The 72,089-nt window shown below is 48.2% G+C and overlaps 1 protein-coding gene across 1 annotated transcript; it reads right to left on the reverse strand.

Annotated features, from left to right (window-relative positions):
* Positions 1 to 4,161: 4,161 nt before the first annotated feature.
* Positions 4,162 to 28,533, reverse strand: LOC8036822 (sepiapterin reductase). Its single transcript, XM_029976949.4, has 3 exons — positions 27,824 to 28,533; positions 5,795 to 5,941; positions 4,162 to 4,594 (listed from the first exon to the last, which is right to left on the reverse strand). Exons 1-3 carry the CDS (start codon positions 28,401 to 28,403, stop codon positions 4,446 to 4,448), a joined length of 876 nt encoding a protein of 291 aa, XP_029832809.2. The 5' UTR covers positions 28,404 to 28,533; the 3' UTR covers positions 4,162 to 4,445.
* Between the last annotated feature and the right edge of the window lie 43,556 nt (positions 28,534 to 72,089).

Below are 72,089 nucleotides of genomic sequence, written 5' to 3' on the forward strand. Positions count from 1 at the left end.
TGCTGCCTCGGCATTAGGCTTAGCTCTTGGAGCCATTTGCTTACCAACACGACACACATCGCTGCTCTCTGCGGACGCCCCCCTGATCTTTTCTGTCTGGTGGTGGGCGTACTCTGCTGCTATCGCCTTCTCTTTGGCCACCGCGAAGGTTAGTTCCGGCTCGGAGAGAAGCCGTCGCTGAAGGGACTCTTCCCGGAGGCGGCAGACTAACCTGTCTCGGAGCATGTCGTCCAACGTTGGCCCGAAAGCGCAGTGCTCCGACAGCCGACGAAGCTCGGCGATGTTGTCGGCGATACTTTCTCCTTGACGCTGGTCGCGCTTCCCGAACTGGAAACGCTGAACAATGGCGGACGGCCTCGGGTTGAAGTGGGCCGCCAGTCGCGAGACGATGTCGTCGTAGCTCGTCTCGGAAGGTAGAGCCGGTGAGCAGAGTGAACGAATGATGGCGTACGTTGCCGCCCCGCAGACCGTGCACAGGATTGCACGCTTCTTCTCGGCTGACTTGATCTCATTTGCGATCAAGTAGAACTCAAGTCTTTCGTGGTACAGTGGCCATGTTGCACCGGTGCTCGGTGCGAACTCTTCGATGCCGCCGAATGCCGGCGCCGCTGATGCCTTTGCTTCTGCCATGGCGCCGTGAACGGCGCTCTAGAAGGTCTTCCGCCGCCGGTTGACTCCACTTCGTCGCCAATGTTGTGTATTTAATCTTTACATAATATATACATTACAGCATACAGCGGGCACAACCGACCGGGTTGGGGCCAGAGCAGTCGAACGTCTCGTGCCTGCGCGCGTGCACCAGTTCACCGGCATCCCTGGATATCCTCGGTTGCCAACACACAACAGTCCCCCGCGGTAAAACCGGTTCCCGGGACGAGTCGCTGCCGCTTCGCCCTCGCGACCTCCCCGGCCGCGTCCCTGTTTTTGGGCAACGCGCTGCTCTCGGCTTGCGTTTTTTTATTATTATTATTATGCAACAAGTAAAGCTTGTTCGCCTCAAAACGCCATTCGACCAACAACACTCGGCCCGCGCCTTGTCAATTCTCCACATGGGGCGATCGAACCCGTAGCCCCCTTGGCGACCAAACACCCGGCCGGTGACAGACGGGTCGAGGAGCCCAGTCGTGTTTGATAGAAGAGCAGTAATAAAAAACTGACCGTACACACATACGATCGACATTCTCCAAATACTTATTTTTTCCCCTTTGCGAACAATACATAGCTATGTTTTAATTCTGCAAAATGTGTTTTCTCCACCTAGGCCATTTCCCCACAGACATCTCAAGAAGCCTGAAGGTTTTCCCGACTCCATTAGAAAAATTCTTGACAGGCTTTCAGACATTTCAAGGCATTGTCAACGGACTTGAGACATTTCAGGAGAGCCTTTGACGGGGCCAACGAACCCACCAGGAAATATCAAACACCACAAGAATTCCTGAAGTCCCCTTCACACCCTTTAAAGAATTCCTGAAGTACCCTCAGAGCGATTTTCAATAGGGGTAAGAATCATTCCACTTTTGTATTGTTTACAAACCCACACCTCAGCGTGCAACTCCTCAGCCGAGCACGTTCCATACGCATGAAAGACACGTGTCATACGCTCGAACCCTGGAGATGGCACCCCAGCCAGGGGCTCTTTTACTCTATTCACCCTTAAGCTGAGATGGCAGCCAAACCTACAAGCGAGGCCTAGCCAACGCTTCTGGCATTGACACGTGCTTTCCTGGCGCGAGCGCTCGTTTTGCGGAAGAACGTTCCAAAATCACGATCTCGTGCTTTCATCCTTGTGGCATTGCCTGCAGTGTCAGCTTAAAGGAGCTGTGCAACGATATTCAATTGGAATGTTTTTCTCTCTACACGAGCTTACTGGCACACCTGGGACTCAAGGATACTCACACGCAACGCCATTGGCCAAGAAACGCCTTTGTTGCGGTGTAATTTCAAGGATAAAAGCGATCATTTTCATTCAATCTCTTCTTTGCCAAATTTGATGACGTAACTCGGGGATCACAGTACACCCAAGTGACGATATTTGAATGTGGTTCATAGATTGGACCCGAGCATTGCGTGAGCACTCGACTTGGGCTCGTGACAATTGCTAGCTCGAGAAGCATTCGGGTAGTGGCCCGTGTCCAATCGCTGCAACGACGACAATAGCCGAGCCATAACAATGTCTGGAACTCATCGCGTGTCCTGTGCTTTGCCGACTCCAGCGCGTGGCTATGGTCAACATTGGCGGCATATAATCGGCTCCAGATCACGCGGCCGCTTGTTCTGGCTGCGAGTTGAGGGGGCGAACGCTGCTCGTTTTTCTTTAATTTTTTTCCGGAACTTCTATTGCTTGCGGTGAAAAACGAACGGGTGTTTCATAGGTCAATAACGTCAGGAATCCGTTTTAAGCGGTATTTTCGCAAAGTACAAAAATTGTTGCATCGCCCCTTTAAAAGTGACCGGATTATCAATATTTCCAGTGATTACAAATTCGCAGTCCAGCGTGCGATCTTCACGGCCCACCAGGTGCGTGTTCGTCGCTTCGGAAAGCGAGCAAAGCAGGCGCCATACGCACGAACGCTCAAAATGGCGCCAGCCACACGCTCTTTTTCAGAAAGGGAGAGGCTCGAAAGGGCCGCTGCAGTTTTCCTCATTATGGTAGTGCAAGAGGTACCCGCGCGGTTATGTCTTAATTTTCATAGTAAATAGAAGCTTAGAATTGCACGTGTTTGCACAAGCAGAGGAAGATGACATATCCTCACTCTGGGTTGTGAAAAAATTCCACTAGGCGGTGTTACCCAAACTTCTCGCCGTGAATAGGCAAGTGCAAGCATGGCGCCCCGACTGGTGCCCCATGCGTGCAAACTAGTGCAGCGTGCGCGTGAACATAGCTTTGACAAGCTTGTGATTGCACGGGTTTACCCGCAATAGCTTGGACATGGCGGCGACTAGCTTCGGCCAATCGCCACGCTTAGAATCGTCTAGAGACAATTCACCGATCTCACAGCCAGCGGTTGCATTACGCCACCGCTGCCGCCATGCATTGTGGGAACTGTATGTAGTGTCCTGCACGCGCGACAAGCCCGCTGAGGGACAGCGCGAGCAGAGCACGAGGGGTCACCAGCTGTCTCTTGAACTGGCGCCAGACTCCTATGAACTACATTTATGGCAGCATCACGGATGCGTGGAACGCTTAGTGAGATCGGTCTATTTGCAAACATGGTACCCCGCACTGTGCCCCATCAGTGCAAGCAAGTGCAGCTTGGGCGTGAAGATAACTTTGGAAAGCTCGAAATTGCACCGGGTCGCCCGCACGAGCAGAGAGACACTGAGGCAGCCAGTGGGCTTACTCGCAATCGTGTGTAGACGGTTCCCCTAAGAAGAGCGGAGAGAGCAAAAATGCCCTCTCCCTCTCACCCCATGCGTCGTCTGCTCCGCCAAGTGAGCTGTTGCTAACATGCGGCTGGCGTTCGAACCTCGTTTAAAATTGCGTCATTTTGGAAATTTCAAGCGCAGCTGCGCGGATTTTGGTATGCAAGTTATCGTGTAATGATATGCTCGATAAAACACAAAACAAGTCTAATTCCGATGTTATTTCCGTGCGAATAAAATAATTTAGCAAAACTGTGTCAGAGTGGCCGGTCGCTCCGGCGAAAAGTAAATCCGATTGCTGTAGGTATTTTACTATACGAAGTTCGTACTGATGTGGGCCTTTAGCGACAATGCGTGGAAGTTTGAAATAATAAATAAAAACGTGCTCTACTAGCGCAATAGACGCAGTGGTTGAGGTGCCGGCTAACTCCACTGCAATTGAAGTAACGGAACAAAGACACGCTTATTAATCATTCACTTAGGTAAAACAACAGAGCGCTAAAGTCTGATTTTGGAGTAGCCATAAATATTCTAAGAACGCGAGCCACTTCCTAACGGCAGCCACAAGCGAGAGTTCGATGTTCGGTACAGCCCGCCGGCACAGCTCAAAGATGGAGAACGGCAACCTCCAGGTTTGTCGTCTGCTAGCAGAGTCGGGCGCGTGCCCTCTCTCTCGTTTTACCCCGCCGAACCTGTTGAACTTCCCGGGTGTGTGGAGGGGGCGCTGCGGTCAAACAAAATGGCGCTGCCCTGAGACAGGTAAATGGAATGGTTTATAGATTAAAATATTACGAGACATTTTCTGAAATTGAAGTTTTATTTCTTTTATACACTTGACACTTCTTGGATACGATCGATTATATGCTGCATTTGGGTCCGAACAAACAGACAGGAGTCGTTCCGATAACTCCGATAACGGTACCCGATAACGATGCGTGGTTCGCACCTTTTCGCCCGCAACGTTATCGGGCATCATTTTCATCGTTATCGCGCATCATTATCGGTACGAGCTACTAAAACTCCCAGTTAACCAACAATTATTCTTGCCTGAAAGTGAAATACGGCCGTGCCTTCCCGAACCGCTAGAATGAACCCGATGTTGATCCTCCATTTATATGTGCAGGCGAGAAATCCACAAGGTCACCCGACTTGAATTTTTGCTGCTCGAGGATGTAGACGAGTGCGTTTGCAGTCACCTCGGGGGTCATTACTTTTCCATGCTTTAAGGCCTCTGAAAAAAAAGAAAAGACGGCCGATGTAATTTTTGAGGCGGATAAGTTTAATTTGGCAAATTAATGTAGGGGCTGTTGTCTAGCGAGCCTCTTGTCTGTGCAAGCTAGACATTGAGATTCATCACAAAAGATCAACATTAACAACTAGATGGAAGAGTTGCTCCTTCACCCGTCCACCCAGAGAGTTGTGTACGGTGTTATGATATCCAAGACATGACTTTAGAAAATGCTTCCTTCACACATTGGCGCCTCTTTTTTTTTCTTGTACCCTTAATATTTTTGTACCACTTATTTTGAGTTATCTTGTCCGGTTCACGCCGTAGAAAGAAGCTTTAGCTCGTGGAGTGCTGCTGGCAGCCCGGGGTATTTGACGCGCATCACGCAGTAGCGATACTACTGAACTCCGGTACAAGGATCATCCAGATCGCAACGGGCAGAGGCGGGTATCAAACGCAGGATTCCAGGCTTCTGCCCCATCAGGAGCTTTCGCTCTATTTACTCCGAGCTGCGATGCGTTAACGAATTCGGCCACAAAGCAATTGTGTAGTGTTGTATACACCTAGAAGTTAGTCAGCCTCAATGGACGTCTGGTGTCTCAGCTATTGGCGAGCAGATCAAACTGTAGGGGGCGCTACGGCCTGGTTGTTTTCCACAGAGTTCTGTATTTACTAACGCAAGGCATGTGCACTGGATTATTTACTTAATCTTTCTCGATTGGACGCGGGTCAAAAATTGGGCACAACTAAGTTTTTGCTGCGTCCGCTTTCGGCTTAACTGATTGAACACGAGCCCCAGCTGAATGCTGACGGAATGTTAGGCTACGTGAGTCGAGCGGCACGTCAATACAAAAACAAATAATCTCTGTTGTTGTAGTCCCTATCGGAGTCCCTATAAATTTTTACACCAGGGGCGCGACGGTTGGATTTAATTCCTAATAGATGAGAAATCAAGTCAGTGCAGCACAACCACTGCATGGGGTCTTTAACGTGCATCACGCAGTAGTGATGCTTGACCCCACACCGGTACAAAGCTCAACCAGGTCGAGACGGACAAGGGTGGGGATATAACCAAGGATCCCTGGGGTCTGCTGCGTAAACTTTCGCTGCACGCGCTCCGAGCTTCGGGGCTCTAACCCAGTCATTGATCCCCCAGAATGTTGTTCCGTTTCTCCAAGACGATGATCAACAAAGTGCACATACTCTTGTAGCGAGTGGCGCAGTCCTCGCTGCCGCCTTGCATGTGCCCGAACATGGCTGTGTCCACCGGCCCAGGATTGTAGCGGAGGACCGTCACCGACGGGTTCTCCAGGGCCACCACTCTCATGTACATCGCCCGGGCCGCCTTGCCTGTACAAGAAAAACGCCCAACATGTCGTTTACAAACAAGTCCGCGCTTCACTGTACCATGTGTGGCCACGTTACCATGGGGCATACTGCAGAAATTCGCCACATCACTACTCAAAAGGTAACTTTCTTTTTCTAAAATTTTATTGCCCTGGCCTATATCAATGAGACCTGCAGGCAACGCGCTACAAGTAACGCGTTACTTGTACATAGATACTTTTTTTTTGTAACGAAGTGACAACCTAATTACTTTTTCAGGGGAGAAATGCGCAACGTATTCGCTTCATTAAACTTGAGGACGAAAACGAGAAGGGACGGACATACACAAACTTCCAACCGGCAACAACATTTAATGACAAAAAGAGTTTGCTTATATACAGAAAAAGAGGTAGGTTCGTCGTCCTCAACAAAGAACAAATGCAGGAGAAGACCGACGAAGCGCTGAAAAAGAACTTTCTTTCTTTCAAGTCGAGGCCGTCCGCTTCACTCAGGTCTAAGGTGAAGGCGCTCTGCGACTCCTCCAACCTCCTTTCTCTAAAACATGCCATTCTTTGTCCTGCTTAGCAGTACCTATCCATGTTCTTTTCTGCCAAGACACATAAGCCTGGAGTGCCTTTCCGTAGCATTATTTCGGAAACAGGGTGCTGGCAGAAGCCCTTGGCGATGTTCTTACAAAAATATCTCGAATCTCTGGACCTTCCTTAACCTCTCCGACTAAATAATTCCGAGGACCTTATCCCAACGTTAGATGATTTTCATGCCGGTACGGGAACTGTTGGAGTGTTCTCTCTTGATGTATTAGATTTGTATTATAGTCTCAATGTGAAAACCCGTCTGGGGTTCGTGTCTGAAGCTGTGCACTTAAGAGGCGTTATAGATTTTCAAAATTAATGTGGCATCTCAATCTCAGCATTTCTTGAGTTGATTCGCCTGTATCTTCAGTCCACCCTAGTCGAACATGAGGGCAAATTGTTCCTTCAAACATCCGGTGTGTGCATAAGGTCGTGCCTAGCGCCCCATCCTAAGCGAAATCTTTATGTTTCACGTTGACACAAAGGTTCAATCAAACCTTGAGCATGAATTCCCCGAAGCTAGGGTTTATCGCTACGTAGATGATTATCTTATCCTTCATTCCACTCATTCAAATACCTCAGCGATTGAAAGCGTTTTCCAGAGGAACTCTTTCCGGCTCACGTTCACAAAAGAGACCCCCTCATCTGAGGGATTACAGTTCCCTGATCTGAGATTGGTCCGCACCAGTGTCGGAATCTGCTGGTTCAATCAGAAGAGGTCTGCGAAGCCTGTTCTACCGTTCAGCAGCTCGCACTAAAAAAAAGTAAAAACTGGTATTGTCCGAAACCTTATTGCTGCCGCCAAATCCAAGTTGTGTCACCACGTTTCCGCAACTAGACTGTCCAATCAGATAGACCACCTTCTCAAGGCAGGTTACCCAAACGACTTGATCGAGCTTACCATCAAAAGACTTGTCACAGGGCCTCAATCCAAAAAGCCACCTCCAAAGTCCCGCTTCGCGTGCATACCCTAGATTCATAACATTTCGCATCGACTGTCACAGGGCTTCAACACCAACGTGGTTTTCTCGTGTAAGTTTAAATTGGCATCTATTTGCAAAAAAGTCCACAGCCCCGGACCTGCGCCCCCTTGCCAAAAGAACCACAAAACCTGCTTTGTTCCTTGCCGCAAAGAGTGTGTTTACTCAATTCCTATGTCCTGTGGTGCCCAATACATCGGCCAAACGCGGCGCTGCTTAAACGACCGCCTGAGAGAGCACGCGAACGAGGTTAAAAAAGCAGTCTCCAACGGTTCAGAGGTTATTCACCACCCGATCGCCAAACACGCATCGGAATGTACAGAGCGCGACACTGTTAGCGCGAAGAAGCAATCGCCGGTTTTTCCGGTTTTTCTTCTTGAAACTAAGGATGTCATCCAAGTCATTATTGCTACTAAAAGAGCTCATTTAGTTCTATAATGCAAGTGATAAAATTTTGTGCTCGCTAATACTATTTAGAAGTAAAATGCGAAAATGCGCCGATGTCGTGTTCGCGCTAACGGTGTCGTGATGTGTACTTCCTGCTCGGCCGTCCTTTCCTCTACTACAGGAATCAGGGGTCACTCCTCGAGGTATGGTAGGGAGATTCTAGAAGCCTTCGCCATGATTCAGTCCAAGGACGACATCGGCTCCCCTTCATTGCCCATTCGGGGAAAGAGATAAGATTTCTTAGTTCGGAGCTTTCTCCCCACACGTTCCCGACAGAGACGTACCCTTGACGGCATAGTGCTCCTCCTTTCCACCCCTCTTTTCACCCCCCCCCCTTTTCCTGTATATAAGCAAACTCTTGGGGTCATTAAATGTTGTTGCCAGTTGGAAGTTTGTGTTTGTCCGTCCCTTCTCGTTTTCTTCCTCAAGTTTAATTATCCCTACCAACCCGCTCGTTCTGTCCTTACGTATTGGCTTCCTTTTTATGAACTAAGGAGTAATGGTATTACAAGAAGCGAAAGTGTGCAAGCGATCTGGTTAGAAAACATAATAATCTAAACTTGGAAGGTTCATTCACACAATTGTGCTTTGACTAAGTTTGACTGCGTTAAGACTGCTTGCATCGAGCTGTTGCTAAGGTGACGCTTACGACGAGTCAGTGAAGAGACACTGTGCTGCAAGAAGCAGCGCAGTCGACGCAATTGCGTAAAGTAGCCTTGAAACACAGAGAAAATAGAATAACGGACAAGACAAAACAAAATCCCAAACGCAGCTGGGGTTATTCGCAAAGGAACAGCAATATATAGTCGTCCACACAGACAGGAAAGGGGTGAAAACAAAAGACGTGCCGCCGCATAGATCTTACGGAACGCAGCCAAACAGTCTGACCTCCAACCTAAACACGGTGCCAACAGAAGACACCCGCCACCAAGTGACCAGACATGATAATCCCCGTCAAGGCTATGTGAACCGAGCGAAAGACAGCAGTCTCCCTATTCAGCCCAGGCGGACCACGCACCCCTCGACACCGCCAACAACACCAAACAAAAGAACAAACTCGCAACGAAATAAACTTTGTCACGCGTTCGTTCAGAACTAAAGACGGCTGGCTTACACAGTTTAGGTGGTACCTTACACTTAAGGTTAGATTTAAGATTTTTTTAAGATCTTGCTTTACGCAATATTGAAGTTCCTTTTCAACATGGCGAGCACGCATGACATTAAGCAATGTTTTTGCTAAATTCTGATGAATGAGTGACACATATTTTTTTACGCATATTATCTGTGTTAAGAGGCGTTTATATCCGCACCGACTAGTCTGGCCCACGTAGCAGAGCCCGCAACTGAATGGAACTTTTGTGAACCACCTTCTCGACGCACCGAATTGGAGGATCCCTATGCCACTTCACAAAGCTCTTTCCTCGCTCAAACGCCAAGGGTGTCAGACTACCTAACTGCAAATCCGTCTTAACGACGGCATTTACTTTGAACGTCTGTGCCAAAGCTTTTAGAATACGCGAAACCCTGTAAAGGTACGAAATTACAACATTTTCTTCGGCGTACCCTCAAAGCCCTTCGGCATTTCTTCAATTTGTGTACGCAAAATTGATCCAACGAAGTACCAATCATAAATACCTAACCTCGACCGCTCCACCTGTCTCACTAGCGTACTGAAGACACAATGAACACATGATTTTTTTACCGCATTACCTATTCACCCTGAGATTTGATCGACACGGCTCATGTGGTGACAAACAGAACTACGCTATGCTTTACAATTACTTGGAGCAAAATGAATTCTTCGCACGCGAGGCCGAAGCCATGGAAGGCGCCAATGCAGAGCTCATGCAGTGGAATCAACTGCTAAAAGCTTGTGTTCTTTTTCCTTGCCCGTGCTCTTTGCCGATAGTGTGGATGTAGTGGATGCTTTGTTTCCACCCGCATTGTGGACAGATAGAATCACCACGTCACTCATAGAGAACATGGATAAATAAAAGCTCGCTTCCACACAATTCAATCTGGGTCTCGAGGCCAATAGGGAGTGTGCGACACCTAAAAGGGGCGCGTGGATCCAATTGATTTTCACGCCAAGTGACTCTAGTGGGAGGCGCACCGGGGTGCCACTGTGTGTCCAGAGCCAATGAGACTTCAGCGGTCCTTTATAAACGCCGAAGAAGAAATCAGCCAGCGAATAGAAGCAATAAGTCCTGCCGTTCTTTCTTACAAACTAAAAACGGCACGGCTTATTATCTTCATGCGCTGCGTGATTCTTTCTTTGTTGTTCATAATGAGGAAAGCCATACTCTCATCTGCTGCGGAGTGATAATGAGGAGCGTGCGACAAGAGAGTGGAGCCGCGGTGCCGCTACCAACAGCGCCATCTGGCGTGCACATCAGTTGGTTCGGCGAAACAAATTAATTTGTCGCACGATTCTAATAAGGGGCTTTACGACACCCACCTTTTCAAGTTTCGAATGGTCGCTGTGCTTTGATAATACACATTTTGGTTCCTCCTTTTCATACACTTAACCGAAACCTTTACTGTTTAACAACTGTAGATCTGAAAATTGCAACATCATCAGTGGTCACAAGGATAAAACAGTACAAGAATATATAGAGGCAGACCGATAAAATGTTACAGGGATCGGTGCGTCAGCGTGACTTTGATCTGGCCGACAAAGATTCCCACTTCTTGCGAACAGCGACAGGGCACAGTGTTGGTTCAGTGACGCCACGGCGCAGAGTACTTATACTTATGGGGTTGTTTTTCTATACAAAAACAGTTGAAGTTAGTGCATTGTGTTTTTGTGCTCTCCCCGCTCGTCGGTGTCAGAAAGTGCTATCATCCTCTCAAAGTTTCAGCAAGCTTCGGCGTTTTTTCCTCTGCCACCACTCCCTAAACGAGGTAATGCAATGGCCTACGTACAGTAAGTGAGCGGATGTTAACATGGCCGATATCACGGTAAATATTTAAAGGCTTATTGCGGCAAATATTGTGCACCAAACTGGAAGTGTTAACTGACCGATCTCACCAAGCAAACAGTGAAGGCGCGAGCATTCCGGAAGTGGTGCCGCCGCCATGATACTTGTGGTCACCGCTTTCTGGCTTCCAGGTTGCATAGGTCCTGGAGCGCGTCTCCGACTGATGTATTCAGCGTCCTATACCGCCCATTTCATCAAAGAAGCCACACTATCATGCTGTCGGAAGTCGCAATTCTGATGGTTGGTCATAGAAACGATTACGAAAAGCACAAGTGAACGCGAGTGTCACTGCAGTCGCGGCGTCGCTAATTCTGGCTGCCAAAGCTCCCTTGGACTGCAGCACTTTAGAGCGGTGTGTAGCAGAACAGGTGCCTGTCACATTCACCACCACTGCTGGAAGACCGCCAGGATCGCCACTGGCGAGATCATGACACTTCTGTGCCGTCATCAGGCTGAAATCAAGGGGCCACGTTTTTGGACGCGGTCTACACACCCGTCGGACACGCGTTCCAGGCACAATGCGGAGGGCAAGTTCGTCTGCTTCTTGCTCAGGGGGCAGAGGTGACGTCAGAACGCCGAGCCCTGATTGGCTGATCGCGACGCCCTATCTGAGCGTCGTCTGCTCGCAACGTCGTCTGCGTCTGTCTTCCCTTTCCTGCGACTTTCGAAAGTACCGAGGCCAGGTTCACAAAACGATCTTACGCCAAAAATATGCGTAAGACAAAACTTGAGAACAAATTCGTATTCGCGAAACGAAATTGTCTTAAGTTTTGCGCAGGTTACTACGAAATCCCACGACAGCTCCGAAGCTGTCTTACGCACTTCTTACGATAAAATCAGCATGGCCGACAGCGTCACGGCGGCGACGACCAACGGACGTTTATTTTTCTACGTGCGCTTCTCACGCGTCCCGACTTCAAGCAGCAAGGAAAAAGTAAAAAGTACTTGAAACAGACTACGACGAACAAAAACGCTGGATTCACAAACACCCAGGAAAAGCTCCAACGGCCACGATTACACCGGCGACGACCAGGTGAGTTCGGCAGATAGGCACTCCGACTCGGCGACCGTCTGCCTACGACCGGCTGGCGTGCTGTATGGAATATGCCCGCGCGACTCTTGTGAACCCTTCTCGTCTTATACTTTGATCGCTGACCTCAATTTTAGATTAAGAGGTCAATCTCTTCCTCTTGTCATCTCCTTGTTTTCCGAGGCAACGGTGACTCTCGCCGGTATAAATGCGGTGAATCTCCGACAGACGCAGGAAAGGTAAAGCAGCCATCGCTTTGACTAGCAGACGTAAAGCAGACGACGTTAACTGCGCCAACGCGCCGACGCCCTTTAAAGATTGAGGAGTCTTGCCGCACACGAAAGGAGGGAAAAAGTATTTGGGAGGGAACTTGCGGACACTAACAGGCTCACCTCTCGGTTCTTAGCAAACAAACCTCGGCGCCTCGGTACAGCTCGCCAGTGAGTCCTTTGACTTCTCTCCTTGACGCGCGTCAGCTAGTTAGACAAAAACAACGTACCGCTCGAGTTATTTCGTCTGCCCTCTCTGAAAGGCGAAGTCGAGCTCCCTCGATTTCCGAAAGTCGCAGGAAAGGTAAGACAGACGCAGACGACCTTGCAAATGAGCAGACGACGCTGAGGTAGGGGTTCGCGACCAGCCAATCAGGGCTCGGCGTTCTGACGTCACCGCTACTTCCTTCGTCATGCGCAGAAGACGAAAATGAGCCCACTTGCGAGGCGTATAAGGGGGCTGCGGTTCGCTTACATCATCGTGCATCATCACTTGGGACGCCCCTGTATCATATTCGCATGTCCTGTCATGTTTATATTTCATAAGATTGTGTTGTTTGTAAAGCCTAAGTTTGCCTATAAGCGCAGAAAAGCAGTTGCAGTGGTCTTATCGCTTTTGAATCGCTTCGTCGTCTGATGCCACCTTCGAGTCGTCCACGATATGGTCCCACTACAGACGCGAGAAAAACGACGCCACTACTCGAGCACTTCGGCTGCTCGGACGGCTCAATGAACTTGTAAACAAGTGAACATCTAGTTCAATTGCATATAACACGAAAAGTCGAAGAAGTATCAGCTCGGCGTAGAAACAAAAAACAGCATCGAGTATGTCGGTGGGAAACGGGGCTTGGTTGTGCTCAGGCTTGTGCATAACATTTCATGCATAACAAAGTAAGAAGAGCTAAACAGACATTTTGGAGCCGCGATAGTTTTCTAAAAGTAATCTTATTATTGCTGACAACCCGTGTGACACGGCGCAGATGAACTGAGGGGAGAAGCCAGCAAACAAACAAGAAACAATGTACAGAAATACCATGCCTGACGCGCTTTAAACTTGCGTTTTTTAAAAAGCAGCAACCGTGCCAGATACCTAAAAACGTTGGGTTGAGATGAGTTTTCATGTAATGTTTTTTTTTCAAATTTTTCTTTCGTTTGCGCAAAGCTCCGAGCGCTAGCTAAGAATCGCCCGACAGAGGAAGCTTCTCTTCTACAGTCTCAATTGGTGTTAAAGCAGGACGGATTGGTAACGCCAGCCAAAATCAAGTTGTGGCGTAGCACAAGGTTTGTGAGGTTTCTTTATGTCTTTTTTGTGGTAAGGTTTGCGGTTCTAAATTACATTCGACAGTATTTTCACGTTTTGTTTGAAAGAACGAGCTGCTTTCTAAAAATTGGTTTGTTTCAAAAAACGTATATCCGAAATCACTGCTTTTTTTTGTAAATGTTCTGCTCTTTGGCAGCACGATTGTGAGTGAAACATTTCGTCGCAATCACAGTTATAACCACTGAATTACATCGAGCAAAAATTGTAGTAAAAAGGGCCGCCGCAAAGCAGCGCGGAGGTTCTGCTTGATATTGGGCGCTACGGAGAAAGTTCCAAGAAAGACTCCAACGTATGAAACCCTTCGGCACGCCCTTTTATATCTCGTGTCCTGTTATCTTGCACCCATTATCTAACCTGCAATAAGAGGGATATAATCGAAAGAGAAAGAGGTTCAACTTTATCAAACAACACAAATTAAGTGTTGAAATTGTCCATGGCTTGGTAGAGCAAGGCCGTTTCATCTTCTAGTTGCTCCGACGCTAACCAGGCACTCCAGGAAGAGGGAAAAGGGTTAGTAAGGAATGGTTTAGACACAGAAACCGAGCGCTGTAGAACGCAATGTTCCAGATTGGCGTATATGGAGGAACAGTTAGGGCAGCAGAGATAGGAATGAGATCGAAAGTGGTAGAGCCTAACTAAAGTAAGAAGGAGGTTTGTTTTGATATTTCTTAGGAAGTGGGTTTGCGTGATATCAAGGTAACGTTGCGGTCGAGGTAAGCGTTGCTGAAAGTTACGGAGGTGTTTGTTGTGATATTTCATTGAGCGTTTGTTGATTAAAGCCTCATCGTTTGTCCGGCGGCAAGGTCAAAGGGTCACAGGCGCCCGGATGTGCATTTCACGGGCCAGTTCAAGAACCAGCTAGCAATCACTGCATGACCTTGGGCCCACCGAATGGTGACCAAAGATGAAAACGAAAGACCCCCTTCTTCCCGGCACTCTGTCCTGTCTTGTTCACCTTTCTTAGCCACACTTGTCGGAGGCTGCTTTCCTTCGGGAAGACATAAAATTCTGTCTTTTCTGCCTGGTGGTGTTATTGTAGCACACTGGCACACAACAGGTGAAACCACCCATTGAAAACAGTGTGTAAACACCTGATTAAAGGTCTCGTGTTATCACGATAATTTTCAAACGCCGGGCATACAACCTGCACTGGCGCGGCCGGAAAACTTGGGAGAACTAAAGGTACCAGAATGCACCTCGGCGGCAGTGGCGCCGCGCAACTTCTGGTAAAAACGGTCTATTGTAAATCGAACCCCTGTTGGCGGCGCAGATCACTCTGTGTACCTTCAAGCACGACAGATAGCCGCGTTTTCCTTCTTCATTTGTTTTTGTGGGACATCTTGAATTCCAGGCTGTTTTACATTGCTCTTAAACCTAGCATAGTTAGCTCTGTCCGCCACGTAAACACTGAAATGACGTGACGTGTCCGTGCAGGACCTAGCTGAGATCTAGAACCCAATATTTCTCTATTGCAGCGCATTCTGGAAAGCAGCCGCGTGAATTATCACGTGTGTCTATTTGTTTCGACCAAAATAGACCCTTTTCAAGAGTCAGCGCCAAAGCCTGTACGCCATTGCTTGCTCGCATACTCTGAGCATGTTTTGGACGCGAGGCCTGCGTCAGCGTTCGGCGCCAACTCGGGTCCAATCACGCGCTTCTTGTCCAAGCAATGGCGACCTCCAGTGTTGCTTGATGGACTTTTAGGAAGGGTATATTAAGTGAATTGTTTAGTTTCTTTTTATTATTTTTTACAAGGAATAGCGCTAGTATAATTATATACACAAGGTTTTATTTTTTACCCTGTTTGTATCAATATCGAAAGAAAAACTTTTTGACATTTATAATAAGGAAAAGAGGCATCCTCCTAAATTTTATCATGTACCTCAAATTGACGTACGAATAAAAACAATCAACCTTTTTTTATATTCTTTAGAGCCATGACCTGCGACGCTGTTTGATCACTCCAATGCGTCGTTCGGGTATTTGTATCAAACAAAACACAAAAAGGTGAATTTCGTTTGTAGGTTCCTGAGGTTTTCTTGTAAATTGTTGTATTCATAAAAATAAAATACGTTAATCTGCACTAAAGGCTTCTAGCAGAATCTCCATTGAAGCCGTTAACTAAAATATTTTGAAAGATTTACAGTAGCCTTCGATCGTCCCAAAAATTTCTAATTTGACTGATATGCAATAGTTCTTGCTTGGCAAGCGAGAACTAAGTCACAAATCACAACGCGAGCTTACGGTACCAGTGCCGCACCCCACGGGCACGGTAACCTATAGCCGTACTTGCCGTATGCATTCACCCATCCATGAGCTGAGTTTAGTAGACTTGAAATACCATTAATACGATAAAGATAATAGAAAGACAGCAGTGCAGTGCAAAAAACTGTCAGTTTCGATCTTGGTGGCTCCTAGGAAAAAAACGCAAAAGAGAGGGCAGAAAACGGAAAAAAAAAGAAAAGGAAAAGGGGGCGTTGCGTTTCTTCTATTCGACGTCCGGCGACTCTTAATTCTTCCAAAATAACTGCTCCCTCGCGTTTATTAAAACCTAAAAGTGATCTCGGGAGACCACGGGAGCCTTGGTACCGGATGTCTGCCTCTATGCCCCGTCGATCTGAGGTGGCCGAGATGAGTGTGGACTTGGAAGATGTTTACATCTTCACCTAATATTAAGCTCTGTACCGCACATGACCGGCGTAATGTTCAGACTATCGACCGTGTACGTTCGATGTACCTACAAAAAATGGGGTGGAAGGGCGGGGCGCGTACGTCCAACGTACCAACTAAAAATAAGGTGGGTACGTGCGACATACCTACAAGAAAATCGGCCGTGTACGTCCGACCAACCTTCAAGAACATCGGCTGTGTACGTCCCGCGGTAAACCAGATCCTCAAGCCTTTTGTCGGTCATGCAAAACCACCAAACCCACTCAGGCATTCATTTTTCATTTGCACTCGCAGACACTCCATTTGCCCTGGGAAGCTTCTTTCTTAAGAGCCATGAACATACCGATGGTTGAGCGCAGCGGGAATGCGAAACCACCAAACCCACTCAGGCATTCATTTTTCATTTGCACTCGCAGACACTCCATTTGCCCTGGGAAGCTTCTTTCTTAAGAGCCATGAACATACCGATGGTTGAGCGCAGCGGGAATGCGAAACTTTCTGACGAGTAGGGACAGAACGAGCGGGTTGGTATGGATAGTAAACTTGAGTTTGCTTGTGTTTGTCCGTCCTTTCTCGTTTTCTTCCTCAAGTTTACTTTCTGACGAGATATCGACGCAATGTTTGACATATACGACCGATTCTATCAGATCGGTGCCAATACCTCGTAAGATCTTGTCCGAACCGTGCATACCCTGTCCTATGTGTTCATCGTCAAATTAGTCAAACTTGATCCACGCGGAGGTTTACCATTCTCTAACAGAACAATTGTCCCGCTTCAATGCGACTTCCACCGCCGTTGTCGTCGCGCCCGCCGTGCTCGGCCAGCTCGCAGCCGCTCACCCGCTCGCACGGCTCAGCCCCCATCCAGCCCGTAGGGCCGTGTTCCAACATTTACTCTATCTCTCTCTAGGGTAAAGGTATTGTACCCGTTGCGTTCGATAGCCTACCCGCGTCAAGCATGGCTCTATCTGCTTTGTCACTTGACTTAATCCACCGGAGTAACTCGGATTCATTCGAGTAAGACTGAAACACAGCCCCAGAAGGCCAATTTGCTGACCGTGATCTGGCCAATCTGATCTCGTTCACATCTGGACGGAGCCATCTTAAGCGATGCTGAACCAAAATTCGAATTTCACAAAATAAGCTTGCAGAAGTGTTCAGCAGGGCGGCATAAGCCAGGAAACAACTCATATAGCCATATCTCGAGCGAATGGCCGTATTGCTGGAAAATAAAGGAGTGAATGTGGGAAAATGTTGACGTCACCTTATCGCAGAGGAGTTGAGACGAAGAAGAAATGGCCTCGCGCCCTTTCCTCTCCGTGAATTCGCGAAGTCAAAGCGATAAGAGGAGGAAATTGAATCGCGAAGTCAAGCGTCTTTTCTGTCTTATGCGAGTGCTCTCTTGTTTTACAAAATCACGACGATCCGTTGGAGATACCACTTCATGAGTGACGTTTTCTGAAACGGCCGCGTTGTTTTCTGAAATTCAATTTTCGGTTCAGCATCTCTTTAACGTCACGTGATCACTAATGTTTCAAGCGGGCAAGATGGCGGCCATCGTGGGGTGCCATTTCCGCTGCAGGCCGTGTGTATTTCGGTTTACCGCTCTGAGGTAATAATCAAGCTTATTGAAACAAACGCGCGGCAGCCTCCAGCATCATCTGCTATTTCACCACCTTCTAGCGTTGTCTGCAATGCCCGCAAGACGCGGACACGAAAACTGCGTGTCGGCGTCCGTTTTCGCCTCCGTCCGTCTGCTATTCATCCCCCGTCTAAGAACTTCTGCAACGCTCCCAAGACGCAACCATGAAAGCGGCGTTCTAGCGTTCCATCACGGACGATCTACGGTCCAATACAAGCGTCTGTCGGCGTTTGTCGATGTGCGGTAAAAAGCGACCGAGGGGACACAAACAATATGCAGACTTTTAAACATTTCTATCTTTTGAAGTCGTTTAAAGTCTGCCATGAACCGCTTTATACCGATGAAACGTGGTGGCAGAGGCAAATTTCCTTGGTGGTTCTCAGGTGATCTCCGGTAGGCACTGACTTTGAAATCGCGTTATCGCAAAAGATATAAGTCGTCTGGTTTGGACAAATGGCACTCCTTATTTAAAGAGTATCGCTCTGCCGTGAAGCGTTTAATTAAAAGAGACAAATGCCAACTGCATGACTCCATTGAGTCTGACCTTAAGCGCTGTCCCGACCGCCTCTGGGAAAATGTTAGGTATAGTAGGCGATTCAGTAGAGCTGATAATATAACTCTGAAGACTCAAACACATCATGTCTCTGACTCATTCAGTGCGTGCAATCTCTTTGCAAAACACTTCTCTTCAATAGGAAACCCCAATGTCCTCCAGTCCAACAACGCAACCCTGTGTTCTGAAAATCCCCTTCTGATGAAAATTCCCGTATTGACTATTGATGACGTGGTCTCGGCCATAAAAGAACTTTCCCCAAAAAAGTCACGTGGGGAAGATGGGATCCCGGCTTTTATTGTTAAAGGGCACTCTGATATCTTGGCTCCTTTGCTGCATCACATTTTTAGCATGTCCTTAATAACAAGTAGATTTCCGTCAGCCTGGAAAACTGCTTTGGTTGAGCCAGTACACAAATCTGGAAGCTCCACGTGTATCGATACCAACAGACCAATTGCATTCTTTTGCGTTTTTTCGAATGTTTTTGAAAAATTATTTTTAAGCGTGTGAGTTTTCATTTTAAGCGGACGCTCAGTCCAAATCAGCACGGTTTTTTTCCTGGACGATCCGTTGAAACAAATCTTTTAGCGTTTTTGGAGTTCGCGAAACCTATAGTTGGGTCCTGTGTTCAAGTTGATGTTATTTATTTTGACTGTTCGAAGGCGTTTGGCCTCGAAGATCACAAATTATTGCTGTTTAAGCTGTTACATATGGGCCTTTCTTCGGGTTTCTGCGACTGGTTTGCTAGTTGTCTTGGTGAACGCTCAAACATGATTTCCTACTTAGGATGCAAATCATTCCCTTATTTGTTGAACTCTGGGGCACCACAAGGGTCGAATATTGGAACTTTGCTTTTTAATATTTTTGTAAATGATCTTGTAACTAGTGTGAGTGACTCAATGATACTTCAGTATGCGGATGACGTGAAAATTTATCGTAGTATCTACAAAAAGATATTGATGCAATTCATTTTAGGTTCTGTGCGAACTCGCTGTTTTTAAACCCCACCAAAGCTAAGGTTGTTTCTTTTTCCCGTAAGGCAAATGCTGTACATCCTTACACATTAGACGGCTCTGAAATTTCAAGATCTTCAGTTGTGCGTGACTTTGGCATTTTGTTCGATTCACGCCTGAACTTTAACCGTCATATTTCAAAGGTTATTAATGATTCTTTGCGAATCCTGGGGATAATTGCACGCATTAACCGTGACTTCCGGAATCACAACTGTATACTGAACCTTTTTCGGGCTTTGGTTCTGTCACGGTTGGACTTCTGTCCTACGGTATGGAATTCTTTGGGTGTTAGTCAGGCGCTCAGGTTGGAGTGCATACAGATACGACTTGTGAGAATTGTCTACGATCGCCAGATTGGACGGAGTGTTTTTTATGATTGTGTGCTTCTTTTGGGCACTCTTGGTCTTTTGCTTCTTTTGACTAGGCGACTAGTCCGTGACATAGTGTTTTTATACAAGTTGTTTAATTCTGCTTTTGATTCCCCAATGTTATTGAGTAGAATCTCAATTCATGTCCCCCAGCGACATAATAGGTCTACTCCTTTTTTTTTACCCCTCTTATCTAGAGTCCATCCCACGCTGACACGGATGATGCTCATGTACAACAAATATTTTAACTGTAGAAGAACTTGTAGTTGGGCTAGTTGGTAAACGTTGGTATTCATGTTACAAGGCGCAAAAACACGGACACAAGAGAGAAAGAGACAAAACAGGCGCCACTCACAACTATATTTGAAAAGTGCAGAAAGAAAGGAATACAATCCTCGTCATCTTCATCTCGTCCACGCACGCGCTTAGCCATGTGACATACGCTTATCGCCCAATTTACAAAAACTTATCAAATAATCTAACCTCGGCATTATAGAGTGCAACAGATGTGTCACTTACGCATTGTGCGCCCCTTTTTCTAATGAAATACGCCTCTAATAACTCGCGCGCTTTTTGGCACTTGCCTCTGCCCAGAATCGCTGTCTCAGAAAGACGTGGCTCACACCGGCATTTGCTGCAGTGTTCAGGCAAATGTGCCCCATCATTCTTCTTTAAATTTTGCGCGTGCTCCCTTAGTCGGTCGTTCGCACACCTGCCAGTCTGTCCTACGTATGACTTCCCACACGTAAGGGGGATTTCATAAACCACCCCCGTGGCACAATCAACATATGGCTTGGCATGTTTTGTGGTGCAGCCTTGCCTCTTACCGCTGCCACCGGTGATACGAGAGCATAGTTGGCCGAGTTTGCTCGGTGCTGAGAACACGAGCGGCACTCCAAAGCGGTTCGCCACCTTCTTGAGGTTGTGCGAGATTCTGTGCACATACGGTACCACCTCAGGTCTCATTCGACACCGCACCGTTTTCGCCTTTGCCGTCGTGGTATGGCCTTTTACCTTTTGAAGAATGCCTTCTGCGACACTCGTCACGACCTTTTCAGGGTAGCCCGCTGACAATAGCCTTGTCACCTGGTTCTTAAAGCTTGTCTTCATCCGGTGTGAGCACGACCTTTTAAGAGCCGACTCTAGGCATAGCATAGCGATATCTCTTTTTATCACCTTAGAGTGCGCAGAATCATACGGCAAGAGTTCCTTTTGGGACCGCGGGGCGTACATCCAACACGTGTGTCCTACTAAAACCTTAAAATTTAAATCTAAAAACTGTAAACTACCCTGCTTAGGCAGTTCATGGGTGAATGTCAATCCTTTCCCATTGTGTCTAAAAGCTTCTAAAACAGAGTTTATATCGTCAAGGTACGTCAAGGACGAACGTTCATTAAAAAGAATCAAAAAATCATCTACGTATCTAAACACTTTAAAAACGTTAAAATCACTGAGAGTTTTTTCAAGCGTGCTATCGATCGTTGCTAAAAAAATGTTACACAGGATGGGAGCCACGCACGACCCAATGCATATGCCTCTTTTTTGTAAAAACAGCTGGTTATCAAACGATACAAAGGTGCTATTAAGGTACGCTTCTAGTACAGTTAAAAAATTGTCAACAGTCACTCCTGCCTCATTCTGGAAAGGAATGATGCCACTTTCATCTATACGTGCCCTTATGGCCTCAAACAATTCACAGTGAGGAACCGAATAAAACAGATCTTCAATATCTATGGAAAAGGCATACCCTATGCATTGGTTATCTTTGAAGAAGTCACCCACCTCGTCAGACCTTTTCGTGATGAATGGGTCTGTCACCTGCAGGCTGTTCAACGCTTTCAAAAGATACCGACTTACATGCTGTTGCCAAGCGCCTTTTTCACTCACAATGGTACGGAGTGGCACATCCGGCTTATGCGTTTTAGCGGAAAAAAACACACTTAGCGCATCATTTTTACATTTGGATACATCTCTCGCCAGCCTATCCAAATCTAATCTCTTACACAGATTGACGAACGCACTTTTCACTCTCGAAGACTTCGTTTGGGCCTGGTTAAAGTTTTTTCTTATAGCAGCGTCCGCCTTTTCACCAAACGCACCTTTCGTTATTGCCACAAATCCACCCTCTTTGTCCGACTCCAGAAGGCAAAGTTCATTATCTTTAAAGTACGTGACCACTTCCTGTAAGGCCTTATTGACACCGCCTCGCACTGTCTTTGGAGCACACGTCAAAAGACAATCCACACCTTCGAGTAGACAGCGTTCTTGATCCTCTTTCTCTGCCTTGGTGGCCACTCTCCGGTTCAACGCCACAAGTTCATGTGCCGGAATATTGGGATCGACCCCATACTTGGGACCTTTTCCGAGAAGGTTGGAGATGTTCTCAGGTATTTTTCCGGGGTGTTCACCGTCGCTTATCACCGTAAGACCACTCCCTCGCACGTCCCTCTTTTTTGTCCTGTCAGCGTGTCAATGCGTAAGTGACACATCTGTTGCACTCTATAATGCCGAGGTTAGATTATTTGATAAGTTTTTGTAAATTGGGCGATAAGCGTATGTCACATGGCTAAGCGCGTGCGTGGACGAGATGAAGATGACGAGGATTGTATTCCTTTCTTTCTGCACTTTTCAAATATAGTTGTGAGTGGCGCCTGTTTTGTCTCTTTCTCTCTTGTGTCCGTGTTTTTGCGCCTTGTAACATGAATACCAAATATTTTAACCTTCACGTGGACTTTTATATACCTTTTAAAAACGTTCAAGAATATTATTGGGGTTAGGATTGCCGTGTAGTTTGTTTAGTTCAGTGCCGTTTTATAACGTGAAGTGTAACCCTAAAAAGGCCCCTAAAGCTGTTTGAAAACACAGTAAAACTCTGAATATATATTCTAGTTTTTTTTTCTTGTTTTTTTTTTTAGTGCCATCTGGGAGCAAGGTAAGTAAGCGTCAGTACGCACAATTAAAACGCGACCTAAAAATAATCGTTCTGGCAGGTCAGGTGCACTGTAAAACGTGATAAGTCACTTCTGCTTTGAAGCGAAATGACGGCAACATACCTGGACACACTTGGCGCGAGCCGAACGCCTGCTTGCCTCCAGCTAAATGACTGACAAATCCCTACCTGTGCAAGTATCTTCTCGGTATTGAAACTATGGTTGCAATCGCGACGATTGCACTTTTCCCAATGCAGCGGGGCCGCTTTTACAGGAATAAACAACTTTATTCAGCACGCTTAAAGGAACGAATCAATCCAGTTCGAGCAACATAGCTGGCGCAGAACGCTAGGCATAGGCCCGTGCCGCTAGGAAAACAACCACCCGCACAGCGGTTCTGAAGGCGCGCATTTCCGGCAGTTGCTTGCTGCAAACCAAACTCCGTTCGCCCTAAAGGCCGGTTCTCACATGTAGCGGAGCGCTCATGAAGCGCTATACTCCGCGACAACTTCTCTTGGCAATGCAGTGGAAGGTACAGGCCCGCGTCCCCTCTCCCATTTTGAGTGTACGCAGGCTCTCCTCCTCTCCCCGGAAATGGGGGAGGAGAAGAGCCTGCGTACACTCAAAATGGGAGAGAGGGCGCGGGCCTGTACCTTCCACTGCATTGCCAAGAAAAGTTGTCGCGGAGTATAGTCACGTGTCGTCAGCTACTTTTCATCTGCCATGAGCAACAGTTTTGACGGTGCGATACATTGCTGGTGAACGCTCCTGTCAGCACGCGCTTAGCGCGAGGTTAGCGCTATGCTTGTAGCGCACCGCTGCATGTGTGAACAGGCCTTTAAGGTGGGTTTACAAGCTCTACTTTCAGCGCGAGGTTTCTGCCCTTGCTAACACAGGTGTGAACGCGCAAACACGCGCAACCAAAGCACTGCAGAAGCCAGAGAGCTCGCGCTGAAGACGAAGCCTCTAGTCTCAGCTTAAGGGTAAATGGAGTATACGTCGGATGAGGATATCTTCCTCTAAACACCTGTGTGAACGCAAAACTAGTCTGACTCATAAAAATAGACTACCTCGACGAGCTCCAGTAGTTGAGCACTCCGAACTCCGGATACTTACAAGAAAAATGCGTCTATTTAGATTATTTGACTCTCGAACGCAAGAAAAAAAAATTGGAGGACGCTAAAGCTTCGCCTTTAATGAGTGGAACCGTGCAAGCGTGTGTGCGGGGCCTAGTCGGTAGGGTCACGTGTCATATGTGACGTCACACGTGGGACGTCGCCTTTTACGCGACGTTACACGTGAGCGCTGTGGGCTGTTTAAAATTCCCGCGCGAGGTCATGCGGCGTGATGTCACACGTGGCTGTGACGTCATGACCCCATCGGCCCGCTAAATTTTCCCTCTAAAATTTTCGGCTAAATTTAGCGCGAAAGTTTTCCGCTAAACTTGGCGGGTCAATAGTCATGACATCACAGTTACATGTGACGTCACACACATGACGTCTTGAACCTATCCACCAATCAAGATTTTCCGGTCCCACCGACGCTGATGCCGGAGTTTCTGCGCCACGAGCTCCTTAACGCTGTAGTGTTAAAACATTAGAGAGTTTTAGAATAGGGGTCTCCAACGTTTAGGTTCCCCTAAGAAATTGGGGTACACAAATGCAACAACATATGCGTCGACGGCTTATAAAATAGGGGTTTCGAAACGCAGCGTTGCGCACTTACGTTTCGCGCTTACAACGCCAATGTGGCTAACGAGCGTAATATTCAAAAAAGAATATAAAAAAAAAACGTAAAACATATGCGCTCAGCAAGTACTTTTTGTTTCAGACGATAGTTAAGGTAACTTCAAACCAAGCCCGCTGACCACTGATCTCTATTGTAGTAGGCTGGCGTCGGATCGCGAGCCCGCCGGTAAAACCACCGGCGGATTACTTGACACCAGGCAATACACGCAAACCTATAAGAAAAACACACAAATGTAAAAATATTGAAGCCTGTATGCTGTGGTCGAAGAAAAGTATATAATGATGTAATGCGATCATTATATCGGGTGTTTGGAGGTCGAATCGGCATTAGTCAAGCGCTCGCATGCCAATTAAAAAAATCAAGAGTACCGGAGCACCTACGGCTGAGCTGGCAAGCTTGCTCTCGTAGTGAACTAAACAAAGAAACTTGCTGTCAATAGGACCGTCCTCGGGGAAGCCCAGAAATTGATGAATGTCGAAAAAAGTTCCATGTTGGCAGCGGCTTACCGGCGGTGAGCGAATTAAGCGTAGCAAAGGCCTCAAGCTTGTCGTCTGCTAAACCCAACTTATCGAAACCGCAACCAACTCCGCGGTAACTCTAGATAACTCTGTTCTCATAGAGCTGCACTACATTTCTTGCCCAGCGGAGTGATTCTCGTCCACAAAACATTTATTAATAAGAACTGTGAGGGCTGTCAGCTTTAATTTTTGTACGCCCGAAAAGCAGCCAAAACGTTTCAGTGCCGACAACAGCTTAGAAACGGGGGAAACGTCACTCTTTCATGTTTTTTTCCACAGAGTCCCATGCGTTTCGTGGTGTCAATCAATGGCCGCCGGTGGCAACACTCGGCCCAAGCTGCAGAGGCCGAGGTCCGCGATCCAGCTTACTACAGTAGAGATCAGTGCGGCTAACACAAAAGACAATCTAAAATCAGTATAAATGTTGTTGGCTGTCTTCAACCAAAACAATCCAATCTGTAGAGCTCTAATTTGGCGCTCGTATTAGAAATTTGTGGCGTTCGTGAGCGCTTTTACCGCCTATCGCCGAAGATTTAGGCTTCAAGTATGCCGAAATTGAGATGAAAGCTAGTGAGCATACTCTGAGAGCGGCTGCTCGATTTAGATCTGAGCTGGAGGGACTTCGCAGCCTTGAAAGACTTTTTTTAAAGCTGCAGGAATCGTGCCGCAAACAAAATCCACCCGGAGCCACGGAGTAGCGATACGTTGCCATGTTAACGATTACCGCGTCTCTTTAGGCTTAGGAACGACCAGAAACAGGGACGATCTTTGAAATGGGACGAGCCCACCGATCATTCTTTGTGACTTGAGTAAGATAAAGCGAAGCGGAAGCCGGTTGCACAATTTATTCGCAATCAAAGTGGCTAATACCGCAGCGACCAGTACGAATTTGCTCCAAACGTGAACTCTTTCCGAAGCGAGAGGAAAGGGCGCCGCCATGTTTGCCGACGCAATCCGGCCCCAAGCAAATAGAGGCGATAGATGCCTTACGCTATTTCTCGAATTTCACGTTAGGGGCAAGCATAGAGTTATTATATTGTACGCTAGAGGTTCAACTGGCGCTAGTGTGCTGTTGCAAATTGAAGCAGACAGCAAGCAGTCCGAAATTGACTTCCGGTAATGCATTTCTACGGAAAAAATCGAGTGCATTTCCTCCCTGCGCTCGATTATAAAAGCAAATATCTCGAATAATTCGTACCTACTAGGCACATTGGAACATTTCCCAGACACGCAGATGAAATAATTGGTCAGTTACGGTGTTTTTATTTTAAAATCGTGGCATGAAAAAAGGTGCTAAAACGGCTTCGTACATGCATTTATGTGCACTGTCGGACACTGTTAGCGCGAACACGGCGTCGACGATTTCCAGCATGGGGGATATACGTGCCAGAGGAACGAAGGACTCGTGGAAAACCAAGAACGACGGCAACAACTACGCAGTAACACTGGAAAAGTAACTTCTTGTGCTTGCAGACGATCAAAATAAATTGAAAGTCACGTAATATAGTCCGATTTGCAATATATAAGTAATGCTTTATTCTTTCTGCTCAGGCATATATGTGAAGATGCTTTTTCTGTGTTGAAATCATCACTCGCACGCTCCAATTCTTTGCAAATTTTGGGAAGCCAGAGAACAGGTGCGCCATAAAAACTGCCCAACATAGGTAATGACATGGAAACACACCTTTCGTAGCCCACGTGCTTTATTCTTTACGTTTCGAACGTTTTTTTTTTTTAAAGATGTACGGCGGGGTCATTTTCATATAGTGTGAGGACAGGCATATTAGCAATATATAAGCACCAACGGAATGCTGGCGAACTTTGAACACACTCTACATTCCTTTCGATTGTTATTTTGCTTAGAATTGTCGCTCGTTTCTGCATACCTACCAAGGAACAGAGGTTTGGGCCTCAAATATAGCGAAGTATAACATTGTTCAGTGGTAAAGGAAAAATGCTGTAACTAAATCAATTACACTTCCACAATATTAATAAATGTACATACTATCCGGTACAACCGAAATAACAAAAGTTATTAATGATATTTTCCGGCGACGAGACAAAATTCACGGGCGTTTTCCCATAGGAATGCACAGGAAGACTGGAAAAGTAAACTGCATGCTGTCTGCTTCAATTTGCAACTGGAAGTCCCGTAGACACTAGCGCCAGCTGAGCCTCTAGCGTTTATTAAAATAACTCTATGGGGGCAAGCGCCAACCCAAAACCCAAAACGGAGTTTGGGTTCGGCGCATGCGCAGAGGTGAGCCCCTATTTCTTTTGGGCCCCCAAGCTTTGTGGCCCCCTATTCTAAAACTCTCTATTGTCGATTAAAATAGTATTAATGCACGGAGATACAATTTTACAACCAAACTTCTACACGTCAATCATCTCTCCAGCCAATGAGCGATCTAAGCACGGGCGGGGTTTAGTGGGCTGAAGCCTCCACCTTCTTTACCTCAAAATGAAATATTGCGGGAATTTTTTTTGTTTGTAAATACGTGTTTTATTTAGGGTTTTGTTAGAAAAAAAATTATTCTTTTTTCATTCCAGCGTCAACATACGGCGCGACGAATCCGCGCGTCTGATTTTATCTCCGTAGCCATGGGAAGTGTGGCATTAGTCTATAAGGACGCCAAGCAACAAACCCCGACGAACATATTAGGCCCCCAAGCCCTACATTTCTTAATCTTCCATTGACGTACTGCAGTGACAAATACATTTCCTAACGCTTTTTATCCAGGGTGTCCCGATTTATTTCACCTGGCTAGCCGAATTATGAATATCGGGGTGCCTAAACTAAAAACACAAATTTTAGGGTGTCAGAGACCGTGTAAATACTGACCTGTGCAGTACAAGCCGAGTCCTTGTATCGCCTCGACCCCCGCGGAGGAGGAGACGTTGACGATTACTCGCGAAGGACCCGAGTCAGAGCTGTAGTGCCGGAGGAACGCCGCAGTCAGCGTCATGACGGACGTTAGGTTCAGGCGGTAGTAGTCACCGATCTTCCTCTCGTCGTCGAACGACACGACCCCGTCGGAGTAGCTTTCAACAGTAGCGGCGTTGTGCACGAGCACGACCCTGTCCGGGTCCGGGAGCTTTGCCGACGCTCGTTCCAGAAGGTCCTCGTAGTCCCGGAAAAGTGCCCTGGAGTGATCGCAGGTCTCGACGCTCACGCTGACGCCGCGTCCCAGGGATACGATCATCCGCTTTGTTTCCTCGAGCCCGGCCGTGTTGCGACCCGTGATGACGAGGAGCGAACCATTTGCTACGTGTTCGGCAAAGCTGACCGCTATACCTCTGCCAAGGCCTCCGCTGGCGCCCGTCACGACGATAAGGAACTTCGTGCCCCAAAATGCAGACTTTTTGCCGGGGCTGCCGCCAGAACCTGTCGCCTCGACCATTTCATTTCCCTTCGATCCCATTTCAAGAAGAAGTCGGGCACTAAGCGCTGGGAATGCAGAACAACTGGAGTCAAATGTGGAGAGTCCAGGCAGCTGCGATGGTAACGCGCAAACTCGCGGCACTGCTGTGTGTCAGTAGAGGCACACGAACAAGCAGGGCGGGCTGAGTGAAACTGTGCGGCGCAAGTGGTACGGGCTCCGACGAAACGTGCACATGGGATGCTCCACATGGTACCTATCCTCTTCCCGTCCGCCATCTTGCGGTGCATTTTCCATCCAATGAACCGGATGTCTACGTGACCTCCAACGTTATGGATCGTTTTTGTCGTTGCTCAACTGTTGTACCGGATGATGGAATGAATTTCTCGTCATCTGCGTCCCATGTTTTACGCCAGCCGTTTATTACGGTCTGCGTCCCGCCAGCTTTACGGGACCTTAAGCCTGCACGGAAAATAACTCCTTGAACTGGAGCAGAAAAATATGATGATAAAAAACAAGAAAAGTATAAACAAATTCTCGCTCACTTTCTATGTACTTCAGTTTCTCACAGGAAAGAGATGTGCTCAATATATTGTTTTTAAGAATCATGTATGAAATATTTTAAAACTGACTGGTTGGAGCAAAGTACTCCGGGAGTATTTGATCCTCCCTAATGTAACCGCAATAAATAAAATACGCTTTTGGTCGGTAAATCTCGGTGCAATCGTTTATGTGCCACTTAAAACAATATACCATTTGATCCCGAACGCCATGGTTTTCGCCATGGTCGCAGGATGTTGCGTCTGGGAGGGGATGATCTCAGGTGCTGAAACAAGATTCGGGGCTGTGGCTCACTCATCGCATAGCCCCCGGGAAACTGACCTGGATTGGGATTACATAAATGTAACTTTTAAGTACAGTGAATTTAAAGGTGGCATGATTGACATTTTAATCGGCGTCTTCGGGCTCCCTGAGCCCGTGTTAAATAGGCCTTCGGGGGCGAGAAGGCCCTTTGAGAGAGAGAAGCCTTCGCCTGAGTTCGAATGTTCTCGTGATGTTCGAGGTGCGAGCGGCTGATGCAATTACCTTGTGTTCTTTTAGCGAGGTGCGGGTGATGCAACCCGTAACCCCTCTTGGCATGCTCCGGTGTCTGACGCAAGGCGTCAACGCTCTTTCCGCTCGAACTGAAACACAACAACGACAGACAAACACACGCGCGCGCACGCTGCTGTTTCTTCTTGCGAAGGCTGGAGGTCCCAGACCGCATCGTGGCTTCCGGAAGACGTTCTTTTTCTGTTTAGAGCCTTCAACGAAGGCCACCACCTGCCGAATGTGTATCAAGGGTTGGTCTCGGGAATCTGAACGGGAGTCTGTCTGGTGTCGTTGGCCCGTGCCGGGGCCCAAGGCAACAACAGGCTTTGCTGCCGTTGGCGACAGGTGAAGGCCAACTCCAGCACGGAGTGAAGGCCGCGGCAAAATGGATCACTTATTCTGAGAGAATAATATAATTTGCCCATACATAGTGGAGTACCAACTTTTGCTACTTGACCGCGTGAGTGATGGCATCATAACATGACGCTCCGCTCCAATCAAACCGTTGCTATGTCGTTGTTTTGGACAAATGCATGGGTAATTGACGTGCGGTTGGAAATTGTCTGATAAAAAAACTTGTTTTTTTTTTTTTTTTAGACAGGGTGTTTTTGCAATATCTAATCATGAAGACTTTTTTCTATCATCTCACTACCACAAAGCGATCACAAAGGCCCGTAATAAAGTTTCACAACCGATTTCGCTTTGATAGGAGACCACACGATGGCTACGCTGGTTCAGTGGGTAGTTCTGAGGCAGTACGCGACTGTGTTAGATGAAGTTGGTGACGAGCGAAGAAACTTCAATTCTCGGGGTCAACTTTCCGTGGGATTTGAAAAGCGAAGAGTGCCCATGCACAGTTTTGATCGACGCTTGAGAAGCGCGAGCGCACGGATGCATGCTCGTGGAATTCGCTTCCACGATATATGAGAAGGTGAAAACACTGTGAAGCCGAATCAAGTGCGACGACTACGTGAAGTGTATCAACTTAAAAATGCAGGCCAGAACACGTTTTCATGATATTTGACGGCACAGAAGTTGCTTCAGTACACGTTTCGTGTTCAAACGAACTGTCCGTAACATATATATACAAGCTATCCGATGCTATTATTCAGCTCCTTCGTTATTCGAAGTCATTCTGAAAACTGAAGAGTCGGTAGGATTATTAATGCATTAGCATTAGAATGCTCGTTTTCTTGAAAAGCCGCCGGTGTCAGTCCGTCCGTCCGTCCGTTTGTCAGCGCCATGCATGACGTCGCGAGGAGAGTGGGGTGGTGAGGAGGTATTGTGTTTACAGATTCAATAGGTCTGTTCGATTCGGCCAGGAACCTCAGAACTAGTTCTGTCCGAGTTCAGAGGAGTGCAGGGTTCGTGCAGCGGCGGCGTAGAACCACTGCAGCCGCCGCGTTAGGACTGGGGCTGTGATCGACTTCCGAAGTGCCGACAAAACGGATACGCAAGGCGTCGTCTGCTCCTGCCGTCTACTGCGTCGCCATGGCATTTCGTCTGCTAGCGCTTGGATGAAAGCATTTGCGTTTATAATATATTAGTTTCTTTAACAAAATATTTTACTTGCATGTTTTTTTACACTAAACAATGTATTAAAAACTGCGTGCAGCATACAATGAGACATGTCTGCATTTTTAATAGTTAGTGTTTGCTGTCGTGCTGTGATATTGGTTTCATAGACATTTCATCGACCACGTACCCCCGGATACCTTCGCGAAATCAAGACGACGATGGTCCCTCAGAACCTACTGGCGGCTGCAGTAGCGCTAATCGAGGACTACAGTCTAAGAAAAAGTGAGCACCCCCCTAGTAATCATGCGTTTTGACGGCTGTAACTACACCACAGGCTGACTTAACTACCCACTGCGCTTGAGCCATTGAGGGTTACCACCCTGTTGGCAAGCGACAAGCATGGGGTAGTCACGTCTTATAAACTCTTGAATTGGACATTCAAGTGAATGCAGCCGTTCAATAGTAAAAGTCACTTCAAAAATGTCAAAAAGTACTTGAAACTTGTTTTCTTTGTGCGTTGGTTCCCATTTATTCAAATTTGAACAGGCCAAAACAGGCGTGTGGCTCAGTTCGCCTAAACTGGCAGAAAACAAACATGCCAAAAAGTACAGGCAACCTTGTTAGGCACCTACTAAAACCCAAGGCAGATAAAAAGTATCGCGGTTGTCCTTCTTGGTTCCGTCGCGGGTTTTACCATGTACTGCTAGTAAACAGCTGGCAGCTGGCGTCGTGCTCGAGGAATTTAACCAAATCTCTAGAAAAGCACAGGAAGCTACGCACAGGCGTGAGTTGACTGGAGTGTTCGCCGGACGAGATACTCCTGTCGTCTTTTATAGTGCGGTAGAGTAAAAAGCGCGCTCTCATTAAAGGTGTGATCGGTCTGTTCTGTGTGCAGATCAGTTGCAAATGGCCTCCTCGGTTCCGCCGAACTTGCACGCCTGTCATACCTAATTTTTTGTTACTTTCAAGTGCAGTGAAGTATGAAGCATTGAACAATACGACTGAGGCCGGACAGGACGAACGTACCCAGATATCTGGGATCACGCCCGTGTATTTCAGTATTCCTCTGTCTTGGGATATATGATTCGCCTTCACTGGCTCATTTGGCACATTTCATCGAGTATACTCGATAAAAAATGCTTCAAACAAAAATGCTTTAAACAAGTGTGCTTCATCCAAGGTGGAGTACTTTGAAGGGGACTAGGATTTCAGGCCTTTCGGCACGCGTTCCTTTTACCTATATAAAGAATTCCGAGTAAATTTCCAAAAATGACGCGTTGGCAAACATACACGTGCTATTCGGTTTAGATTGGTTTTTTTTTTTTTTTTTTTTTTTAGAAACTTTTTGCTGAAGAAGCTAGCAGGTGCAGCGCAGAGAACTATGTTCTCGGCGTTCTTTGATGCTTGAGGCCGGTTCAGACACTTGAATTTGAATGCGTTCGACAGCGTTGCGTCGAGAACCGAAAGCGAGTCACGGGCACATCTGTGCTTCGTATGAAGCGTGGAATCCAATTCAAGGAATCGTCTTGGCACGTGATATAAGCAGCAGGGATGTCCTGGTTTTTTGCTGCCGCAACACAGTCAAACACAACTGTCTGAACCAGGCTTCAGATAATTTAGCACACTTATTTCGCGTTCGCTGTAGGTGAAGGCACGGGCCCGAAAACGGCAATTCTGCACTGTCCTCTTGGCGGCAGCGCGAGCGCATAGAACGCATATTTGAAAGACACGTGCTTGAGCAGATACAATTGTAGCGAAAAGACGAAAACTGAAACAACGCTTCGGGGAGGACCGGCGGACGGGCTTCGCTAGAATCACACTGCGCGCGCTCAGTGTACTCAACATTTACTCAACCGCCGCTAAAGTCATTCGGATATGTAAAAAGAGAAAAGAAAATGCAGCAGCGTGTTCAGAAAGTTGAGATTGCAGAAATCGGTTTCGATAATTAATAGAATTAATTAAACAGGCTTCTGTATACTTGAAGTGTAGGCAAGCGAGAAAACGAAACTGATCAAAGCGTGACGTGTAGAGACAATTCAATTTGATTTATAACCTGCAGTTCACTTTTGCAATGGCTTTACATTAGAGATACGAGCGCTTTCCTAAGTGCAGTAGAGGAAAATAATAAATACGGATAAATCTTTCACAGTCTTTTCGTATTTATGCAAAATATGACAGTGGTCAACATTCTAATCGGTCACAGAAAATACAGGAGTATATAAGCCGGTGGTGTCGACTCTGCGTGTATATAGGAATGCAGAGTGTCAATATCTCATGTTGTACCTTGTGCTGTTTGTGAACGCGTTCACACCCTAATATTGTATGGTGTCTGTATATCGCGTATGTGTGAAGTGTGGTGTGGAATATGTAGTACGTGCATGTCAGGCGAGGCGCTCAGAGCACAGATTGTTTGTTTCTTTTTTCTTAGTTTGAGCACTGTCCGTTAGGTGGCGCGTCTCGCCGCCCAATTCAAGGAGCCGCGCGTTTATGTGTCTACTTATTTGAGTGAAAAACATGGAGGCGTTCCATGGCTCCACGGAGCAGCTACAAAGGGTTCGGTTCTCGGCCTCTCGTCCCAGTGGGAGCAGTGGATCAGTCCCATAGCCAGTTGAATGGGTGTTCCATGCGGTGAATAGTGCGTGCACAGACGCGGTGGGGATTACCAGGGACTTGGAAGTGGATAACGTACGCTAACAGGTGAGCAGGGGACCTATGTTGGACTTTCGAGAAACTAGAAACAGAAGTGACGTACCGGCAGGAGGAGCGTAACCAAGCAACGGCGCGCACCGCGAAACCGCCCTCTTTGACGCCGTGACGACATTGCAAGATTGGCGTCTGTCACTCACTTGAGAGGCGTCAAGAGCCAACCACCGAAGAGCGGAAGTAGCTACGCTGTCCCCCTGCCGTACCTACGCTTTCCCGGCGGTACCTATCTGGAACCTAGTCCCTACGCAAGCGTCCGTTTCTCCGGCAACCGGAAAGGCAGTTTCTGCTTTTAGTCAAGCGATGGCAGCCAATCCCTTGCGGCGGCGACCTTCACATCGGCTCTATTTTAAAGAAACTTGTCAAACTAAAAAAATACACGTGCTCTATTGAAATAAACAACTGATTTTTTAGCGGTTCCAGGAAATATTAGATAGAGTAAACTCGCATGAAAGGCTAGAACAACATGCGGGACGCGGATGAGCGCCTAGTTCAAATTTCTGGCGCTGATGACTGCTCAAGAAACAGGAGGATGTGGCCTCTCTGGTACGCGGCTCAACTAAGCTGAGCCCGGCGCTGTCCAGAGACGACAAAGTTCGTCTCTGGAACGAGCTAACCTCCCGGCTCAACTTCCTCGGGCCTCCAAGGAAGCCTCCAAGGAAGGAGCCGGAAGGTTGGAAACGCTACTGGGCCATGCGGGTGTCGAAGGCGCGGGCGGGGGCTGCGGAGATGGCGAAACAGGCGAGGTGATTTGCGTAGTTTACTCATAGTGTGGACCAAGCTATTGAATTACTTCCTTTACCCGCAAGCAAACAGGGGGCGGAGGCGCCCGGGTGCGCTCGCTGGCGTCATCATACTCACGTATTTTGGCGCTGGTGGGCGAGGACTCGGCCCTGGGCGCTCCCGGGTTTTCTTTATTTGAAACCAAGAGGTCTGCACTCTAGGTCTGCACTCTAGCCACAACTTACCACCCGCCTGAAACTAGCCTCCGGGTTTGCCATTTTTCTTTTATCGAAATAAAGTGGAGATTTGGGCCAGTTCGTTCATTGCAAACAGAAAAACCGCCGAAAAAAACAGGGACGCAGCCGAAGGGAAACAGGACAAGGTGCACTCTCAGCTGAAGTTAAATTTTCAATAAACTTCAGTTAAGAGTGCGTTTTGTCCTGTTTCCTTCGTCTGTGTCCCTGTGTTTTTCGTTTGTTTGTTTTCTTATATCATTGTTGATCTCAACATGTCTCTACTATGGAATCTGTCATGCTTCCATGTGTGACAAAACGCACACGAAATGGCAGTGTGCTGAATTAAGTGAAGTGTAGTGTGAAATAATGTCTGTGATATACCCTGGATAATGACAAAGAATTTATACGGTGTTTAATAGTCCACGCTCAATTTTAAAGAAAGTATTCCAACCTGTGCTTTCAAACATGTTTATTTTTCATGTTACGGCATTGTTGTAAAAAAAAGAAAGCACTTTCAAAGACACTGCTTGTTGTCTTCTTTATACATTCAAACTGACACAAATCCAATATGCGATTATCCAGTAATACACCTGGCCCTGTGGTAACCATAATAGATTGTAAAATGGAACAGGACAATGGAAGTGCAGAGAAAATGAATCGATGTCCAAACCCGATACAAACAATATATTGCAGTAAAAGAAGCAAAACGGGTCTCACCAGTAGCCTCATTTAGTTATCCGTTTCCTGCAAGGGCGAGCCAGATGCCCTGTTGGCTAGCTACATAACCCACAAAACATTCTGTTATTGTTCCAGGCATTTTATGCACCCTGCATGCAAGTTAAAAAAAGCTCTATCAACATCACCGTGATGCACCGAATAGCATTTCGGAGGCGGTACTACATGTCCGTAAAGGTAACACGGTGGTTGTGCGACGAACTGCGCAAGGCATTGGAGTTGACACTGTGGAGCTTATGGACGGCCTTGACTGTGGAGCAACACGTGAGGCACATACTGCCACGGGGGGCTTCTCTGGTGGCGAGGGCATCAGTCGAGGTGAGGACGACGAGGGATGCGCTGTCGCCGGTGGCGTCCCTGGTGTGCGGGAGTGCCACCGTGGCGAGGACGATGAGGGGCTCCCTGTCGCCGATGGTGTCCCTGATGGGCGGGATCTCCATTGTGGCGACGGACTCCTTGGCACTGGTGGCGTCCCTGGTGGGCGCGACTGCCATCGTGGCTTGCGTGGGGCTCCGGGGAGGCACGGCTCTGGCGGGTTCGGAACTGGGCAACAAGGCGCTGCTTCAAAGCCCTCCCCCTGTCCGAGAGGCTGACCCGAGGGTGGGCAGGAGCTAGCCTCTCGTCATCCACCACTGACCCCTCCAAGCTCGGCCCAGACTCCAACCCTGGCTCGTGAGGGTCCGGTTCTGCCTCCCTCGATGAAAGGCACATATTGTGGAGCGCTGCACAAGACGATATAATGACGGTGGCTGTTGTTGGCTGATAATACAGAGTCCGGTGTCTTTGCAGACACTGGAATCTGCTTTTCAACAGCCCAATGCAGCGCTCCACAATGGACCTTATCGAAGAATGTGCCCTATTAAACCGGCCCCAAGCGGTGGAGGTCGCGTGGAATCCAGGGACAGGGGTGATGAGCCAAGGTTCCAAGGCATAGCCGCTGTCACCTGCAGAGTCGGAGAAGGAAATGTATGATATTAATGCTGTTTTTTTTTAAAGAATACTTCAACGACAGTTGAAATATACCCGTCGTGTTCAGAAATAGGCTGAATATGATCCACAATACCCGTAAATGACAATTGCACATTTGTATTTTGAGCTTGATGGCTGTATTTTTCGTTATAAACAGCCCACACTGGCAAGGGCTCGGAGAGCAGCCAGCTGAGAGCACGTCACATCCAATGCCATTGTGATGTAGTTTATTTCGGGATGAGCAAAGCTGCGGCGAGGCAGACGTCGTCAGGATTCCCTAGCTGTTCCAGCAACCAAAGCGGTCGAAGCACGCCAGCGATCGGGCCACCGCAACTAACCCCAAAGCTGCTTTTGTGTGAATTTTGAGTGACGGGTTAATCTTCTATCATCTTGGGACACACGAAAGAGAGTCCCGTCGAGTGTGGAATTCCTCCCTCCCCTTTTCTCTTCTGCTGGCCGTAGAGCTGTCGGGATGGCGTCAGGTTCAAAGCATGTATAGTTCTAGGTAAGACAGTTATCATCCCTACCGGTCAAGATTCCTAGACGGGCATTACAAACGGCTTTAGCGACATCTAGAAAATGCTCTTTGCTAATTGTCTAATTTATTTAAATGCCTTTTAGTGCCTTTTTTAACAAGATATTGATGAGTTCGATGTGATACTGCTCTTTTGAACACGTATAGACCAAAAAATAAGCACCGAAATTTCGTTGTAGTATCCCTTTAAAATTGCTCACAACTACGCAGGTAAAACTGCTGTTTGCAACCTTTCCCCCCTGTAGTTGACAGCTGCGTCGGAGTGTTTCCAAGGAGACGTGTCACAGGTATGGCCAGAGCGCATGCCAGTTATCCATGTTCGGAACAATATGTGTGACATTGTAGCTTATAAGTGGTGCAGAGCCATCATGTACAGAAGCAACAAATGGAGTATGCTTACCGAGCAGGAGCCTGCCATCGTCTATCAGCCGGCCTTGCTTGAAGTTGCTCCGGAGCCACGAGTAGCGCCACGCGAAGGAGTTGTGCACCGACCCAGGATATCGTGGGTCGATGCTCATCACCCGGCAGTCGGCATTACACACCTGCAATAGTGAGACATATGTAGACATTAATTCAACTGAATCCACAAACAGTTGATTGCACTCATTGTCATGGGGCCCTGTCAAACACTATTTACAATTTGAAAAACACACCACCATAAATTATGTGGTTTACAAACTTAAAATATTAAGACAGCGCAAAAAAACGACGGAATATTGGATGAAGGAGGACACAGACAGAGTGCTGTCTGTCTTACAAAGATTAAAATTATATGATAAATAGCCACTACCTTTGATCCACGCAATAGTTTAGGCAAATTTGTTTTTTTCTTCAAAGGAGAGTTTACACTTTATCATGCAGGACAGGGACTAATGCTTAAAAGCCTAACACGACATGAAAACAAACGGAGATCGAAAGCTTTTCAGCTAACAAACCCACCCTTCCTTCGTCGAACAAACGCTTGTGCGGAAAATGAACGAGTACTAACAATTCTTAACTCTCTAAAATGGCATATCCACACCGTATTAGCGTTACGCTCTTTTTCAAACCCATTCAGAACGGGCATTGACCTATAACTAAAAGCGCGAGCTAGCTGCTTTGGATAAAGCCCCGGCGGCTGCACGAGCGCTCGTGCAGCGAGTGCTCCAGTCAAGCCGTTCGCGCTTGCAGTCTTCTTAGTTAGTTCATGCTAAGGTGAGACGTAGTATATATGTGATCGTACGTACCTCCATCGCGTTCAGAGCGTAGAATTGTTTGCGGCTCCAATACGCCGCCTTCGTGACGGTGGGGTCGTTCTGTGACGGACCGACGATGGCGATCATCGTCCCGTCGACGCAACCGATGACGCCGGGTATCCTGCCGAGCCGTCGGAAGCCCCTCTCGACGTCTTCCCTCTTGCCGGTTGTCTGGGAAAAGTCGATCCAGCCGCGCCAGATCCCCAGAGGCTGCACAATAGAGAGGGGCACAGCCCGCACAACAATGCCGACTGTAGCCCGATTCCTCGCTATGTGCTCGTCGCTCGCCACCATGCTCTGAAAGCTCCCCGCACAGTTTGCTCCCCGTGGCTAAAAGCGAAGTGCGCACAACACTTGCTGTTCCACAGACATCACCGTCCACGAACCTCGCAGCCTCAACTCTGGCTCCTCGCGCAGTTCGTCGCACAATCAACGGACCACATTCTTGGTGAGACGGTACTGCCTCCGAAAAGCTTCCTCCGGTAGTTCAAAGGCATCGCGGTGTCGCGGTGCTGCCGGTGGAGCCTTTCCGGAGGGAAAAAAGAAGTTGAACAATAGAAAGACTGTCGCTCTGCCTCCGAGACGCCGTGTTTCCAATTTCGCTACCGCGAAGAGACCATCGACAGACTCGTTCCCTTTTCAGACGAAACACCGAGGAAACGATACGTCAAAATGTTGTCACTTCCGGTGGGGGCGGTTCGCCGTCTCCGCCCACATTTTCGTAGGGAACTTTCATCATTCGAGCCTCAACCAATCAGACGCGATGTCGTCACTTCCGTTTCTTTTAGGAGAAACGAAACATTTGTCCAACATAGGTCCCCAGGAGCGTTGAACGATCGAAACCGACGCCGCTTGAATCGGTGATGCCTCGCCTCGCCGCTGTCAACCGAAAACGCCGGATCACTTGCGGCAAGCACAGCAAGCAGATTCTCTGTTCAATAAAGAAATCATTTCGTTTGTCGCTATACGATTCCTTCTTTGAATGTTTTCTGGCCGCGAAGTAAATGCAGCCGGCCGCGAGCAGTCGTGGACAAACCCCCTCGAATGCCCCCCCTCCCATCGCCGCCCCTACTCGTAATAGGTGCGGTGCCGGTGCTTCGAGGCGCGTTTTGGAGTGCTTTAGTGCGCACGGAAGTCACCGAACGGGCATGCGCACTTGGGAATCGTATTTTAGCAAAAAGCCGTCCAGCTCGCTAGGCCTTACTCGTATTGCTCCACTGTCGCTTGCCAGCCGCCGTGTTGCTTTTGGCGGTGCTCACTATGACTACGTGTTGATTGCATGCCGCGTGACTACCTATGGGGTCGTTAGTAATACTAAAGGGGGGGGGGGGTAGCGATATCTGTGACGGCTTCTGACTACACCAAATGTACCCTACGACTACCCTTTTGTTGAGAGTGTAGAAAGACGAAGAGCTCGACGACATCATCGCCCTTGCCTCGATTGTTTCGGCACGGATTGACAGGAACAGGGTCCCCTGTACTAGGAAAACGTTGTCGACACCTACTTCGACTTCGAGGTTAGGAACTTGTTCAGGCTTTCACGAGAGACACACGCGGAGTTGGCTGGCCGATATAAAGCTTCGGCGTTTTACCTGAATCCAGTTTGTGGACAACCGCATATTTCGGGGGAGCAGACTTTGCTGATCGTGCTTAGATATTTTGGCACGAGAGCTACTAAGTACAAGTTTGCGGACCGCTTTGACATAACGGAGTCGTTCGTTATGTCAAACGTTATATCAAATGTTATGACCTCTGCATCTAAAGAGTGTCGAACTTTCTGAACGGTACCAGCACGCAAATAATCACCAAGCCTGATTAGGAAGGACATCGGAGGAGCCAAGCCGGCATCCTGAGGAAGACAAAGGGGAAAGATCCCCACAAAATAATCGGGGCGATTAAAGGGTACCATATAAGAATCCTGCAACCAACGGAGTCTCCGAACTCCTAATACAATCGGAGCAAGTTTCGTTCCGTTGCCCTGCAGGGAATCTGCAATTACCAAAATCAATTCATTGATGTCTACTTCTGGTTTCTCGGTTCAGCGCACGACGCCGGCATCTTGAAGGAGAGCCCTGTCGTCGAGGACGCGGAAACCAAATGTGCGGGTAAGTACCTGCTGGGAGATTCGGCTTACCCCTGCTGCCATACGTCATGACCCCCTTCAAGTCTTCAAAAGCGCGCATCCCCACACTCTCAGAAAATATGACTACCCTGGTTAGTCAAATGGCGCTTTGGAAGCTTTGACTACCCCAAAAGGCGTGTTACTAGCCTCTGGGCAAAGTGACGACCCCAAACCGCTGTGGAATGACCACCTTTCTGCAGGTTACGACGGGGAAGTGGTCACTTTCGAATCTGAAAGTCACGTGCAGGCAGTCGTAAATGATATTAGTAACTTAGATAACTACAGAAGTACTATAAATTATATCCTTCCTTAGCTTTCGTATAAGATCCGCCAAGATCACATCTGTCGTGCAATTCTCGTAAATTGGTGGAATAAACATTTTGTCAGCGCGAGCAGCAATACTGGTCTCGACGACAGCGACGACAGCCGTGGACCGTGGTATGGTTTAGCTGTGGCATCATAACAACAACCAACGGCGTGGGTGTTTGCCGAACTGAGGTGAGGATATCTTTTTGCCGTATTTTATTGCTAAGAATATTTAAAACAATGATTATAGTTTTATATCGGATCGTGTTGAACGATCCGATATAAACTGAGACCGAGAACCGGCAGGGTAAACGTGCTCAGAGTTATGTGACTGTGTCGCCCGTACTGTTTTTATCAATCTCGGACTGGTTGAATTTCTGAGCTGCACCCGTCGTGGTTGTGATCTCCTAGCTGTACGCACGTAGTGTGCGAACTTTCCAATTCAGTAGCAGGTTGAAATTCAGTGGCAGCGTAGTAATTGACTTTTACTAGATTGTTGTGTCGTCACGGGCTCTATTTGTGCCTTCACAAGCGCCAGCGCGAGCCTAGACTTGCGCCTCTTTGGCCGTTTGCGTTCTTCAGTTTTGATGTTCTATTCTAAGATTTATTAAACCTAAACCTAAAAGTCAATTACCTCTGCCTCGTCACCCGTCAGGGCACCCCATGGCGCTGCCGCTCTACCGGCCGTTCCTGGATGTCTCATGCTGCCAAGTAGCAGCCGGATCGTCGAACCACACCCATCGTCACCTCGGATCACTACATTTTGGTGCGTCAGCTACCACTATATTTCGGCGCGTCAGCTATCGCTATATTTTGGTGCGTCGGCCGAGCCTGTCGGCCCATTCCGTTTTTTCGACTGTTTACTCTCTTTTCTGGGCACAAAAAGAGCCCCTGCGGTTTTTCATAACGTTATTGTGCTCGTGCTCGTTCAGTTTTTTTTTTTTTTTTAGGACAGTATATAAGCTTCTGAGGTTCTTTGCAGTGTTCCAACACTTGTGCTTCTTCAGTTCTTTCAGGACAGTAAATAAGCCCCTGGTGTTCTTCACAGTGTTCCAACGCTCGTGATCATTCAGTTTACCAGTCTGCGCTGCAAGACGTGCCCTTTCAAACCTTCTGATCTGTTCCCCTTGCCCAGTCGCTGTGCTGTACCCTGTTTTGGACTTTACGAAATTTCATTGCACTGAGACATGCTGCCCTGTACTCCATTCATCCCTAAGCTGAGACAGCCATATATGGAGAAAGTTAGGCCGTTCGTTGAGAAGTATAGGAGACAAATGAGGAGGCGCCATTGGCCGAAAACGGGCTGGGCGTGTTCCGGGGTGTCTTCACAAATTCGCATGTGGCCAATCAGAAGCCGGAAATAATACCCTGGCAGTGGTTGCTAGAAACATACTTAACAAGTTCGTCGGAGTAACTCTCAGTGACTGAAAATGTGGTGCATGTGATGTTTCAATCACGGTCATCCGAAATTATGGTGAAAAAGTGCGACCGGCGGAACGATCGACATAATCCGTGCACCGAGGGCCGGGAATCTGCCGTCTGAGCGGTCACACTCTGCCCGAGCAAAACAAAGTTGAGCAGCACATTTGTTTCTTACATCTTTCTGCATGATCATGATCGTAACATCCTGTGCACCCTATTTTCAACCATGAAGGGTCAAAAAATATACCAACATATACCTATGATTGAAACAGCTTCTCGCTACTACCGCTAGGGATTCTTTTAGGCTTCGGGTTGGCCAAACGAGAATGTCAAGCCCACTGTCTGCGTCTGGTGCAGACCCAGGCTCCTGCCCGCTCCTCCCATTAACTAAACACTCTCTATACACGGCTCTGAGCTGAGACTGCAGTGGGAACTACTTGCCCGCCAAACCAATCAGCCGCCTCCCTTTCATCACCCGACCCAGGTCCTCGGTGTGTGGGCAGGAGCGGGAGTGTGGTCACGTGGTGAAAGCCGGATGTATGACTGGTTCATTGAGGACATGGGTTTCACCGCAGTCTCAGCTTAGGGATGAACGGAATATAGTCGGCGCGCAAGATGGCCACCCAGCTCCGGCCTCCCAAGAAGTTGGTGTTTACAAGACGGCCGCTGTCTTCATTGGCCTCCTCGCTCGAAACCCTATGCCGAAGAACCACCGTGCACCAGCACGCGACACGAAGCTTCATCGACGGCTGCCCATACGCGAAGGAGCTAGCATCTCCTCCGTTCAAGACGGGTGCTTTTGGTGAATCGCAGTGCTGTGAAATTAATTGTTTCTCTTTCTGTTTTTCTTCTAAGAAAACGTTTTTATCATAAATGCCTGTGACCTCAACTGCAGCTGTTAAGCCGACATTTTCCTCTGACTGCAACTATCTCAAATATCACTATCTTTCATCGGATATAAAGTTTCTCCAGTACCATTTCTCATTGACTACTTGTGTGTATTGGAAGATAAGTTTCGTTTTCTGGGTATTTTTATTATCTTAGTCTCCCTATAGCTACTGTCAAAAAAAAAATATTAAGAATGGGAGAGCAGTAGTTTTTCGTTCGGCTTTAATGGGGTACGGAAGCAAAATTTTAGGGCCTATTCGTTTGTGTAGACATGGTCTGCTTCATGACAGCAGCTCACTAATAGCAGTCTTTCGTCTGTAAATGCAAGAAAAGCAATTTTAAAACAAATAAAACAAATTCCGAATACCACCTGGTAGTTTAGGCCTGAGCTTTGTTGGGATGTCTCACGTCACGGGCCCATCAGGAGCTATGCCACGGTGTGGCGGGTCCGATGGAGGTGTGCGAAGCGAGCGGCGCTTGGCGCACCTCCCAGGTCTAGTACACCGTACTTCGGGCATTTCCACTTGGCAGTATTGTAACGCACTGACGATGAAGCTGGCACCACCTAGAGACGACGATTGTAATTACTGTACCCTTGGCCTCGTATGGGCCCGTGACGTTGCGAGCGTGACGTCACGGGCAAATATCCCGAGATCTGTTGTGCCAACTCGATGGCTGATTTTGAAGCGCTCGCCAGAATCTGTCGCTTGGAACAAAAAATATCGCCATCTGCTGAAAACACAAGCGTGTGATTATCATTTACGGATATCATGGATCATATTTCACTCATACCGAAGTGTTCCGGGGATTTTCTAAGTTTTGATTCTGTACCCCCTGAATGTCTTTCTTGGGGTTTTGTTTAACAAAAATATAAGGAAAAGAGAATCTAATAATTGGCTTTTACTAGTTTGTTACGTCGTCACAAACACTATTTGTACTATTATGAGTGCAGGTTCGAGCCCGAGCTTGAGCCTCTTTTGCCATTCTTGTTCTTCAGTTTTGATGTTCTGCTCTATAATTAATTAAATCTAAACCTAAAAGTCAATCACCCCTGCTTTGTCGGCGGCAGGGTTCGCGCTTACTGTGAACCCCGGCCACTACTCGTCTCCCATCAGGGTACCCCATCACTTGGCCGCTCTACCAGCCCTTTTTGGATGTCTCCTGCTGCCAAGGAGCAGCCTGATCATTGAACCACCGAACTTCCAACATTGTTGCCTCTCCGTCAAAAAATTACTACAGGCAGGCCGGTCCACTTGTGGAGAAGCTGTGTCCAGAGCTGATCTGCCCGCTGTTGCTGCTTTTCTCTTCAAGTGCCTACTGTTGTCATTCGTATGCCATCAAGTGAGCAGACAATTTCAGGAATCCACCATAGGCCTAAACTGCGCGCCCACACAGTCTGTCCCACACCAAAAGGATGGTTGCCTCTCCTATATGCGGGGACGCGTCCAAATGCCTATAGATAAAAATCAATCTGGGATCTGATGTGGTAGCCAAATAACAGTTAAAATGAGTACTCATAAATGCCCCCTTGTCTCCACATATCGCATGGTTCGATAACCCGATGAACTGCGGGTGATACAAAGTGTTGGTGGGGTGATGTACATGACCGTTGTAAAAACTGTTTGAAAACAGTACTATTAATATGGGTCCATTGTCAAACACGAGTGTCCTTGGCTCTCCAAATCGATCAAAGATGTCCCACTGGGCTTCCACTGTGGTCTCGGTCGATGCTTCTATCTGCTTTGTTTCCCAGTGGACCACGATCAGTATCACGTAACTCTCCAGCAGTACGGCCTAATATAAGCCATGTTCAGCGTTGCTTGGTATCCAGTCAGCTGACCCGAACCTGCACCAGGGACATTTAACAGGACTGGGCACATGTTTCGCACCTTCTTACATGGTCTTAAATGTCTTTGTCAACACCGGGGTGCCAGAAAATAGTTTGTGCCAAGCTCTTCATGACTGACCTGCCAGAGGCTCGATGTTGCGCTTTTTGGACTCCCACGGCGACTAGGGAGAAGAAAGTGACGTGAACAACACAGCAAGCGCAGATTAAGTGTTGATTGGTGAAAGTCTATGATGACGAATTTTCGCAGAAGAAAACAAAGCTCACTTCTCTGTTTTCTTCAGCGGAAATTCGTCATCTGCGACTTTCCCCAATCAACTTCCCATCTGCGTTTGCTGCGTCTTTGACGTCACTTCCGTCTCCCTAGCCGCCGTGGGAGTCCAAAAAGCGCAACGTAGGGCCCCCCCCCCCCCCCCCCCCCCCCCAGGATAGGTGTCATGGAGCATAGCCTTCTGTATAATGATAATGCCCGCTCAATTGCCAGTTGCCAGCTATCACCACAAGGGTGCGTCGCTTTCCTATACAAGGCAGAAAATGTGAATGAAAATAAGCCTTTCTCGTGCGTTCTTGTATTCTTGGTGCTGTTTTTGGCATTTGTCGTGGTACCTGTGGGCAAGAAATTGCCGGAGCTGTATTTTCAAGAGATACCAAGCAACACCCGGGTTCATGGAAAGTGACTAAAGCTTAATTATTTTGGGGAAAGACTGCATCGCAAATTCGACCTCCTATATACTTAATAGTGTGTTCTAGGCACCTTTTTGTGACGTATATGAAGGAAGGCTCGTATGGTCCTCCTTCGTGCATTTTGTTGAGGCTCTACTCAAAGTCCAGCTTGGCTCAGGCATCTCTGGTGTCAAAGCTGTATGAACCCATGTACCCTTCCAGGTCCTGTTTCGGTGCTTCTTGACTGGCTCTCACTGTTTACCTACGCACATCTTTCTTGCACTCCTCGAGATATATGGTGATGGGCGCCTGACAACAGGCACAGTGCGTCATTACGAAACGTGAGCCCCGGCACAGCTAACACCTTCCACAGTGCTTACATGACCTCGTAGCGGTTGTGACCCAAGAGGACCCTGGCTGTTGCAATTCCTCTTCACCTTCTGAACTTTAAAGCAAAACCAATTTTGCAGCAAAAACAAAGCATGCACCACCTTTCAGCATTTTAGGACGGCTTCTCAGCATCATTGTCGTTGTTGCAATGCCTCGTTTGTTTGTAGTTGAGATGGTGATATCACAACACCTTCCTTGTCATTCATGGTGCATGCAGTGGCTTCGCAGAACACGAAATCATTCAAACTGCATACACCTGACACTGCAGTGGATTGACCAAAATATGCGGTTGCAATTTCTGCTTGCGTCGGCCAGCTCCCCACAATGCGACGTCGGGACGTGCCATGTCGCAGCGTCATAGGACGCCAGCTACGATTAATGTGGGAACCATCATACAATGCCTGTCTGTCGTGCACGTGTTTCACATCTACTTTGCCAACTGATGCAGTGAAAAGAGTTTTTGTTGAAGGCTACCGAGTTGGCAGGTTACGACCGCCTCAGCATTCAGCTAATTGGTGATTTCACTTGGCTACTCGTTTCAGTGGAATGTCTAATCTTGATTCTGTTTGTTCATAATCTATTTATTGGCTGGTTTGTTCGAAAATAACTCAGTCCGTCTATCTAAGGAAGCTTCAAAGCTTTGCTAAGGCAGCTCTTGCCTTGACAATTTCTTGCCAAAGCCACCTGATTTCATATTGAGCAAGCCAGCTCGCTGCAGAGGAGGAGTGACCCAGATTTAGCAGGAAGTTAAAGGTTTCACATGAGCACATTCCATTTGTAACCGAAAAAGAGGTGTCACTTAATTAGAAAGACAAGTGAAACAAAAACATTATTAGGTATTTCGGTTAAGAAAGCTATGCATACTTTAGCTCAGCTTTCAATATTTTGGATACATTTTGCTTTGTAGCTTTGAGCTTATCAGTGATAACTATTAGTTCCCTTGAAGCATGTAAAATACATTGGTTTTGACAGACAACCGTACTTGGGCATCTATCATGTGTCTGAGCTTACCCTATATTTTTTCAGTTGAAGTGTATCTCTCGCTTGGCTTGATCAGTATCTACTTCATGTAAGGAATGCCTTTTTACAGGGTTACGTTGCCACAGGAGACTTGTGCGCTTGTGGGTGTTTGGTGAGTGGTGTCATCAATCACCATGAGCCCCGAGCCCAGTGTGGGTTCAGACTCCCTGCATGCCTGGCTGTGCTAGGTGTCCCCGCGTCTGATGAAACTGGGGTCTTGGCAGTTGAGCCAAGCCCGGGCTAGGTTTCCTTCAAACTCCCCCCAGGTTTGGCAACACACCACCCCAGCCCGCGCTCCGCACAGAGAGGTGTCCCATGTTGGCTCGCCCAGGACGATTCAGTCAGTCGCTTTCCTTCACCTCTCCTTTCTTCTAACGTTGTTCTCCATTCCTCTTTTCAATCTCTCATCTTTCTGATGTAACAGAATTCTTTGAAAGTGAAGAGGAATTATATAGCCCATGGGTGTTGAAAACCACCAGGGTGTGACATGACGACAGCAAATACTTTACTATGAAAATATCTCACCCCAAGAGAATCCAATGGCTTTGGCACGAACAGGCTGTGCGTGGTTAGAACAACTGGATGTGCAGCAGCCTCAGGGTTTTTGCCTTTGAATAGACCAATCTCACCAGCCAGTTTCGTTAAGCCTCTGCTGCCAGAATGCATCAAAGGAAATTAAGTCTTTCCGCATGTGGGAGAACCCCGCTGGAGCTTTGCGTGGGACGAGACGACACGAGCCGTCTCGTGCACTGCCTCCTGCCTTCTGTGAACTAAAGTTATGGTGGCATCACGTGAGATATGTCTATTAGGACGATTGATGGCAACAATAGATGACTGTTGTCATCTATAATTGTGGACACCTGGAGCACTAGTCACGACAGCTGCCTCTGATCTCTTGGCAAACCCGGTATCTCGGTGTGCCCACGGCAGCCCTCTCCCTTGGTGCGGCATGACTGCTGTACAGCGTGGACGGTGTAATCCTCATGCATTCTCTCAGATGCATGGTGTCTACACCGCTAGGAGAGCAACATTTGGCACTGTGGGTGCCCTGGCATAAATGAATGGAGACAAATATATTTTTCTGGTAAGGTATTTGGTGACACTGTCAACTGGCATGCTTGCAGCCAGGCTAGCATTGGCCGTGCTGAGGTGACTCGCATCCCAAATGTCCCAAGATGTCTCTGTCACATTTCAGTTACTGCGTTGAATGTGCTCACAAGAATGGGACGTTTACAATAAAAATATAGCAATTCATTTAAGATAGATATTAAACATATTTTAATGAATCTGTATATGCTTGTAGTTACAGGGTCAGAAGGTTAATTGACAACAAAATTTGATTGGTTTATTTCTTCAAGTTTTGTAATCTATGGTTCCAGATGCATTAGCAAAAGACATAGGCATAGTTGCATGTTATCACTCCAAAAGTTTGGGTCTGTATAGCATTAACTAATTGTATTATTGGATGGTGATCATACCAAAAATAGCATGTCGCTATTTCAGCGGTTGCTGCTCGCGAACTCAGGAGACTGGAATTGCAGCTATTGCGACTTTAAGATGTAACGAGATTTCAGCTGCTCGTCAGACCATGGCCAGGCGGTGGAATGGATCCTCAATCCTTTGGGGGTGCGTGCTTGTTGGTTTAGATATTGAAACTTCCAGAATTCTCTTTGCCTTGCGATGTCAAAATGTTGAAAAAGATTTTTCGTGTGAAGCCAGCCTAAAACATCTCTGTTTGCTACATTGTTACAGGTTTGTTACCCTGTTTTTTTATAGCGATTTAGAACTGCTGTAGGCAACACCGGAGCCCACCGCAGAGCACAGCACCTCATGTGGCAAATACCAGGAAAAATATGCGAGAGTTATCAGACAAGGCCCACTACGTAATCGATGCCACCAGCCCGACAACCCACAAGACCACGTATTGTACGCAATAAATTAGTTGTCGTTAACCTGTCTTGACCACGACATGCCGGCAGCGGTGGGATCCAGTGTTGCCCATGAGAAGAACAAAGTCTATATCAAAATCAAAGGAGACGAGTGAACATTGCAGTATGCGCTTCTGCTATTTGTATTTCAGCCACCAACAGGCTTGTCAGCTACCCTTGAATAGACCATTTTCAAAAGTGTGCATCAGCTATACTATGTTCACCCTGCCGGACCAATCAGCCGTCTCGCTCTTATAACCCAGTGATGTGATTGCTGCGCCATTTGTGCCAAACTGCGCCAAAGTGCTTATTCTGCTACACTTGCTACATTTGATCAAAATGTGAGGAATTTGTGCCAACATTGTACCAGAACTTAAGTTCAAATAAATAACACTGAAAATATAACAGCTGCAGGCCTCGCTACCGGGGTGACTTGTTAGTGTAGGCTCCTACAGGTTTACAGGACTTTCGATAGTCGCCTCAAATAACATACTATTCGATTTGATTTCGCACCAAGCACTGACAGTACTCAGGAGTTTCGCAACAAGTATCGTGTTCGTGGTCTCTTCTGGTCGGTTAGTTAGCTTTGTTGAGGTTGAGTGCGCTTCTCACCGCATAGTGGTGTAATACTGTGAAGCATCAGTTACGAACTAGGCGTCGCGATGTTGCGTGTGTTTCTTTGCCGCAGCACAACCGTGTACTATGGGGAGAGGTACTCCTCCAGAGCAAGACTGGGTGCAAGCAGTGGCGTCACGAGTGTCAGCGGCACTCGGGGCAGTGGCACCGATCCTCCCTCCCCCCCCCCCCCCCCCCACGAGAGGGGGGTTCTCGTGGTCCGCCACGATACCCCCCGGAGCGCTGCACCCGGGGCGGTCTGCCCCCCCCCCCCCCCCTTGCACCCCCTTGTGACGCCGCTGGGTGCAAGAAGGTATATATGGACTCTTGAAGGTTTATTTTTTATGCTTTGTTTTTTTCTGAATTAAGAGTTGCAGTTTTGTTACAACTCCCCTAAGAACTTGAAGGACACATAAATCTAGGTGCTCAAAATGATTGTATTTTAACATTTCTTATTTTAACATTTCTTCAGTGGAATTTCGTACCTAAAATAATCATTCACGGCAGTTTGCACTGTTCTTCCTCAGTCGTCTTCTTTTTACCGTGTCCGGTGCTTCCACAACCAACTAGACAGCTAGTGCTTGTTCTCTTAATATTTGCCGTCTCTCCTCACATTTGCAGTGATATAAACGAAAATGAAGTATGCGGTTATGCTCCAAAAGCTCGTTTTACTTTTCCAAAATGAACTTTTGGCTGCTCCAACAGCTGCTCCGAAATGGCTATGACCAATCACATCACTGCTCCTGTCACCTGACCCAACCCTTCGCGCGTGGGTATGGCCGGGAGCGTGATGATGTGGCAAAAGAGAGGTGTATGACTGGTCTAACGAGGACGTAGCTTCTACCACAGTCTCAGCTTAGAGGTGAACAAAGTATGGTAGCTGCAGCACCAATTATCGAAGTATGCCATTGTATGGGCACACACTGTGGCCGATGTTGCTTGATGTTACAAAGAAAATTGCCTCATCTCAATTAACCTTATGCGAAATTGCTTGGTAGTCTGACAACACTGAGAGCATCACTATTTTAATGTTGGCAAGCGTTGTCGGTACTGAAGTGGAGGGCAGTGTGTGACGGCGCGGCAGCTGTGTTTTCCGCCTTCTGACCATGGAACGTGGACGAACAGTTTAAACAATTTACCGCAACTGGCTGACGAAACTTTCGGAGGCCTGTGCACACGCTGGTGAATACCCACAGTGTGTAAGCTTCCACAGCAAAGGCGTAGGACTTGCTCCGCTGCTTCGACGATGTTGTTGTCAGTGTGCACAGGTCTCCTAGAGCTTCATCAGACAGTTGCGGTAAGTTGTTTAAACTGTTTGTCCACATTTCATGGTCAGAAGGCGGAAAACAGCTGCTGCGCTATCGTACTCTGCCCGTACGGCTCTCTCTGATGCCTCCACCGTGCTTTGGTACCGACGACGCTTGCCATTATTAAAATGGCGACGCTCTCAGTGTTGTCAGATCACCAAACAATTTTTCATAAGGTCTATTGAGCCTCTTGGACTGGTTGCCATATTTTGTTTTTAAACATGGCATATATCGAAAGCTTTTGGTGCAGTGATTCGTTCCAGGTTGAATGCAAAAGTAACCGGAATGAATTTCTTAAAGGCGGGCTGTTTGTAGTACCACCTTCTGCCGCTACCAGCGCTTTGCAGCACCCTTTCCGAGCGAGTTTGCCGACTGGCATTGTCCCGTATAAATATTTTTTCCAAGCCCTTCAAAATGTTTTTTTTTTTGCAATGTCTGATATGAAAGAACAACATGGGGCTTTGAAATATTGCTTTAGGTAAAACTGTGCCAGAAACTCTTGTAATGCTTCAGAGAGCTTACAAGGAAGATGCTAATAAGAAATTGCAAGTGGTTTTCTCGCTTTAAGACTGGTGATTTTTTGATCGATGACCAACCTCGTTCTGGGCGACCTTTAACCTCCTCAAATGAAGAGGAACACAAAAAAAAATTGGGGATTGTTCACTCCGAGTTTGTTCCTCTTGGTGAATCTGTTGATCAGGTGTTTTACCGGGAAATTTTGCGACACTTGCGAAACTCAGTAAGGCAGAAATGCCCCGATATGAGGGAAAGGGGGAATGATAGTTCCATCACAAAAATGCCCCAGCAGACACTGTCCTGTTAGTGCAACTATTTTTTATCAAAAATGGCATGACACCGCTACTCAACCTCCCGTATTCTCAGGACCTCGCCCCGTGTGACTGTTTTCTGTTCACCCGTATGAAAAGTCTCGAAAGGAAATCATTTTATTGATTAGAAGGTCCTTCAAGTCAGACATTGCAAAAAACAAGGAATGATTTTGAAGCGCTTGGGGAAAAAATTCACAACATGCCGCTAGATCCTTAGCGGACGACGCCGGTCGGAAAACTAACTTGGGATGGGTGCTGCAAGAGGTGGATGCTGGTACTACGAATGTACGAATGCCCGGCCTCCTGAAATTCATTCCGGTTATTTTTGGGTACACACTCATACTTTTTTTTATTGTTGAAACCAGTGTGTCGAACCGAAAAAAATACGGGTTCGGTTACGGTTCAGGTTCAGGTAAATTTCTTTTGTTCCGGTTCAGTTCCGGTTCGATTAATTCAATCCGCGAACCGGTTCGCGAACCGGTTCGTGGCGCTGAACCGGTTCGCGAACCGGTTCAGAAATTATGAATGACAAATTGCAACATCAAAATAAATTACAAATAAAACGTCTGAAATCAGCACATACGAAACGGGATACATCGTAGTGTAAGGCTCAGAGATTTCTACCAGGAATGGTTTCTTTATGTGCACTCAAAGGTTACCTCACCGACGTTTACGCATTCGGACTTCATCTAATTGGGTCCGATGCAGTAGCTGTAAAATCCGCGACCTCCTTACAAACCCACTTACAAGTAGAACTCGCTAACTATCCCGCCACCTCGGCGTGTAAGCAATCGAAGGAACAGTGGGGAGAAAATACAGCTTTCTTTGTTTGAACTAGCCTCCGGTAACTCAAACTAGACCCTTAAAGAAGTTTTCATTAAGCAAGATACGGAATATGAAAAACACTTCACCGAACGCAACGCCAGAAGGACGTAATAGGATAAATATTAAAATAGAAGAGTTCGCTGTCTCACAAATATGTTAGCTTCTAAGTGCCTATACGAAACCGGATGCCTTATTATCAAACTCCACAGCCTTTTCTTTTCTCATTCCGATGGAAGCAAGCTTCAAGAACTCGCGCGTTCTAGAAACGTGTTATGAAATGAGCACAGAGCAGCATTTAGGATTTACGAGATTGTAGAAGAATAAAATCCCGTGACGCGATTTTTTTTTCTTTTTTTTTTGCACAGCCTTTTAATTCTCTTTCTTCCGTGCAAGCCGCGACCAGCGCAATACTGGTTCCTATGTCGAGATTCATGGATGCAGCGTTTGTCAAGATTCATGGATGCAGCGTTTATATTCGTAAGACTGAGTGGAGAAGAAAAATATGTAAGCGAGGGTGTGTGTCAGTTGAAGGCACTTAAAAAACAAATGGCATTGATAGCACATTCATTGTCAACAGCGCGTGGCCGAACCATTTTGACATGAGCCGGTAACCGTTATTTTTTTATCCGGTTCAGTTCTGGTTCGGGTTCATCGCGATAACAATATAACGGTTTGGGTTCGGGTTCAGTTCCGGAAAAAATACCGGTTCGGTTCCGGTTTTCGGTTCGGTTCGGTTCCAGTTTGACACCCTGGTTGAAACTTTGGTTCTATGGCCCAGTATCTTGCTTGGTGTAAATCATATCCCTTTTTGTGTTATACATATTTTCAGGTATTTTTCTTTAGAATGGTGAAGTGACTGTGATGTTGCATATTTCGATGACTTAATATGTTTGTAATGCATACATAACATTGTTTTAGAGCGCAGCTCTTAGGGGCCCGTTTCCGGCTTGAGCGGCGTCGCCGTCGGCGTCGGCGTAACCGCGCGGTGCATCATGGGAAATGTCCCATAATGCACCGCGCGAGCCCCCCACCAAGGTCACGTGACCTCGTGGGGGGTCACGTGACCCCCCGAAGTCACGTGGCCCCCTCCTCGAGGTCACGTGACCCCCGCCGATGTCGCGTGACCCCCCGATGACGTCATCGTCACTGATGACGTCACCGGCATCCACATCGTCATCGTCATCATCACTGATGACGTCACCGGCATCCACATCGTCATCGTCATAACTGATGACGTCACCGGCATCCGCATCGTCATCGTCATCATCACTGATGACGTCACCGGCATCCACATCGTCATCGTCATCATCACTGATGACGTCACCGGCATCCACATCGTCATCGTCATCATCACTGATGACGTCACCGGCATCCGCATCGTCATCGTCATCATCACTGATGACGTCACCGGCATCCACATCGTCATCGTCATCATCACTGATGACGTCACCGGCATCCACATCGCCATCGTCATCATCACTGATGACGTCACCGGCATCCACATCGTCATCGTCATCATCACTGATGACGTCACCGGAATCCGCATTGTCATCGTCATCATCACTGATGACGTCATCAGTGACGTCACTGATGTCGTCACCGGCATCCGCATCGTCATCGTCATCATCACTGATGACGTCATCAGCGACGTCACTGATGACGTCACCTACATTCGCATCGTCATCGTCATCATCACTGGTGAAGTCATCAGTGACGTCACTAATGACGTCATCGGTACCCGCATCGTCATCGTCACTGATGACGTCATCAGTGACGTCAGTGGTGACATCATCGGCATTGGGGGTCACGTGACCCCCAAGGTAACGTGACCCCCCCCCCCCTGGTTAGTTTAACCCCCCCCCCCCCAGTGCCCTTCCCTCCTCCTCCTCAAGAGCTGCGCTCTAATTCGGCGTTACAGGGAGTTGTAAGCGGCTTTCATTTTTTTTTGGTTAAACGTTCCCTGTTTCCATGTAAGTTTTCTGGTTTGTTTCATATTCAAAGGGTTGTTTCTGGCTTTTATAAGTATCATTACTATAACTATTATAGTTTGATAGTACGGTGCTGGAAAAAGACTCCTTTTCAGATTTCCATTTCCACAATGTGTCAAAAGTACCTACAAGGTTGTTTTAGGAGTTTTATTTATTTTTTAGAGGAAAATATTTTCAATATAAAATTGTATAATCAGGTTTGGAAAATAAAAGAATACAAGCAAATGCCACCTGGGTACTTTGTCTTCATTATAGCCACTTTATATACATATACACAGTATAGTTTTGGTTGTAATGCCCTAATGTTTTGAGCTTAATACACTGTTTATATCAAGTGTCCCCATACTTGAAAAGTGCCAACCTTTGTTGTCAACAGAAAACTGAAAGATTTAAAATAATTTTATTTCGGTGTACATGTTCTCCGAATGCAGCACAAAAAAAAAAGAAGAAACTTCGGCTATGCTAGTTGTTTTTGTTTCTTTTACAGGTACCCCAATCCTTTTTTTTTACATGAGTATAATTTAGGGGATTTTAAAGTGGAGCGAGTAGAGCGACTCATCGGTCACTCGATCAACACGGGAAAGCGTGCCGCCAGCGTTTGCCCGCTACAATTGTCACCTATTCTCAAGCACTAAATTTAAGTGCTTGAGACATTTAAGCCCAAACATATTTCTAGGCAAATTAAAATTGTAAAAACTTGTGTGCCTTTATTTATGGCTAAGGTGAGTACATTCATACAAAAAGAACAATGAAATTTCAAACCAGTAAGAAATTACTAAACGTATCAATTATGATACACTGGGCTTTTCTGCTACGTCCTTGCCAGCTGCAGTCTCGTGGCTTGTGGTATTCAAAGAAACAGTTGCGTCGCTTGCTCAGACTCAGAGTTACATTGCATTTCGCGCACACAACTGTGCTAAATGTGTTTGCACTGGGCACACAGTTCCTGCGTCAAAGTCGGTTGCTCGCCACAATTGGAAGATGCCCAACCCCGTCTTTTCGAACGTCATCTTGGGGATGACTTGGCGTGAACCTACTCTTCTTCATCGGAGGCGAAGGCGGACTGACCGGCCGTCCTCTTGGCGCTTTCCAGTAGAGATCGGGCTTTCTGATAAACTGGCAATGAAGGTTCTCAGCTTGAGTGGCCGCTCCTTCAGCTGATGGCTTTGGCGCCTGTGAATATTTCACGCACTCACGACGCAGATGAAGATAGCATGATATGAGGTACGTGTACCAGCGCCTTGACCGAATGGTGCATTTGTACAGCGACACCCCCCCCCCCCCCTCCTTAAAACTGTTGTATATACCAACAATTGCCGGGCGTGTGATGTCAATGTGGAGTTTGGCCTTCCGGTCATACCGTTTGACTTGCTGAATTGACTCAACAGAGACGAAGTTTGACCCTAGGGTGACAGCTTTCCTGTCAAACCAGCGAACTACCACAATTCCTTTGTCATTGTCAACTCTCTAACCATGTGAGCCTTAGCCAACTTTTCTCAAAGTCTTATCATCCTGGAGTTTGCAGTCTCTCAGCCGATTTTGCCTCAGAGTTCCAACGTACTGTATTCCTCTCGTTAACTCTTCAACAAGGTTCAAAGAGCTAAAAATATTGTCAGCTGCAACCTTGAAGTCTTCATTTGAAGGTATTCCAGAGCAGATGCTGAGGACAGTATCACCCCTAAGTCCAAAAATGTAGTTTTCTTTGGAGTGGCCTTGGTATACCTCAAACTCGTAAAGGACACCGGTTGTGCCTGCCCGTCCCCAAAACATGAAACCCTACGGCGTCAGTTTGTTTGGGATGTACTGTTCTAGCGAGCTCCCTCCTGTAAATGACACCATTATTTCATCCACCGCATTGAACTCTTCTTGTTCAATGCTCTTGAGGTTGTGCTGCAATAATCAAATCCAAGGACGAATCTTCCACAACTTGTCCTCCTTCGCTTCTTCGGTGGTTTCCATGTTGTTTACAACATGCATGCATTGCATCAGCTTCAAGAAACGATTTCTCGACCTCTTGTCAGCGATAGAAGAATACCTTGTCCCATTCTCCCAGTAGCACATGACGTTCGGCATTTTGTAAGCCTCATTTTCAGGTATATTCTGATATATTGCTCCAGCTCTTGCAGACTTGTGTTCACGGAGCCGCCGTATTTCTGCGTACTGTACACATTTGTTTGCTCCACTATATGGTGAGCATATCAGTACTTAGAAACTGGCGGAAAAGGTACAATGGTGAATCTATGGCATCCGGCTCAGAGAATACTTTGGAAACTTCAGCATGACTGTTTTGGAGCAATTCCTTTCGCCATTTATTGTATGGACGAGAAGACGAAGCTACAGATGATCCGAAGGAATTTTCTACGGTTTCTTCATCATTACTTGTCTCAGAGGGCTCAGCCGCGGCGGGGGGACTAATTTTCGTCACTTTCGGACAGATCACTAAAATCGCTGACATCTTCGCCGGCGACGATGTTGTTCAATATGTTCCTAAATTAGGAACCTAAAATTAGAAGGAAAAATTAATAAAAAAAACTGTTAAAACGTGTACCATTCAAAGCTTTACCGAGAAAACGTATCAGAATTGGTAGAAAAATGTGCCATCAATTACGACCCACTGTATCGAAAGAGTAAAGCTATACGCACTCCGGAGTGGATTTCGGACGAAATGGCTGTACGCACTCCGCGCAGAGCTCATGCCGCTCGGGCCACCCTTTTCGAACGGCGCGTGTATCACTGGGGAGCTCGTTAACACAGCCCCCCGCCTGCGTTCACGCCGCTTCGCGGCAACAGTATGCGGCTGCTAATTACAAAACTTAACCAGTACACGCCGCTGCGCGGCGTCCAGCCGGCAACCCAAGCCCCGCTGTCCCCGATCGCACCTCCGGAAAGGGAAACCCATACCATTTAGTTCTGCGAAGTTTCGTCGACAACATCGTCGCAAAAAAAGAAATCTCGTAAATATCGCCAATGCCTCGACAAAACAAAATGTTTGAGAAAAGAAGAAAAAAAAAATTAGGGCCACCCGCGGATCGAAGCCGCGTCCACTTGCGTACAGAGCGGACACCTTAGCCCCTATGCTATGCCATCGCTTAGAAAACTCGTTGTGACGATTCTTTCTATACGAGTGTAGCGGAGTGCGTACAGGCATTTCGACCGAAATGCACTCCGGAGTGCGTGTAGCTTTATTCGTATCGAAAATGATACGCAGAAATTTGAAGCAATGTTACTAAGCGGACGGGACTCAAAAACAACAGCGAACGGAATAATGTGGTTGCGCAATACTTTCTGAGCAAAAAAAAAAAGTGCTGAATATAGGACGGCAGAGCAATATACTTACGGTTTTTCGAGTAAAATGACGCCGACGGTATGCCTTCGAGCGAGCTGCTGCGTGCGGCCATCTTGGTCTAGCTGCCAGAGGCAGCCTGGCGGGGCCTTGCTGAACTACCAAAATTGGGAAACTCTGTCAGCGTATCAAAACCGATACTGCGGGCTTTGGTCTTAGCCATAGAGTTATTACACTAATAACTCTATGGTCTCAGCTTCACGCAATTTATTGTCACTTTTTGAGTTATCAAACTCGACGTAGCAAATATGATACGCTGGGCTTTGTGGGGTATTTAACAACACAAGACTAAGAATTATGTTACCTTTAGCCGATTACTGACTAGGAATGCAGATATTATTGTAACCTTTGCTGCTATTACACGCGCGGAACGAGCATGGGGCAACATGGCATTAGTAAGCTTATCACTGCGTGAATCTGAAACCGAAACTGATCGGGAGCAGGCCATGAGGTGTTACTTTAGCCGATTACTTTCATATCATGTTGCCTTTCAAAGCGTTGGATTAAGAGAGGTGTCTAGCCGGCCAATCTAAATACTCAGAACAACTGTATACTAATAATACTTGCAGATACTCTTTGTATTCATCAACTAAACAGCGGCAGTCACTTGCCTAATCCTTGTCAGAACCGGGTAGGGCATGTATACGAATCAAGCCGGTAGGGTAGTCAGAGTAGAGAGTCGCGGAGATGTTGTGTTGCAGTTGCACTGTTGCAGTTGTACTGCCTTGTTGTACTGTTGATATATATGTGCCCGTAACAGTGTTCGATCTCGTGGTTGGTGTGTGTTGGCCCATGACTTGTCATAGGTGCAGCACGTACGTAGTTCAGGAGAGTTGGTGAGTGAGCATTTTTTTTAGTGCATCTAGCGGTTACTACTACACCTCCTAGGTGGCGCAAGTTGCCACCTGATTCAATAAGCTAAGTGTTGTGCAGTCCTGTAGCTATTGGTTACAAGCAGCTGGCATACGGTCCAGCCGTCCAGGCTCTGCGGTTCACTGCGCTCCCTACGTGCCTCTCAGATTGAAAACAATCCTAATAATTGTGTCACTCGGCCACCTGAATTATTGTTCTGTGTCGAAGAGCTGCGAAGTGCAGGCAGCAATGGATAACCACGTCGGTTGAGGTAGGCACAAACAAGTGTCGACGAAGGTCCCGTTGGTGTCGACGAAGGTCCCCAGCGATTCATCGCCGCAAACGACAAGCATACGTTGTATTCAATAAAGTCAGCGTGCCCATTACTCGCGTTACGATTTCTTTTTTGAGCGTTCTCCGCCGGCGGTAAAAATACAGTCAATCTAGCGAGATGCCGTCGGGAGCAATCGCGGCGATTCCGGCAAACACGCTGCCGTCCGCTCGGCTAATTGGTACGGTACCGGTGTCTAAGGACGGATGTTTAGAGTGTCTGATGGCGCTTGGAAGACGTCGAATAGGCATATGCGCCCCATTCTCTAACTGGGCCGAAAAGCCGTGCTGTTGGCTATGCCTTAACAGGGAATCTGAGCCTCGCTAACCGTCCGCCATGTTGCTTTTGGGGGTCGTCAAATTTGACTACCTGCTTTTTGACCATGTGTGGTGTCGTCATTTTTACCCTAGCGGTCGTTATATTTGGGACAACTTTTTACCACCCCAAAGACAGTCACATATGACTACCCTTTTTTTTTAGAGTGCAGCTGGAAGACTACGTATAACAGCGAGCACGGGCAAAGGAGAGTGAGAATTGAAAACACTTTCGGGCTCCTCAAGCAGCGACTTCAAAGAATGTACTTGGTTGATAGCGCAGCATCAGGCAGTGCTGCCTTGTTGTTGTGGGCGCCTGTGTCCTCCACAACCTCTGTGATGCAGAGATATACTTCTTCAAGGACCTGAACAACGCCCGCCCGCCTGACCAAGTCGACAACGACGACGACCGTGCGATCCAACCGTAAGATGTCACGAGGAGGCTCTCCGAGTGAAGCCGAGAGGCCATCGCAAAGACTGAATCTCAGGAACCGATATTTACACTTGCTCCTCCAAAAATAGTATTCTTATTATTTTACAGCGAAACTGTCTATGGCTAGGTTCGGGCAGATCGTCTCCGCGGTCAGACCTAGCGTAAACAAACAATTTTGTACAGTTAATGCTCCAGACGCCGGCGCCGCACTCACGAACCCTCCCCACGCGCGGGGTCTCTCTCCCCCTTGACGTTGTGCAATGTCGCGCGCTCTTCAGCGGCCACCTGCCGAAGATTGCGCCACTGTCCTTGTCGGTTGGACTTCAGACTTCACATGGGTCGCACCCGTTCTGTACGTTCCGGAGAGGAGCAGCGGTAGTACGAGGAGCGTCGCCGCGCCTAGAAGCGAGAATGGGCACGCCGCCAACGTGAAACCGTCGTTGCCGCTGCTCCCAGCCCGACATAACGAATCCCACCAGAGTGCCAGCTTCGCTTGTCTTATCTCTTCGCGAAGTAAAAGGGCGCTATATTTTTTTCTTTTTTCTTTTTTGTGTTAACGTATGAAGATGATATCTGAGCTTTGGAAAATGAAACGTGATTCCATGAAACCGCAATTTACCAAAGTAACGGGCTACTTTTGTTTCTTCCTTTCTGCGTACAGTACTATTTCAATCCAATTTCCTACTACATTTAAATTGCAGGACACATATGTGGACATGCACAAGTAGTCAGTGCCATTGACGACGTGATGCAATATTTTTCTCCGAGTTTTATTTTGTTCTAAATTAACCGGGAAGTATCGTAATGCTAGAACGTAGCATTGTTCCCGGAGCTATTTTCAGAATAACAATCAGCACAACGTAAGAAAACAAAACACGTGATATGGCGATAAAAACATTACATGTTGCAAAAAATTTAAAATATTTTAAAACTAAGAATATATCAGTGAACTACAGAACAGAGGCAAGCATAATCAAGAAGATAATTTTAAGAAATGAATTCGTACGGCACAATAGTGTACCAGCCGAAAAATAAAACGGCCTGTGAGGCACTCAAGTAGCCAGTCAGTTCAGAGGTTAGCACTTTTAAAAAAATCTCATTTGTATTCGAAATTTTTGTGTCCAACAACACATATAAATCATACATGATATATAGGAACATATAGGAAACACATAAGAAACGTAATAAGAACTATACAAGATATATAAGAACATGGAACAACCATATAAGAAACTTGAGAGAAGTTTCTTATAAGTTTCTTATTTGGTACTCATATGTTTTCCTATATATCTATAGTTCTTATATGGTTCTTATATTATCTTATAGATCTTCTATGACTCATATGCTGTTATTGGACACAAGAAATTTCTCCTAAAGATGGCTTTTTCACCAGGAAGGTTCTCGCAACCACTATTCAAACTGAAGCACGCTTATTCTGCAGGTGCGCCCTTTCGACGGCAGTCACGGGGCGCTCGAGCAGAGCCATCCTGTCCTTGTGTCGCTATTTCCGACTGGCCTCCATGTCGGCGAACACCTTGAGCAGCGAGCCAGGGCGGTTTCCCTCTTCCTCTTGCACGATGTGCCGGTCGATGCACGCTGGTTAGAGGGCGGAGCCACCTCTGAGGCAAGGGAGGATGGTCCTGCCTCTGCCTTTCAAAGATTTCAACCTCGGTGCTAAAAAAATATTTGTGGAATCATGTTACGTTTACTATGCGCCTTTCAAGTACTTACTCGGTCTACCCTTCCTTCTCAACCACCCTTCGCGGCACCAACAATACGGTTGGTGCAGTGTGGTGCTCCCTCTCGAGAATATCACGATGCTCATTAAACCGCTAAAAACAGCACGTTTACACTTGATGAACAAAATAAAGGGTTAGTGAACGTACGTGCTCCTCGCATTCGAAATGAACCCGCGAGTGGCTTGACTTGTTTTTATTTCTTTATTTGGCATTCTTAAAGGCTCTTAATAAAGACTTCCACTTGTTTTCCGCCCGCTGCTGCTCGTCCTGCTGCCCTCCGAACACTCCGACGGCGGTGTCGGCCAGCTGCTGCCACAGGACTAGTTTGGTCCTAAACATGCTTATTTACTATTAGCATGTATTGTAAAAGATCCCGACAAAGGCTTACCTGAAACGTCTCTTTGTTCTGTTTGTTCCCTATAAGAACTGATCAAAACCTTAGTTTCCACAGCTGCCCGTTGATGTTTCCTGTGGATGGACATGCAGGCTGCAGGACAGCTGGGTCTGTGTCCGGCTCGGAGGCTAAGACGAGCGTAACTCGTTCCCCGTCTTAAAGAATAGAATGCGACATGGTAGACATCGATGTATGATTGGCGTAAGCCAATCGTTTACCAAACGTAAGCAAGGCTGCGCAAGCAAGCCTACGCAGCCTTCTTACGATTTTCACAATTGCATATTCGAGCTAATTCCTACCCTCCGTTATGTACACACCATCCTGCTTCTGTCCACTATGGGTACACCATTTTCATCCCCGAGCGGAACGACTGCAGTTTCAACGTTATAATGTATAACAAACATGCTTCAAACGTACGAGCACAGCGAGCAAGAAAGAGTAGTTCGTCTGCATGCTTTCATAGTATGCTACTGCACGATCGCTGAACTGGCTTAGGAGCCGGTGCAAGCATTCGCGGAACTGAGATTGAACTCGTTCAGAATTAGAATGAAACGAAAGCGCCAGTGCAGCGATCGTGAAACTTCCGGTTGAATCGAATGTGCCAGTCCTTGCACTGCTGAACTAGTACACCCAGTTCAGACCAATCAAACATATCTATCGTCTCACCCATAGTATTATTACAATAAACGCCGGAGGCTCAGATGACGCTAGTGTCTACGTGATTTCTGGTTACAAATTGAAGCAGGCCGCAACCAGTTTAGACTTTTCCAGTCTTTGGTGTATTCCTTTCCTATTGAAAAAGCCAATATGAACTCGGCTTATTGGAAATATTGTATTCCACTGAAGTTGAAGGAAACCAATAAAAACTTATTGTTGTCCGATTAACCCAATACGGACGATGTGAATTCATATCGGAGCACAATATCCCGATATAATATGCGATTATTGGTATACAACAGGATATTGGAGCACTATATATCTCGATATAACTTGCGGTTATTGGTATACAACAGGATATTGGAGCACGATATACCGATATAACGTGCGGTTGTTAATAAACAACATGATATCGGAACACAATATCCAGATAGAACTTGGGGTTATTGGTATACAACACGATATTGGAGCACAATACCCCAATATATTTCGCGGTTATTGGAATAGAATACGACATCGCGTGCATATTGGTGACCAACATGGACATACTGTACGGCCACACAATATATGAATATCGGTCGCCGATCATGGGCCCAAAGGAGAATACAATATGATATCGCGTGCATATATCTCAGAACGGAATTTAAGTTATTGACATGAATTACGTCGGCCTATACCGCGGACTAAGAGGAAACGTAACACAATATTGAGCGTCGGTGAAGCAACATGTGGATATCCGTATGCCCACATATAGGACATCACGTGAATGATATCGTAAAACAGCAGGAGTTACCACACGGCAATACGAGAGAGAACGATATCGGAAGTAGATGCACACAGACACAAACGTTCTGCGTTGCGAACACATTGACATTGATCGAAAGCGCAAGTACGTACGGCTGTTGGTAGGGTACGCACTACACAGTACGTACACACAGCCTCGCGCGCTTGAAATGCTAGACAACCACCAAACCATTCAGAATAACTAGCTGGAACATCCGCGACCGAGTACCTTTCAAAGCCCAATAACGACGTGCTTATTGGAGTGACCGTTTTTCAACAAATGTCTATTGCAGTTGTAACAACGCAAAAGTTAGGTTACCGGTGTTGGGTCCTAAAACGAACGCGATACGTGACAATGTCGGTTTGCACGGTAAAATAACGAGGGTGAAAAGGTTTGACAGGTCACGTGCATGTAGTTGCTTCTTACACGCACAGTTATCGATATTGACCTAGCTTTTTGGGTAATCCTACGTCGTACACAAAATTCACGACGACATGCGAGCACACGTCACTCACCACTCTTCGTCGCCTGTTTCGCGACATTCGCACACCGTAAAAAAACGACGTGAAAAATACGTGCATTTTCGCCATCAAACGATACGTTACAGCCTCGTTTTTTTTTAAAGTTTACATCGTCCACTCGCGCGCGCGCCAGCTCGAGTTTCGGAGGCAGAAGGGAGTGAGCCTGCGGGCCTGCGCACGCTGTGGCCGAGCTGGCCGAGCCGCCGAGCATGCGCACTGCGCACGCCCTTCGTCGCGCGACCCGGCCACCCGGCGTGCGACGGTTGACAGTTCGGCTTTTTGTTCGTGGGCTCCTAGCGGAACCAACGCACTTTCAATCGCTTCGAAAGGTACGTATACACGACTTTATTACTTGCAGCATTGAGTGCTTTGGTATACACGGATCAAAGTAAACACCGAAGGTCAGAAAGGAGACATGAAGTTTTGAAATCACAGCTTATTTGAACGCACGTGTCCACTGTTGAAAGCCTCTAGCTGCGTTCTGTTGCAGGTGCTATTTCGACTGCGCGTACTCCGATGTAACGTCAGTCAGTGTTCACGCTCGGCTAGCTTCGCTATCTTGTTATCTCATGTGCGAAATAGACGTAGAAACCAGCGCCGCGTCCCTTTCTAATATTCAGCTTCCAGCCCCCTTGCGTCGAGCGTGCTTGCCGCCGCAAACCGTTCGACACATTGGATTTGCGGGCTCGTTCGAAGAGGCGTTAGCTCACAAGTCGCCGAAGTGTTACCGAAGCTTCTCTTCACGAAAGTCGCGATCGACGCTTTGCTCTGAGCTCGTACTCTTTTCTTCCCGGGCCGACCACTGATCTGTGGTGCAGACTGGCGCCAACCGAAGTTGAGAAACGCTAGCCAGTGAGTCAGATTTTCGTGACGCCACCCAATTGCCCTGTTATCGGCTGCGCAAACTGAATGGTGTCAAAATAAAAACACGCTTTTTCTATCTTTCCGTCGGCCATGTTTCACCTCAGTCAACGCGAAGTAAATCGCGGCTGTACGTCGCTTGACTCCCGATTACTGTCCCTGGATTGTTGATTGTCTCACTAGAGTGTAGCCTCTTTGGTGTGATCTTATTCGGAGATCGTTACATTTTGCTTTTTCACCTTGGCTGCACACTTCTTGACGACCTTCTACACATTGCACTCCTTGTCGACATGTCGATGGTGCTTGAGACAAATTGGAAATCACGGTTTGCTCACTCCTTGGTGCACATATGTCATGTTAAACATCAGGTATCTGAAGGAGGCAGCATGAAACCCGGGGTTTGTTCAGAGGTACCTCAACATACTGCATTAGAGCGCCGTTTCGTGTGTTGTTGTTTCGTACAAAACCAAATTCCACTTTGTCTGTAATATACCCTATAACTGTTCACTACAATTAAAGTTGCAATGAAACATTGGCCTCGAGAGGTAACTCGGCCAGCGTGGCTGAAAAATTCCTCGCATAATTTTCTCCAGGCGTCATTTTTGATGTTGACAAATTTTCATGTGAATAATGAGTGTTATGCACCTGTGTTTTTTCTACTTTTCGTACAAGTACTTCGGTTACATAAACCCCGGCAAAGACAGCAAGAAAGTCTCATGCGGTTACACCAAGGATAACGGCATTCCTGCTCAAGTCCCGAGTCTTGTCACAGAACTTCATTGAATATAATGGTACATTCCCTTTTCTTAACTTTTCCCTCTAAAATATGTTTTGCTGTTTGTTTTCTTTTTCTTTTAGGTTTAGTACAACGTTTAAACGCCCGAACGTTCCTAAATGGTCTCTGTACCAGACAATAGGGTGTCTCAGGCCCGCTTCAGACGGGGCAACATTTCCAGCAATTTCGGGGTTGCTGGGGGGTTGTTCCATAGCTTTCCCTAGATCGGCACGAATTGCTGAGATCTGGTCCGGCCTCGAAACGGACGAGCAACTCGGACAACTCGGAGGCGTTTGAAGTGGCAGCAGCCAATCAGGAATGTGAGATTTTCACACGACACCCCTGTGGTGGTGATGATGACAACTGAAAACTTTGTTCTGGTTTGAAATGGATCGTTTTTGGAAATAAACTGTTTCAAAAAGATGAGTCAGTATTCTCAGCACAATTTAAAGATAAAAAACATGCTTTTTTGTATATAAGATTGCATCTAAATAGTGAAAGTAAAATCAAATTTCATGATGATGATGACAAGTCGTATCAATTCGGTTTCTGCGTGTGAACGCGGGCGGCCCGTGTTGCTGGTGTTGCGACGTCAAGTCGCTGGGTGAAATTGCTTGTCTCAAGCGGGTCGCAGCTATTCGGTTGCTACGTGTGAACGCGGGCGGCCCGTGTTGCTGGTGTTGCGACGTCAAGTTGCTGGTTGAAATTGCCCCGTCTGGAGCGGGTCGTAGCAATTCGGTTTCTGTGTGTGAACGCGGGCGGCCCGTGTTGCTGGTGTTGCGACGTCAAGTTGCTGGGTGAAATTGCCTCGTCTGGAGCGGGTCGTAGCAATTCGGTTACTGTGTGTGAACGCGGGCGGCCCGTGTTGCTGGTGTTGCGACGTCAAGTTGCTGGGTGAAATTGCCTCGTCTGGAGCGGGTCGTAGCAATTCGGTTACTGTGTGTGAACGCGGGCGGCCCGTGTTGCTGGTGTTGCGACGTCAAGTTGCTGGGTGAAATTGCCCCGTCTGGAGCGGGTCGTAGCAATTCGGTTACTGTGTGTGAACGCGGGCGGCCCGTGTTGCTGGTGTTGCGACGTCAAGTTGCTGGGTGAAATTGCCTCGTCTGGAGTGGGTCGTAGCAATTCGGTTTCTGCGTGTGAACGCGGGCGGCCCGTGTTGCTGGTGTTGCGACGTCAAGTTGCTGGGTGAAATCGCCCCGTCTGAAGCGGGTCGTAGCAATTCGGTTTCTGTGTGTGAACGCGGGCGGCCCGTGTTGCTGGTGTTGCGACGTCAAGTTGCTGGGTGAAATTGCCTCGTCTGGAGTGGGTCGTAGCAATTCGGTTTCTGCGTGTGAACGCGGGCGGCCCGTGTTGCTGGTGTTGCGACGTCAAGTTGCTGGTTGAAATTGCCCCGTCTGGAGTGGGTCGTAGCAATTCGGTTACTGTGTGTGAACGCGGGCGGCCCGTGTTGCTGGTGTTGCGACGTCAAGTTGCTGGTTGAAATTGCCCCGTCTGAAGCGGGTCGTAGCAATTCGGTTTCTGTGTGTGAACGCGGGCGGCCCGTGTTGCTGGTGTTGCGACGTCAAGTTGCTGGGTGAAATTGCCTCGTCTGGAGTGGGTCGTAGCAATTCGGTTTCTGCGTGTGAACGCGGGCGGCCCATGTTGCTGGTGTTGCGACGTCAAGTTGCTGGGTGAAATCGCCCCGTCTGAAGCGGGTCGTAGCAATTCGGTTACTGTGTGTGAACGCGGGCGGCCCGTGTTGCTGGTGTTGCGACGTCAAGTTGCTGGGTGAAATTGCCTCGTCTGGAGTGGGTCGTAGCAATTCGGTTTCTGCGTGTGAACGCGGGCGGCCCGTGTTGCTGGTGTTGCGACGTCAAGTTGCTGGTTGAAATTGCCCCGTCTGGAGCGGGTCGTAGCAATTCGGTTTCTGTATGTGAACGCGGGCGGCCCGTGTTGCTGGTGTTGCGACGTCAAGTTGCTGGGTGAAATTGGCTCGTCTGGAGCGGCTCGTAGCAATTCGGTTTCTGTGTGTGAACGCGGGCGGCCCGTGTTGCTGGTGTTGCGACGTCAAGTTGCTGGGTGAAATTGCCCCGTCTGGAGTGGGTCGTAGCAATTCGGTTTCTGTGTGTGAACGCGGGCGGCCCGTGTTGCTGGTGTTGCGACGTCAAGTTGCTGGTTGAAATTGCCCCGTCTGGAGCGGGTCGTAGCAATTCGGTTTCTGTGTGTGAACGCGGGCGGCCCGTGTTGCTGGTGTTGCGACGTCAAGTTGCTGGGTGAAATTGCCTCGTCTGGAGCGGGTCGTAGCAATTCGGTTTCTGTGTGTGAACGCGGGCGGCCCGTGTTGCTGGTGTTGCGACGTCAAGTTGCTGGGTGAAATTGCCCCGTCTGGAGCGGGTCGTAGCAATTCGGTTACTGTGTGTGAACGCGGGCGGCCCGTGTTGCTGGTGTTGCGACGTCAAGTTGCTGGGTGAAATTGCCTCGTCTGGAGCGGGTCGTAGCAATTCGGTTACTGTGTGTGAGCGCGGGCGGCCCGTGTTGCTGGTGTTGCGACGTCAAGTTGCTGGGTGAAATTGCCCCGTCTGGAGCGGGTCGTAGCAATTCGGTTACTGTGTGTGAACGCGGGCGGCCCGTGTTGCTGGTGTTGCGACGTCAAGTTGCTGGGTGAAATTGCCTCGTCTGGAGTGGGTCGTAGCAATTCGGTTTCTGCGTGTGAACGCGGGCGGCCCGTGTTGCTGGTGTTGCGACGTCAAGTTGCTGGGTGAAATCGCCCCGTCTTAAGCGGGTCGTAGCAATTCGGTTACTGTGTGTGAACGCGGGCGGCCCGTGTTGCTGGTGTTGCGACGTCAAGTTGCTGGGTGAAATTGCCTCGTCTGGAGCGGGTCGTAGCAATTCGGTTTCTGTGTGTGAACGCGGGCGGCCCGTGTTGCTGGTGTTGCGACGTCAAGTTGCTGGGTGAAATCGCCTCGTCTGGAGCGAGTCGTAGCAATTCGGTTACTGTGTGTGAACGCGGGCGGCCCGTGTTGCTGGTGTTGCGACGTGAAGTTGCTGGGTGAAATCGCCCCGTCTGGAGCGGGTCGTAGCAATTCGGTTACTGTGTGTGAACGCGGGCGGCCCGTGTTGCTGGTGTTGCGACGTCAAGTTGCTGGGTGAAATCGCCCCCTCTGAAGCGGGTCGTAGCAATTCGGTTTCTGCGTGTGAACGCGGGCGGCCCGTGTTGCTGGTGTTGCGACGTCAAGTTGCTGGGTGAAATCGCCCCGTCTGGAGCGGGTCGTAGCAATTCGGTTACTGTGTGTGAACGCGGGCGGCCCGTGTTGCTGGTGTTGCGACGTCAAGTTGCTGGGTGAAATCGCCCCGTCTGAAGCGGGTCGTAGCAATTCGGTTACTGTGTGTGAACGCGGGCGGCCCATGTTGCTGGTGTTGCGACTTCAAGTTGCTGGATGAAATCGCCCCGTCTGAAGCGGGTCGTAGCAATTCGGTTTCTGCGTGTGAACGCGGGCGGCCCGTGTTGCTGGTGTTGCGACGTCAAGTTGCTGGTTGAAATTGCCCCGTCTGGAGCGGGTCGTAGCAATTCGGTTACTGTGTGTGAACGCGGGCGGCCCATGTTGCTGGTGTTGCGACGTGAAGTTGCTGGGTGAAATCGCCCCGTCTGGAGCGGGTCGTAGCAATTCGGTTACTGTGTGTGAACGCGGGCGGCCCATGTTGCTGGTGTTGCGACGTCAAGTTGCTGGGTGAAATCGCCCCGTCTGGAGCGGGTCGTAGCAATTCGGTTACTGTGTGTGAACGCGGGCGGCCCATGTTGCTGGTGTTGCGACGTCAAGTTGCTGGTTGAAATTGCCCCGTCTGGAGCGGGTCGTAGCAATTCGGTTACTGTGTGTGAACGCGGGCGGCCCGTGTTGCTGGTGTTGCGACGTCAAGTTGCTGGGTGAAATCGCCCCGTCTGGAGCGGGTCGTAGCAATTCGGTTACTGTGTGTGAACGCGGGCGGCCCGTGTTGCTGGTGTTGCGACGTCAAGTTGCTGGGTGAAATCGCCCCGTCTGAAGCGGGTCGTAGCAATTCGGTTACTGTGTGTGAACGCGGGCGGCCCATGTTGCTGGTGTTGCGACTTCAAGTTGCTGGATGAAATCGCCCCGTCTGAAGCGGGTCGTAGCAATTCGGTTTCTGCGTGTGAACGCGGGCGGCCCGTGTTGCTGGTGTTGCGACGTCAAGTTGCTGGTTGAAATTGCCCCGTCTGGAGCGGGTCGTAGCAATTCGGTTACTGTGTGTGAACGCGGGCGGCCCATGTTGCTGGTGTTGCGACGTCAAGTTGCTGGGTGAAATCGCCCCGTCTGGAGCGGGTCGTAGCAATTCGGTTACTGTGTGTGAACGCGGGCGGCCCATGTTGCTGGTGTTGCGACGTCAAGTTGCTGGGTGAAATCGCCCCGTCTGGAGCGGGTCGTAGCAATTCGGTTACTGTGTGTGAACGCGGGCGGCCCATGTTGCTGGTGTTGCGACGTCAAGTTGCTGGTTGAAATTGCCCCGTCTGGAGCGGGTCGTAGCAATTCGGTTACTGTGTGTGAACGCGGGCGGCCCGTGTTGCTGGTGTTGCGACGTCAAGTTGCTGGGTGAAATCGCCCCGTCTGGAGCGGGTCGTAGCAATTCGGTTACTGTGTGTGAACGCGGGCGGCCCGTGTTGCTGGTGTTGCGACGTCAAGTTGCTGGGTGAAATCGCCCCGTCTGAAGCGGGTCGTAGCAATTCGGTTTCTGCGTGTGAACGCGGGCGGCCCGTGTTGCTGGTGTTGCGACGTCAAGTTGCTGGTTGAAATTGCGCCGTCTGAAGCGGGTCGTAGCAATTCGGTTACTGTGTGTGAACGCGGGCGGCCCATGTTGCTGGTGTTGCGACGTCAAGTTGCTGGGTGAAATCGCCTCGTCTGGAGCGGGTCGTAGCAATTCGGTTACTGTGTGTGAACGCGGGCGGCCCATGTTGCTGGTGTTGCGACGTCAAGTTGCTGGTTGAAATTGCCCCGTCTGGAGCGGGTCGTAGCAATTCGGTTACTGTGTGTGAACGCGGGCGGCCCGTGTTGCTGGTGTTGCGACGTCAAGTTGCTGGGTGAAATCGCCCCGTCTGAAGCGGGTCGTAGCAATTCGGTTACTGTGTGTGAACGCGGGCGGCCCGTGTTGCTGGTGTTGCGACGTTAAGTTGCTGGTTGAAATCGCCCCGTCTGGAGCGGGTCGTAGCAATTCGGTTTCTGCGTGTGAACGCGGGCGGCCCATGTTGCTGGTGTTGCGACGTCAAGTTGCTGGTTGAAATTGCCCCGTCTGGAGCGGGTCGTAGCAATTCGGTTACTGTGTGTGAACGCGGGCGGCCCGTGTTGCTGGTGTTGCGACGTCAAGTTGCTGGGTGAAATCGCCCCGTCTGAAGCGGGTCGTAGCAATTCGGTTACTGTGTGTGAACGCGGGCGGCCCATGTTGCTGGTGTTGCGACGTCAAGTTGCTGGGTGAAATCGCCCCGTCTGGAGCGGGTCGTAGCAATTCGGTTACTGTGTGTGAACGCGGGCGGCCCATGTTGCTGGTGTTGCGACGTCAAGTTGCTGGGTGAAATTGCCCCGTCTGGAGCGGGTCGTAGCAATTCGGTTACTGTGTGTGAACGCGGGCGGCCCGTGTTGCTGGTGTTGCGACGTCAAGTTGCTGGTTGAAATCGCCCCGTCTGGAGCGGGTCGTAGCAATTCGGTTTCTGCGTGTGAACGCGGGCGGCCCATGTTGCTGGTGTTGCGACGTCAAGTTGCTGGTTGAAATTGCCCCGTCTGGAGCGGGTCGTAGCAATTCGGTTACTGTGTGTGAACGCGGGCGGCCCGTGTTGCTGGTGTTGCGACGTCAAGTTGCTGGTTGAAATTGCCCCGTCTGGAGCGGGTCGTAGCAATTCGGTTTCTGTATGTGAACGCGGGCGGCCCGTGTTGCTGGTGTTGCGACGTCAAGTTGCTGGGTGAAATTGGCTCGTCTGGAGCGGCTCGTAGCAATTCGGTTTCTGTGTGTGAACGCGGGCGGCCCGTGTTGCTGGTGTTGCGACGTCAAGTTGCTGGGTGAAATTGCCCCGTCTGGAGTGGGTCGTAGCAATTCGGTTTCTGTGTGTGAACGCGGGCGGCCCGTGTTGCTGGTGTTGCGACGTCAAGTTGCTGGTTGAAATTGCCCCGTCTGGAGCGGGTCGTAGCAATTCGGTTTCTGTGTGTGAACGCGGGCGGCCCGTGTTGCTGGTGTTGCGACGTCAAGTTGCTGGGTGAAATTGCCTCGTCTGGAGCGGGTCGTAGCAATTCGGTTTCTGTGTGTGAACGCGGGCGGCCCGTGTTGCTGGTGTTGCGACGTCAAGTTGCTGGGTGAAATTGCCCCGTCTGGAGCGGGTCGTAGCAATTCGGTTACTGTGTGTGAACGCGGGCGGCCCGTGTTGCTGGTGTTGCGACGTCAAGTTGCTGGGTGAAATTGCCTCGTCTGGAGCGGGTCGTAGCAATTCGGTTACTGTGTGTGAGCGCGGGCGGCCCGTGTTGCTGGTGTTGCGACGTCAAGTTGCTGGGTGAAATTGCCCCGTCTGGAGCGGGTCGTAGCAATTCGGTTACTGTGTGTGAACGCGGGCGGCCCGTGTTGCTGGTGTTGCGACGTCAAGTTGCTGGGTGAAATTGCCTCGTCTGGAGTGGGTCGTAGCAATTCGGTTTCTGCGTGTGAACGCGGGCGGCCCGTGTTGCTGGTGTTGCGACGTCAAGTTGCTGGGTGAAATCGCCCCGTCTTAAGCGGGTCGTAGCAATTCGGTTACTGTGTGTGAACGCGGGCGGCCCGTGTTGCTGGTGTTGCGACGTCAAGTTGCTGGGTGAAATTGCCTCGTCTGGA

Source organism: Ixodes scapularis, unplaced genomic scaffold, assembly GCF_016920785.2.
Source record: "Ixodes scapularis isolate PalLabHiFi unplaced genomic scaffold, ASM1692078v2 PGA_scaffold11__112_contigs__length_91849675, whole genome shotgun sequence".
In the NCBI taxonomy this organism is placed as follows: Eukaryota; Metazoa; Arthropoda; class Arachnida; order Ixodida; family Ixodidae; genus Ixodes; species Ixodes scapularis.

Bases quoted from the DNA above. Each gene is read 5' to 3' on its own strand.
- LOC8036822 (XM_029976949.4), bottom strand. From the start codon at position 28,403: ATGGGATCGAAGGGAAATGAAATGGTCGAGGCGACAGGTTCTGGCGGC. The intron at 5,942-27,823 runs GTCAGTATTTAC...TTTCTTGTACAG, and splicing joins ACTCGGCTTGTACTGCACAG to GCAAGGCGGCCCGGGCGATG. The intron at 4,595-5,794 runs GTATGTGCACTT...CTTTTTTTTCAG, and splicing joins CTGCGCCACTCGCTACAAGA to AGGCCTTAAAGCATGGAAAA.